The sequence below is a fragment of the Neoarius graeffei genome, chromosome 17, assembly GCF_027579695.1.
Source record: "Neoarius graeffei isolate fNeoGra1 chromosome 17, fNeoGra1.pri, whole genome shotgun sequence".
NCBI classification, from domain to species: Eukaryota; Metazoa; Chordata; class Actinopteri; order Siluriformes; family Ariidae; genus Neoarius; species Neoarius graeffei.
The window spans coordinates 61346450-61399550 of NC_083585.1; the positions used below are offsets into that span (position 1 = coordinate 61346450).

The 53101-nt window shown below is 43.3% G+C and overlaps 5 protein-coding genes across 6 annotated transcripts in view; all 5 read left to right on the forward strand.

Annotated features, from left to right (window-relative positions):
* Positions 1–1390: 1390 nt before the first annotated feature.
* LOC132864383 (zona pellucida sperm-binding protein 4-like) lies at positions 1391–2991 on the forward strand. The gene is made up of 7 exons (XM_060897806.1): positions 1391–1658; positions 1726–1913; positions 2004–2101; positions 2172–2329; positions 2416–2608; positions 2676–2823; positions 2908–2991. The coding sequence occupies exons 1-7, from the start codon at positions 1391–1393 to the stop codon at positions 2989–2991; spliced, it is 1137 nt and encodes a 378-aa protein (XP_060753789.1).
* A 6117-nt stretch (positions 2992–9108) lies between these two features.
* LOC132864376 (tripartite motif-containing protein 16-like) lies at positions 9109–32189 on the forward strand. Of its 2 annotated transcripts, XM_060897797.1 has the most exons (6): positions 9110–9687; positions 10517–10612; positions 22211–22444; positions 22633–22792; positions 28304–28363; positions 31421–32189. In XM_060897797.1, exons 1-6 carry the CDS (start codon positions 9340–9342, stop codon positions 31972–31974), a joined length of 1452 nt encoding a protein of 483 aa, XP_060753780.1. In that variant the 5' UTR covers positions 9110–9339; the 3' UTR covers positions 31975–32189. The 2 variants fall into 2 exon arrangements, with proteins under 2 accessions (XP_060753781.1, XP_060753780.1); XM_060897798.1 differs by lacking the exon at positions 22211–22444 and having other exon boundaries at positions 9109–9687.
* On the forward strand, positions 16017–22190 carry LOC132864368 (uncharacterized). Its single transcript, XM_060897786.1, has 2 exons — positions 16017–21188; positions 21636–22190. The coding sequence occupies exon 1, from the start codon at positions 17093–17095 to the stop codon at positions 21053–21055; it is 3963 nt and encodes a 1320-aa protein (XP_060753769.1). The 5' UTR covers positions 16017–17092; the 3' UTR covers positions 21056–21188; positions 21636–22190.
* Positions 32190–42744: 10555 nt separating the features above from the next.
* Positions 42745–44351, forward strand: LOC132864384 (zona pellucida sperm-binding protein 4-like). Its single transcript, XM_060897807.1, has 7 exons — positions 42745–43012; positions 43080–43267; positions 43364–43461; positions 43532–43689; positions 43776–43968; positions 44036–44183; positions 44268–44351. The coding sequence occupies exons 1-7, from the start codon at positions 42745–42747 to the stop codon at positions 44349–44351; spliced, it is 1137 nt and encodes a 378-aa protein (XP_060753790.1).
* A 6998-nt stretch (positions 44352–51349) lies between these two features.
* The window catches only part of LOC132864375 (tripartite motif-containing protein 16-like), a 17200-nt gene continuing 15448 nt past the window's right edge, over positions 51350–53101 (forward strand). Inside the window, exons 1-2 of the mRNA XM_060897796.1 lie at positions 51350–51736; positions 52954–53049. Coding sequence (XP_060753779.1) covers positions 51389–51736; positions 52954–53049 — 444 coding nt within the window. The 5' untranslated portion in view covers positions 51350–51388. The remainder of the gene's footprint in view (positions 51737–52953; positions 53050–53101) is intronic.

Here is a 53101-nt window from a genome sequence, read left to right on the forward strand (position 1 = left end):
TCCTGTTAAAGCAAGACGGCCTTTCGATTTCATAAAATCGGTGAAATTTAGTTCACTCTGAAATGTGGTCATTGTGATATATGTTTATTTCTGTAATATCTCACAAAATATCAGGCCATTCTGTGGCTGGGAAGTTATTTAATTTGAGGGGATTAAAGCAAATAATGTGCATGAAATCGCTCGCTTTACACAGTCAAGCAGACAGAGGAAGTCCGTGTGCAGTTTTCATTGACCGTGCACTGACCCAGTTACATCATTTTGCCGCGAGAGGAGGAGCTAATCACAGCAATATTCACATTGCTACTTCAGTACTCAAGTTGTGACATAAAATATGACAGAGCCAATGGATCCTACACATCAAATGCTGGTTAGTATGTTCCTCTCTATGGTAAATATTGTAATTAGTGAAGAACATGCTGCAGTTAGCCCAAATATGTACCTTTTTGAGGCGAACTTGAGCCTCTCTCAACTTGATGAAGTCCATTTTCATTGAGTGTATTCTAGCCAATATTCGTTCATCATCATGAAGTGTTATTCTGTCACTTGTACAGTTGGCACTAGAACTTTCTTGTCGAGAAGTTCAGCACTTCTTGTACCTGACTTTTGCACTCATTGTACATCGCTCTGGATAAGAGCATCTGCTAAATGCCATGTAATGTAATGTAGTTTGTTGTGCAGGGCAACATTTATTTTATATTTTTGCCTCATTACATCTTTGTGATTGTAGTGACACTGATACACTACAAGGAAAAAAACTGTCAAAATAAAAGTAACCTGAGCTACGAGCAGACCTTCACAGTCCAGACTAAAAAAAATACTATACATTTAAAAAATAAACATGACATTGTTTCAAAAATGTACAGATACTTGGTATGTGGATATTGAGAAGAAGAATAAAGTGATCTCTGCACTAGCAATTTTAATATTGAGGCAATTTTAACATTAGAAGAAATTAAAATATGAAGTGTTTGTTGTTAATGTTTAAACTTTATGTTCAGCTCATGCACCTTTTCAATATACTGATTTTGACCTATTTGTTTCAAGAAAAATGTATTGCTAATTTATATGCATTCATTAAAAACGGGGGGGGGGGGGGGGGGGGGGGGGTCTGTTGATTAGCTGCCATGGTTCAGGTTGCAGCTCTTGGCATTATCCGACTCTCACAATTACCATGACAATTCCCTGAACAAATATCTATTTCAAACAGTTCTCAAAATGACCACCAAAACATGAAGGCAGTGATTAATGCAGTTAATAATTGCACACAGCTGGAACACTATTAATGACTAGTTGAGTAGGAGGAGACTCCAGTCACAAGCAGGATGAAAAACACAATAAAAGGCCACTGTTGTGCACTAGGTAGATGTTGATGTGGAATAGTTTAGGGATAATGGCAATCACAAGGTTAAGTTTGGTGGGTTTGGGGTTTCTTCTTGTGAGCAGTATATCTGCATCCTTGCTACCTGTGAAATTGCCTCCTCAAGGTCCTTGGCTTCCCTTGAAGCCTACTTTGCAGCCACAGACACCTGGCCAGGTTGATAAATGTCAAGTGCAGGGCTATGAAAGGGTTCCTTGTGGGGAACCTGGTATAAAGGCTACTCAATGCAATGCTATCAACTGCTGTTTTGATGGCCAGGGGTGCTATTATGGAAAAACAGGTAAGTGTCCATGTTCTATTTGACTTTTATCTAGTAAAGGATAAACTGACTCCTCTCTTGGTGTTAGTGACTGTCCAGTGTACCCTTGATGGCCAGTTTGTGTTGGTGGTGGCCAGAGACACCACACTTCCCAGGATAAGCCTGGATTCTATCAGCCTGTTGGGAGGGAACACTGGACCCTGTAGTCCTATTGACTCCAATACAGCCTTTGCTATATACCAGTTTCCTGTAACTGCTTGTGGGACTACCATGAAGGTTTGTATTTGTGCCCACCCCCCCCCCCCCCAAGATGGTCTTAATTTTCTTATTAGCATGTTCAGAAAGCATGCTCTCCAATCTGTCTAGGTACAACCTGGTTATGTGGTCTATGAAAACCAGATGCTTTCCTCTTATGAAGTTGAAGTTGGAGATCGTGGCTCTGTTACAAGAGACACTCACTTTGAGTAAGCTAAATAATCCTCATTGGAAAAGATTCTCTAAAGCTTTTACTGATCTAACTTTGTCCTTTTGTAGGCTTGCTTTCCAGTGCAAATATTCAGGTGTTGGCTTTGGGGCTTTGTCCATTGGAACATCGTCCAATCTTGATCCTCTGCCTGTTGTTGCTTCTGGACCATTCCAAGTAGAACTAAGACTAGGAAAAGGCTCCTGTGTCACCAAGGGTTGTGCAGAAGGTGAGCAACCTGTGGATATTGTCATGCAGTCTGAATTTGTCAATGGCTTCAACAAGAACTGGGTTCCCTTCCCTCTCTCCCAACAGAACAAGTAGCCTATACCTCCTACTACAGTGCTATGGACTACCCTGTGACAAAGGTTCTGAGGGAGCCTGTGTATGTTGAGGTGCACATTGCTGGGAGGACTGACCCAAATATTGTCCTGGTTTTGGGTAGCTGCTGGGCAACTGCTTCCCCTAACCCCTATAGCCTTCCCCAATGGGACCTTCTGGTGAATGGGTAAGTTCTTAACATGTCTCTCTTGCTCAGTCTCTGACCTGAACAGCCATAACCTTGTTATCCATAGATGTCCATACAAGGATGACCGTTACTTGACCAAGCTGATACCAGTGACTGGGGCATCTGGACTTGCATACCCTACCCATTTCAGACGTTTTGTCCTGAAGATGTTTACATTTGTGGATCAGACCTCTGTGACTCCAGTGCGAGAGATGGTAAATGCTTGCTTGATCTTCCTGCTTTTTATAAGGAAAGGTGTTCTATTGCTCATTCTGGTTGTGGCTTCCCCTCCCCCTTAGCTCTACATCCACTGCAGTACATCTGTCTGTGTTCCAACTGCACAAGATTCTTGTGAACCCATGTGCACCAGAAGAAGTAGGTAGACCCTTTACATGGCTTGTTTCTCCCCTTGACTGGCTTATGGACTCCTTTTCTTTTTCTTCTCAGGGAGGGCTGTTCCAACAGCAGAAGGGAGCTCTCCTGGTGCATCAGTAATAGTGTCTAGTGGTGGAGTGATCTTTACCCAAGTTTCAGATGAATCTGTTGAATAAAGTTGCAACTCTGGCTTGATTTCTCAATGTATCTGTCTTGGCTATGGCTTTGTAAGTGGGTGGGGTAGTCTCCTATTATCCTTGGGTGCAGTGGCTTGGTGCATCATTTGGAGATTTGTACACATGTTCCCCTAAATTGGTACACCACCTGATGCTGTAGATTAATCTAGACAGACTAGGTACAGGGGGTTTCAATCTTTTCCAGAAAGTGTGGTTACAGCCAAGTAGAGAAGCCATGTGGCTTTACAGCTTGGAGCAACTAACTGGGCATGGCTCCTGCTTAACTGGACTGGAACTATGGTACACCCACTTTTGTGGCTAAAGTGGGCTATATCTGAGCAAGGCAAGAACCCTTTTCCAGGTGTCTGACAGGAAAACTGCCAAGACCAGTCAGTGTGTTCTCTCAAGGCACTTCTGGGCCCACTGTGGGGTAGAAAGGTAATGGCTGTTGGGTAAAATCTGGTAATGGCTTTCTTTGCATGCTGAAAACTCAGCTTTATTTCTGCATGTCCCAAAGTGATGCCATATTGAGGTGAAATATTCAGACACACAATATCCTTAGTAACTTCTTCCTACTTTTAATTCATTTTTTTTTTTCTCAACAAGTCAATGCCTCAGAATCCACTGACACATTAGGTGATAAGTGCAGAGCTCATGAGCTATGAATAAACCGTTGGGTTTATTGATGCAGTGGTCATAAAATACTGAGTAAAGTAGAGATGCTACCACAAGTTCCATAAATGTAAAACATTAACAATTGCACACAATTTAATCCAACTTGTGTTCAGTCCCTGTGACTGGGCTATTACAATGAAATGAATGTGTTAAAACAAACTGTAGATTTCACTCATATCACTATTTCCAACACTGTGGGGTTTTTTTCATTCCCACTTTGTCATATTACAGAGATACATATGGTTTCTAGCTGTGACAGTTGCCAGAGCCTTCCAGATCTATCAAATGTTGTAGCAATTAGTTCATCTGTAGGTTTATTTACCATACCTACAAATATATCAATGAAACTAACTGACTTTATGGGAATATTTCATATGGTGCATGTATGGGCTTGTGGTGGACATGGTCAAGTGCCGGACATGATCAGGAGGATGTATTGCCAAGAATTAGTGGGTAAATAATTCTTGTCCGCATATTTCCTACCATATGTGAAAGCAAGCAGATACTGACTCATAGAGAGACAAAAGTGTACTTCTGTAAAATGAAATCATGTTATAGCAATAAGTGGTAAGATTGTGTGGTACTAAGGGTGTAATGGGAGTAACCACATGATAGTCTTTGGTTACACTGACTTTTTGCCTCTATTATTACATTATTGTAGTCTTAAACCAGGGTATATCCCTTTTAAGAGCTTCCAGAGTGAGGCAGTATCATTTGACATGGCAAAGGGACTTGAGGCTTATGTTTGACAATGTGCTCTGGCACAAAAGACCCACGTGATTCTTGCATTCAGAAAATTTTTTAGAAGAAACCTTTGTCACATGCACACTTCAAGCAATAGTAAATCTACCTTTAAGGTAGTCATTTTTATTTTCTGGGAGGATTTTTTAAAAAATTTTTGCCCAAAATGTCAATCAGATTGTTGTCGGAGTTCCTGTATTTAGTCTCGCTAAACTGATGACACTCTGAAGCATTTTATGCCTCAAGTAATTTTCTTATTGTTCTAAAATGTTACTAGAGGATAAAGTAGACCTAAGAGTTTCAGTGCCTTCAAAAGACTCACATGGGCATCAAGCTCTTTTTCTTTTATCCCCCACCCAAACAAAGTCTGGCAGGGGATATAGAAACTGATTCCATCCGTCTGGTCACGTTTTCGTTTCTGGGCCATATCGTTAAAACTACTGAAAATATCATGAAACTTTGTATACATATCAAACAACATGTGAACTGGTGCCTTTTGCTATTTTGGATTTTTGAAAGTTTTTTTTTTTTTCCCCAAAGTTTTACATGAATAGATTTTGACTTTGGGCGGCACAGTGGTGTAGTGGTTAGCGCTGTCGCCTCACAGCAAGAAGGTCCGGGTTCAAGCCCCGTGGCCGGCGAGGGCCTTTCTGTGCGGAGTTTGCATGTTCTCCCCGTGTCTGCGTGGGTTTCCTCCGGGTGCTCCGGTTTCCCCCACAGTCCAAAGACATGCAGGTTAGGTTAACTGGTGACTCTAAATTGAGCGTAGGTGTGAATGTGAGTGTGAATGGTTGTCTGTGTCTATGTGTCAGCCCTGTGATGACCTGGCGACTTGTCCAGGGTGTACCCTGCCTTTCGCCCGTAGTCAGCTGGGATAGGCTCCAGCTTGCCTGCGACCCTTTAGAACAGGATAAAGCGGCTAGAGATAATGAGATGAGATGAGATGAGATTTTGACTTAGTTTCTAAGAGCAATGTTAGTTTCCGGAGCATATATCAGGGGCGATTCTAGCATCTGATCTTTGGGGGTGCTTAGCCCCCAGAGCTGACAGAGGCACCTGGCTTGAACGACAGTGTTTCCACGTTTATTCCGCATTTAGACTAGACTTAACTAGACAAAAAGACTAGACTAGACAAGACTAGACTTATGCAATGTTTTAACAGAAGTTGACCCAATAAACTATGATATCTACACATTTACAACCACTGACACAAATATTTACGTTATATTTTTAACTAAACAAGACCTACTACTGCATTTGTAATGTTGGAGCTATTCATTTTGAACAGTGGTAATTGTTAATTAATGTGTTATTGTGTATTGTGTAATAATAGTGTGTATTATTATGATTTTACATTAGTTTACATTAGTTTATATTTTTTGTTGATAAGCATGATAAGAATGATAAGCAAACGTAAATGCTATGTTACATTAAATAAAATTGACTAACACACAGTGGTCTAGCACCGTAGCACTTGTACAGCTCTGCACAAAAGTAACTCGATATGGATGAAAAATGTCGTTTTTATCATTCTGTTCATAGACCAGGGAACATCAATATTGCATTATGCATATTATTGTGTTGCGTTTAGCAATTGTAACTCCAGTCCGTACCTTCACATCTCGCTATGCCAGTAATACTCAGGTGCTACTTCGAGTTCCTCATCGGCGTGGAATCCAGTTAAAAAAAACACCATGTCGTAGCAAGCACTCGCGCGGACAGGCAACCCAATCAGAGGGGACGCAAGGAGGAGAGCTATTTTACTGCTCATAGAACTATCACCTAACAGGTGAATTCAAGAATACACACACGCCCGCTCACACATTCATTGCGCAGTGCGCAAAGAGCACTTATTTCTGAAAATTATGTCCAAAAACAGTGTTTTTGAGGGTGCTGAGCTAGGGGGTGCTGAGCTCATTTTTGGGGGTGCTTGAGCACCCCCAAAAATAGGCTAAACACGCCCCTGGCATATATCCAAAACTATTCATGATATGGATTTGAAACTTGGTATACATGTTAACAAGGTGATATACAGTGGTGCTTGAAAGTTTGTGAACCCTTTAGAATTTCCTACATTTCTGCATAAATATGACCTAAAACATCATCATATTTACATACAAGTCCTAAAAGTAGATAAAGAGAACCCAGTTAAACAAATGAGACAAAAACATTATACTTGGTCACTTATTTATTGAGGAAAATGATCCAATATTACATATCTGTGAGTGGCAAAAGTATGTGAACCTCTAGGATTAGCAGTTAATTTGAAGGTGAAATTAGAGTCAGGTGTTTTCATTCAATGGGATGACAATCAGGTGTGAGTGGGCACCCTGTTTTATTTAAAGAACAGGGATCTATCAAAGTCTGATCTTCACAACACATGCTTGTGGAAGTGTATCATGATACGAACAAAGGAGATTTCTGAGGACCTCAGAAAAAGCATTGTTGATGCTCATCAGGCTGGAAAAGGTTACAAAACCATCTCTAAAGAGTTTGGACTCCACCAATCCACAGTCAGACAGACTGTGTACAAATGGAGGAAGTTCAAGACCATTGTTACCCTTCCCAGGAGTGGTCGACCAACAAAGATCACTCCATGAGCAAGGTGTGTAATAGTTGGCGAGGTCACAAAGGACCCCAAGGTAACTTCTAAGCAACTGAAGACCTCTCTCACATTAACATTAGCCAATGTTCATGAGTCCACCATCAGGAGAACACTGAACAACAATGGTGTGCATGGCAGGGTTGCAAGGAGAAAGCCACTGCTCTCCAAAAAGAACATTGCTGCTCATCTGCAGTTTGCTAAAGATCATGCAGACAAGCCAGAAGGCTATTGGAAAATGTTTTGTGGACAAATGAGATCAAAATAGAACTTTTTGGTTTCAATGAGAAGCGTTATGTTTGGAGAAAGGAAAGCACTGCATTCCAACATAAGAACCTTATCCCTTCTGTGAAACATGGTGGTGGTAGTATCATGGTTTGGGCCTCTTTTGCTGCATCTGGGCCAGGATGGCTTGCCATCATTGTTGGAACAAGGAATTCTGAATTATACCAGCAAATTCTAAAGGAAAATATCAGGACATCTGTACATGAACTAAATCTCAAGAGAAGGTGAGTCATGCAGCAAGACAGCAACCCTAAGCATACAAGTCATTCTACCAAAGAATGGTTAAAGAAGAATAAAGTTAATGTTTTGGAATGGCCAAGTCAAAGTCCTGACCTTAATCCAATCGAAATGTTGTGGAAGGACCTGAAGTGAGCAGTTCATGTGAGGAAACCCACCAACATCCCAGAGTTGAAGCTGTTCTGTATGGAGGAACGGGCTAAAATTCCTCCAAGCCGGTGTGCAGGACTGATCAACAGTTACTGCAAATGTTTAGTTGCAGTTATTGCTGCACAAGGGGGTCACACCAGATACTGAACGCAAAGGTTCATATACTTTTGCCACTCACAGATATGCAATATTGGATCATTTTCCTCAATAAATAAATGACCAAGTATAATATTTTTATCTCATTTGTTTAACTGGGTTCTCTTTATCTACTTTTAGGACTTGTGTGAAAATCCGATGATGTTTTAGGTCATATTTATGCAGAAATATAGAAAATTCTAAAGGGTTCACAAACTCTCAAGCACCACTGTAGATGTGACTTTTCATACTAAGAAATTTGAGAAATTTAAATTTTTCATGTTTCTATGGAAATAATTTCAGACTTAGTCTCTCAGGTTAGTCTTAGGGGTAGGTTTTGTTTCTGTAGCAGAACTTGAAAACTGAGAATATGGTCTTGAAAGTTGGTATGTGTTGATTAAATAATGTATGTGCCTTTTGATACTAAGAAATGTGAGGGATTTTAATTTTTAGCTCACCTGGACCAAAGGTCCGGTGGGTTTATTCCATGGGCTGCTGAGGTCGGTGTAAAGAGGTAGGGTTGGGTTCCTGCAGCAGAACTTGAAAAACTCGATTTTAAAAGCTTTTATGACTTGTGCCATTTTTGTTCCTGAGTCAGCGTCATAAAAATTCCAGCAATGATGTAAAAAAAAAAACTTTCAAATATGCAATATGTGGTCCTGAATTAATTTAAGTCATAGGAATGCTAATTTTCAATGACTTTTCTTTAAAGCCATGCCTGCTTTGTCTGTCACAAGCTCTTTTCTGTGAAAATGAAACTCTGCAGACTCAAAGAGGGCCCCCCCCCCAAAAAAAAAAAAAAAAAAACGAAACAGGAACCACAGTGCAGGCATTGGTGAAATGTCAGTATCGAGTATGTGACATTATACTGAGTTCAGCAGTTTGTGTGCAAGATAGTTATCTCAAATGCAATGAAAAGTGTCATTTAGGACAAAAAAAATGCCAATATCAGCTTCAAAATTAGATTGAATTTTGCTTTGTGTTAACAGCAAAATCAGAGGACCCAAAGTTTGCACACAGCATCCAGGTTTCAAAGAGAGAAACATGTGGGTTTGAGGTTTCTACCTCAAAATTCATTAGCTCAGGAGTTATAGCAACTTTAAAAGTGCAGCCTTCCAGCTCCATATAAATGTCAGTCATGTGGAGTCTAAACAGTACTGTATGTGCAGTTTCAACTCTAGTTGTTGATATGCAGAATAGAGTGGACCTGAAACATAAGGCAGAGTACAAATTACCCAAGACAACATTCCACGGCACATCATTTCTTTAAAGCCACGCCTGCTCTCTTTGTCACAACCTCGTTTCTGTGAAAAGGGAAATCTGCAAACTCTCTCTCTCTCTGTGTTTTTAGGAAAATGGCTGAACTCCAAGCTGCTTCTCCTGCTCACTGTTACGCTGGACCTGGAGATGTGGAGTGTGATTTCTGTATTGGAAGAAAACGCAAAGCCACTAATTCCTGTCTGGTGTGTCTGGCCTCCTATTGTGAAGTTCATCTTAAACCTCACTATCAGTCTCCTGCCTTTAAGAAGCACAAGTTAGTTGAAGCCTGTGCAGAGCTCCAAGAGAAGATCTGTTCTGAACACCACAAACTGATTGATATCTACTGCCATACTGACCAAAGCTTCATCTGTTATTTATGTATGATAGATGAACACAAAGACCACAATACGGTTTCAACTAAAGCAGAAAGAACTCAGAAACAGGTGAGAACTGCATGTCATTCTAATTTTTTTTTTCAAGTAAATTGATAGAAGTTCTAGTGAATTTTTATCCAAAGGTAAAGGGTTATTGGTGAAGTGTGAAACAGGACCAGGCAATGTACTTTAAACAGCCAACGCCCAACAACCGTGGAACAGAATTTTACAACTAAATGGTGTAGATGACTGTCTGAAAACACTATAACAACTGTATTGTTTGTTTATCTATTTTCACTTTCACATTATTTTACAAATTTCAATTGAGAAAATGTGGAACTTTGAAAACTTTGACAGAAAGAAACATTTGTAGTAACTTCATTAGGAAGAACTTGGCTTTGGGTGTGGGCTTTCTCACAAACATCAGTTTTTCATCACTTGTGGTTTCATGGTCTACAGTTAAAAGTAAGAATTTTATCTTTCCGAATGCTTGTAGATTCATGGTGTACTTCAACACAGTGAATATTTCTGGAATACCTTCATATAAACTACTTCTAGATACTTCATATCACCAGAGTGACACTGGTATTTCTCCCAAACGCCACTTTCAAACAAAACCAGAACTCAATATATAAAAGGTGCAGAAATTAATTCATGTAATTGAATTTTTTTTTTTTTTTTTTTAATTCTGGTTTTGCCCTTGGGAGTCTGGTTGTTGTTTCTCTTCCCCACCCCACACACACATGCACACTTTTTTTTTTTTTTTAAATACTCTGTATATGACTAATGATTCGCAAGTCCTGCCTGGACTTGCAAACATCAGTAAACATTATAATATTGATTCACTGAGCTGCTCTTAGAGAACTGATTAAATGTATTTTTTTTAATTTGCTCTCAGATTGAGCTAAAGGAGGAGCAGAAGAAATTCCAGGTGAAGATGCAGAATAAGAGCCAAAAGGTGCAGCAGGTGAAACAGACTATGGACTCTATTAAGGTAAGAACTCATTCTCTTTCTCTCACACACACACACACACATATATATTCTCTCTCTCTCTCTCTCTCTCTCTCTCTCTTAGATACTAAAACTCCATTTACAGAATACAATACAATTAAGTTGGTCAGAAAAACTGTTGCAACTTTTCTGGAAATGGGGTTTGTAAAATTATTATCTAACAGTTATTCCACAAAATCGAGTCGTACATGAGCTGATAGCCGATGAGGTGCGTAGCACTGAGTTGTCTATAAGTCATGTACAATGAGATTGAGTGGAATAACTTTTATTCTATCCACATTCACTGGATTTTGAAAAACAGAATATTTTTATTTTTTGCAAATTCGTTAAAGAAAAACTTTATACAAAACATTGGCCAAAATAATTTCCACTTAGAATGTAAACAAACCGGCAAAATGACAGAAGCAATTTGTGGAGAAATGCTACAATAATAATTCTTGAAAAAGAAAAAAAAGATACTTTCATTCCAAATTTTGTTACTTTGTTTTTGTATTTTTCAGGGTTTTGTTCTTCTTTAGGTTTTTTTTTTTAACAGTTGTCAAACCAGCTTAAAGGTTCATTACTACCACCGACTGGGCTGGAGTGTGGAACAGGAGATACTGAAGGGGGGGAACTATATTCTTTTAGCTATTTCTGTTTCTTTTAAATACTTGATGATGGTTTCTGGGCTTGTGTTTTCGAGTAGAGTCTTTATTTCAAGATGGCGCCGCAAGAGTGGCAGCTAGTTGCAGTAGCTCCGAGCGTGTTTGTGTTTTGGTATGTTTTTGTACTTTTTTCATGTTTCTGCACTAGTCTCAGTCGGAAGTGTGCACCTCGGGATATACTACTCACGAGACTGCATTTGTATTTTTCTCTTTTCCTTTCTGGGCCTAGTTAAATCGGCATCAGCGGACCCTTTTAGCCATGGCTCCATTGTTTACACTCAGGAGCAGCTGTTAGCACTGCAGTCACACCAAGGTACTCCCCGTGGAAAGACCGGTGATTCCTGTGGAATTAAGGAGAAGGGGATGCAGAGCTGGAATGAAGTGCCAGGAGAAGAAAAGACGGTATAAACCATGCATACCGTCTGTCATCATGGGAAACGTAAGATCTCTCCCTAATAAGATGGATGAGCTAATGGCGCTAACCAGACTGCAGAGGGAGTATGGGGAGTGTAGCCTTATGTGCTTCACAGAGACTTGGCTGAATGAACTCTCACCTGACTCGCACATCACTCTGGACGGATTTCAACTCGTGAGAGCAGACAGGAAAGCCAAGGAGAGTGGTAAGAGGAAAGAAGGGGGTATAGCGATGTTTGTGAATGACAGATGGTGTAACCCGGGGCACATCAGGGTAAAGGAGCAGTATTGCAGTAAGAACATTGAACCGATGATGCTGCAGCCTGTGAGCTCTTACACACTACAGTGTCAAAGCTTCAGACGTCGCACCCCCAGTCCCTGCTACTAATCTCCGGTGACTTCAATCATGCTTCCCTGTCCTTCACTCTCCCAACCTTCACTCAGTATGTGAAATGCCACATCAGAGACAATAGAACTTTGGATTTAATGTATGTGAACACGAAGGATGCATATAGTTCATACCCCTCCCCCCGCTGGGCTGTTCTGACCACAATCTGGTTCACTTGTCCCCTGCATACATGCCTATGGTGAATAAACAACCACCCACCAAGAGGTATGTAAGGAGCTGGTCTGAGGAGACCAGCATGGCACTGAGGGACTGCTTTGACACCACGGACTGGGATGTGTTGTGTGAACCTCACGGGGATGACATTGATAGCCTGACAACCTGCATCACGGATTACATTAATTTCTGTGTTGAAAACACTGTGCCAGTCAGGAAGGTACGGTGTTTTCCCAACAATAAACCCTGGGTGACCTCTGAACTAAAAGCCCTATTAAACGAGAAGAGGGTTTTTAAATCTGGCAACAAGGAGGAGATGAGGAGAGTGCCGAGGGAGCTGAAGAGGGGGATAAGGAGAGGCAAGGACAGCTACAGGAGGAAGCTGGAGGAGTGCCTCAAGGGGAGCAACACCGGAGAAGTATGGAGAGGCCTGAAAACCATCTCTGGCCACACAAAGGACAGTGGGAGGGGCCCTGTATCTGGGGGCCAGGACTGGGCAAATGAGTTGAATCTCTTTTTCAACAGATTTGACTGTGCCACCCCACCCTCCCCCACTCACCATAGTCCTGACCTGTCTGTGTTATCACTCCACCCCCCATAATACCTCTGACACCAACAGCTCCCTCCTCACACCACATCACCCCCCTCCGCTCCCTGCCAGACCAATCCACACACTCCACCCCCGACGTCACTCTACAGGAGTCACACCTCGGCTACACCCCTCATCTCTCCATAACAGCTGATCAGGTGTTGAAGGAGCTGAGGAGGATCAAGATGAGGAAAGCTGCTGGCCCTGATGGTATCAACTCCAGACTGCTTAAGGACTGTGCAGATCAGCTCTGTGGGATTCTTCTGTACATTTTCAACATGAGCCTCAGTCTGGAGAAAGTTCCACTTCTGTGGAAAACATGTGTGGTTTCAGTTCCCAAGACTGCGCACCCCAGGGAGCCCAACCACTTTCGGCCAGTAGCTTTAACATCTCACCTCATGAAGATCATGGAGAGGATTGTTCTCTCCCACCTCCGACACCTGGTGAACAGCGAGATGGACCCCCTGCAGTTCGCATATTGACTGGGCATTGGTGTGGATGACGCCATCATTTACCTGCTACACCGGTCACTTTTGCATCTGGAGGGCACTGGGAGCATTGTGAGAATCATGTTCTTTGACTTCTCCAGTGCTTTCAACACAATCCAGTCATCACTGGTTAGAGGGAAGCTGGAGGGAGCTGGTGTTGACTGCCACCTGGCTGCATGGATCATTGACTACCTCATTAACAGACCGCAGTATGTGAGGCTCCACGACTGTGTGTCTGATGTGGTAGTCTGCAGCACAGGGGCTCCACAGGGTACAGTGCTCTCTCCTTTCCTCTTTACATTTTACACATCTGACTTCAGCTACAACACGGACAGCTGCCACCTCCAGAAGTTCTCTGATACAGCCATCATTGGACGTGTGTCAGAGGGGGACAATCTGGAGTACAGAGAGGTCATCACCAACTTTGTCGCCTGGTTTGAACTGAACCACCTGCGCATCAATGCCTGCAAGACAAAGGAGGTGGTGATCGATTTCAGAAGGATGGTTTCCCAAATTGCACCAGTGAACATCCAGGGTTTGGACATTGAGATCGTGGAGGAGTACAAATACCTGGGTGTTCACCTCAACAACAAACTGGACTGGACTAACAACACCGATGTCCTGTACAAGAAGGGCCAAAGTCGTCTCCACCTCTTGAGAAGACTGAGGTCTTTTGGTGTGTGCAGGACACTGCTTAGGACTTTTTATAACTGTGGTAGCATCAGTGATTTTCTACGCTGTGGTCTGCTGGGGCTGTGGAAGTTCAGAGAGAGACAGGAACAAACTTAATAAACTGGTCAGAAGGGCTGGCTCAGTCTTGGACTGTCCTCTGGACTCCATTGAGGTGGTGGGTGAGAGGAGGATGTTAGCCAAGCTGACCTCAATCATGGATAACCCCTCTCACCCCCTACATGAGGCTGTGGGGGCTTTAAGCAGCTCTTTTAGTAGTAGACTGCTACACCCACAGTGTAAGAAGGAGAGATACCGCAGGTCATTCATACCGGCTGCTGGCAGACTGTATAACACCCACAACTTGTAATGTAGCACCAATAACCTGTTTGTCGTTATATTTGCACTACTTCACCACTACTACCTTTGCCATCTCTTATCGATGCAATTATGTGCAATAATATAGGCCTTAAACTATTTTAATGCATACTTGTATATATTAGTGTGTGTGTATACAGAGTCTACCTGTAATGTACGATTTTTCCGAGCTTCTCAACAAGGCAATTTTTTTCTATACTTTTTCACGGTAGATGATGCAAATAGCCCTCTGTATTTAATCCTTTGTTTGTCTAATTTTTATTTTCAGTTTTATTTATCTGTTTGACTTTTTCTTGCTACTGTAACATGTGAATTTCCCCGATGTGGGATGAATAAAGTGAAATCTAATCTAATCTAATTTCGTCCTCGGTTGATTCAGCAACACACTCCGCCATTTTGTTTTTCTCTACTCATGGTATGAGCTGATAGCCTTGTAGTAGAGTAGCAAATCAGAGCATGTGATTGCTCAAATCCAGTGAATGCGGATAGAAATTATATATAAAAAAATCTCCTTCTCACCCCCAGCGGGGGGGTGGTATCCATGTCATCCTCAAGCTCGGGTCCTCTACCAGAGGCCTGGGAGTTTGAGGGTTCTGTGCAGTATCTTCGATGTTCCTAGGACTGCGCTCTTATGGACTGAGGCTTCAGATGTTGTTCCTGGGATTTGCTGGAGCCACTCTCCCAGTTTGGGGGTTACTGCCCCAAGTGCCCCCACTACCACAGGGACCACGCAACCCTTGACCTTCCACATCCATTCCAGCTGCTCTTTCAACCCTTGATACTTCTCAAGTTTCTCATGTTCCTTCTTCCTGATGTTGGCGTCAGCTGGGATCACCACATCTATCACCACCACCCTCTTCTGCTCTTTGTCCACCACCACTATGTCCGGTTGGTTAGCCAGGATCTGTTTGTCAGTCTGGAAGCTGAAGTCCCACAGAACCTTGGCCCTGTTGTTCTCAGCCACCTTCTGTGGTATGGCCCATTGGGACTTGGGTACTTCTATTCCATACTGGTTGCAGATGTTCCTGTATACTATCCCAGCCACTTGGTTGTGCCTCTCCATGTACGCTGATCCAGCTAGCATCTTACACCCTGCTGGACTGTTTCAGGGGCTTCTTTGCACAGTCTGCATCTTGGGTCTGATCTACTCTGGTAGATCCTGGCCTCTATGGCTCTTGTGCTTATGGCCTGTTCTTGTGCTGCCATGATTAGTGCCTCTCTGCTGTCTGTCAGTCCTGCATTATCCAGCCACTGGTAGGATTTATTGATATCAGCCACTTCTATCTGACGGTGGTACATGCCATGTAGGGGTTTGTCCCTCCAGGTTGTCTGTTCCTCCTCTGCACTCATCAGGGTTCTGCTGCCTGAGACATTCACTTAGCAGTTCATCCTTTGGGGCCATCTTTCTGATGTATTCTCGAATTTTCGATGTTTCATCCTGGACCGTGGTCTCGATGCTCACTAGCCCTCGGCCTCCATCTTTCCGCTGTGTGTGTGCATATATATACACACGTGTGTGTGTGTGTGTGTGTGTGTGTGTGTGTGTGTGTGTGTGTATGTATATATATATATATATATATATATATATATATATATATATATATATATATATATATAATATAATATAAAAGGACACAAACTGCTGAAAAAGTAACTGCTGACACCTTTCTGTTTTAGCCAGCATTAGCCTTTTCAGCAGTTTGTGCTACAGTAGCTTTTCTGTGGGATTGGACCATATGGCCTAGCCTTCATGCCACATGCGAATCAATGAGCCTTTGACACCCATGACCCTGTCACCGGTTGTCCTTCCTTGGACCACTTTTAGTAGGTACTAACCACTGCATACCAGAACACCCCACAAGATGCGCCATTTTGGAGATGCTCAGACCCAGTCATCTCACCATCACAATTTGGCCCTTGTCAAACTCACTCAGATCCTTACTGTAACGGCCAAAGTAGAATTCATATAGATGTGAATTACAATTTATGTTACATGGTATATATAATTTCATTTGAGTGTGTAATTTCATATAAGTAGTTTATTAAGATGATGAATAATATGTGGCAAGGTTAAAAGAATCAGAATTCATATGTTAAGAATTAGAACTGCCTCACGCTTCTTAAGAATTCATATGTGAGGAATTAGAACAAGAATTAGAACTGTCTCACACTTCTCAAGAATTAGAATTAGAAGTCATTCAGCTATATAAGAACTGTCTCGCGCTTCTCAGGGTAGATCTCGAGAAGCCGTGGAAGCGAACAGTTTTTCTTACCTGACACTCTGACTCTCTGACTCTCTGATATTGACTCACCGACTCTCTGTATCTTAGAACCTTTGTAATAGTTAAACGAGGATTAAAGTTCAACTTTCAAGACGTTTCAAGTGGATTTATTGCAAGGCACAGAGACACTGAGAGTGGAAACAGTTACTTTGGGACAGAGACTTCGTCAGCATAAGCTATAGCACTTTTCTCAAGGTCTCACTACGAACGAGCCTCTACATTAGTAAGAAAAACTCGCTTGACATCGGATTACAAAACGCTGGAGAGGTTCGCTGAAACTGGAAAGAAGATTCATCGAGGGATTTACAGAGGGACTTCTGAACTTTCGCGATCGCGCGCTACACTCGTGGCTGGTGATTGACAAGTGGACATGGCTGCAACGTGACTGTCGCAAGTGGAATCGGAACGAAAAACCGGACCGACGTTCAAAGCAACCATGACGGATGAAGAAGAAAAGACGGTAAGCCTTCCAAGGGAAAAACGTCAGCGTAAACCAACACAACGGTCATTGGAAAATAGTCTGCAGACAAGAATTGACTCCAGAAGAGCAAAGCTAAAGAAACTGACTGAGAAAAAAAATGAATTGCGTGAGTTAATGTATGATGATGCAAACGTGGAAAATATAACAAAGGAATTGTTAACCGAGTATGAAGAGCTGATAGAAGAATTCAGTAAGATAAATGCTGATGTCAAAGACCTGTACAGTCAACTTGGATACATAGAGAATATGAATACAGATCAAAGTGATTGGTTTCAGCCAAGATATGATAAGCAATGCAATTTTGTGCAAGAGGTTAGATCATGGATACAGGATGCAACGCATCACATAGAAGAGTCTGAAAGAGTGAACAATGAGGTAAATCCTGAAGATAGCATTTCAGTTACATCCAGAAAGAGTAAAAAGACCAAGTCTGTCTCTTCTGCTTCTGTAGCATCATCGGTTCGCTCGGAGCGCTTAAAAGTTGAAATGGAGAAAGCTGCTTTGTTAACCAAGACAGCCACATTGAAACAGAAAAGGGCTTTGGAAGAGCAGGAGCTACGGCTCAAAGCTGAAAAGGAAAAACAGAAAAGGGCTTTGGAAGAGCAGGAGCTATGGCTCAAAGCTAAAAAAGAAGAGTTGGAGTTACAAGCAGAGCTCGCTGCATCAGATGCAAGATTAGCAGTGTTAAGAAAATATGAAGGCTCAGATGTGTCAAGCGGCTCTAAAGGCAGTAGAGTGGATTCACTGACGGCTACACGGAGACAACATGTCAGCTGCAATAGGAACAGTGGGGCTAGTAATGTATCTCAGCATAGCCATAGTAGTGGAATAGCTGCCGATGCAACGCCTGTTGTGCGACAAGAGCCTGTTACTTCAAAGGGCAATTCTGCAAACACAGATAACCTGGCTTCTGTCATGCAACGCCAAAATGAGATAACTGAGAGTCTAATAAAGCAACAAAAGCTATCTACATTGCCATCGCCGAATATTCCAGTTTTTAAAGGAGATCCAATGGAATACCATCTATTCATGAGAGCTTTCGAGCATTGCATAGAAAACAAGACTGAAAACAGCAAAGACCGGCTTTATTATTTGGAACAGCACACATGTGGTCAGCCTAATGACTTAGTGCGCAGCTGTCTTCATATGGACCCTGAACGGGGCTACCCTCAAGCCAAGAAATTATTAAAGGAGCGCTTTGGTGACAAATATAAGATCTCGATGGCATACCTGGATAAGGCTTTAAATTGGCCTACTATCAAGTCGGACGACGCTAAGGCACTTGAAGCATATGCTCTGTTTCTGATCAACTGTAACAATGCAATGTCGGATCTAGAGTACTTGGATGAGATGGAGAATGCTGCGAACATGCGCACAGTCATCTCCAAGCTCCCATACAGGCTGAGGGAGAAATTCAGGAGTGTCGCCATTGACATTCAGAAGAAAGATCGGCGAACAAAGTTCCAAGACGTGGTGTCATTTGTAACCAAACAGGCTGAAATGGCAGCACACCCTGTGTTTGGTGAAATCTCAGGTCAAACAAAGCGCCAACCTGAAAAACCAGCTGGCAAGAAAACCATCATAACGCTAGCCACTGAAGCTAAAGAGCAGAGGGTAGTGAAAGATGTCGCTGGTGCCGAGAACAAGAAAGCTAAAGAGAAGAAACCAAACATGAACATGGCTTTCGTGAAACCTTGCATCTTCTGTCAGGGAGAGCATACCATGGAACAGTGCAAGAAACTTCAAAAAAAGCTGCACAAAGAAAAATTGGAATTCCTTAAGAGTAAAGGACTCTGCTACAGCTGTCTTATAGGAGGACACATGAGCAGTGCCTGTGAAGAAAAGAAGAGCTGTGAGATGTGTTCAGCTAAACACCCTACACTGTTACACATGAAGCAGAAACCTAAAGACATAACAAAAGAAGACACTTCAAGGGAGGAACCAAAAAAGGAGTCTTTACAGGAAGAACAAACTGTGGTCAGTGGATTCGTGGATGCAGGGGAAACTTGCTCTCAGATGGGGGCTGGGGGTGTAGGAACCGTCCTCGCCATTGTTCCGGTGAGAGTGAAGGCAAAGAAAGGCAACAAGGTGCTGACCTGTTATGCGTTTCTGGATCCAGGGAGCAACGCCTCCTTTTGCACTAACAAGCTAGCCAACAGCCTTAACCTGCAAGGAAAAAATGTGAACATCCTACTTACTACTATGGGAGACCAAAAGACCGTCTCGTGCAAGGTGTTGCCAGACCTAGAAGTCAGCAGTCTGGAGGGGGATGACTTTGTCGGGCTCACTGGTGTGTTTACACAAAGGGCCATACCTGCTAGTCAGGAGAATATCCCAACCCAAGAGGACGTGGATAGGTGGCCACACTTACGAGGTGTACGAATTCCATTGATCAAGGCGGATATCGATCTTCTTATTGGGACTGATGTCGCAAAGGCTTTAGAGCCAAAAGAGGTCATCTGCAGCGTGAAAGATGGACCGTATGCAGTACGTACAGTCTTGGGATGGACAGTGAACGGGCCGCTGCGTGAGAACATCAGAAGCTGGTCAAAGGACGGATACCCACAGATCCAAATTAATCGGATATCGGTGGCTCGACTTGAAGAATTGTGGACCCAGCAATTCAAATATGATTTTCCCGAGAATGCTCAAGGAGAGCAGCTTGAGATGTCAAAGGAAGATCAACTGTTTATGGACAGAGTCACCACATCCACAAAACTGGTTGACGGTCACTACTCTATCGGATTGCCATTGAAGAACAAAGATGTGAAAATGCCTAACAATAGAGCAATGACAGAGCAACGAGCGCTCAACATGAAAAAGAAGCTTCAGAGAAACCAGACGTTCCGAGAGGAATACGTCAGCTTCATGAACCAGGTCATAACCAAGGGATACGCCGTCAAGGTCCCAGACGAAGAGCTTAACAGGAGTGATGGAAAGGTGTGGTTTATTCCACATCATGCTGTCTACCACCCCAAGAAGCATAAACTTCGAGTGGTATTCGACTGCGGTGCTTCATATCAGGGAACCACACTTAACGAGCAACTACTGCAAGGGCCTGACATGACAAGCAGTCTGGTTGGAGTCTTAACACGATTTCGTCAGGAGCCAATCACAGTTATGGCAGATGTGGAGGCCATGTTCCACCAGGTCAAGGTCCCATCTGAAGACGCAGACCTTCTCAGGTTTTTATGGTGGCCTGACGGGGATATCTCAAAGGAGCTGCAGGAGTACAGAATGGAGGTACACTTGTTCGGAGCCACCTCTTCACCCAGCTGTGCGAACTATGCGCTGAGAAGATGTGCCGAGGACAACAGGAGTACTTTTGATGCAGCAGCTGTGGAGACAGTGTTGAACAATTTTTACGTCGACGATTGTCTAAAATCAGTTAACTCAGAACAGGAAGCGATCAAGCTACTCCACGACTTGATGGCCATTTGTCAAACAGGAGGCTTTAGACTGACAAAATGGACGACCAACAGTCGAAACGTGTTGTTAACCATTCCGCTTGAGGACCGAGCAACAGGAGTCAAAGATCTTGATCTCGACCAGGACTCATTCACCATCAAGAAAGCCTTGGGAGTACAATGGTGCATCCGGTCAGATCATTTCAAGTTTCAGGTGAACATCGAGCAAAAGCCTTTTACCAGGAGAGGAATCCTGTCTACAATGAGCTCTGTCTATGATCCACTAGGAATGTTGTCACCAGTCATACTACCTGCTAGAAACATCTTGCAAGAATTGTGTAGACTAAGAACAGCCTGGGATGACACTGTGCCAGAACACCTCGCACAACAATGGACCAAGTGGACTGAAGAACTCCAACAGCTCACTGACTTTGGAGTAACTCGATGCTTTAAGCCACCTGAATTTGGCAAAACTTCATCGACGAATCAGCCCCCAGAGGATCATGGCTAATGGGAAGAATCGTGAAGACTGTGGAGGACGAACATGGAGTCGTCCGCAAGGTTCGAGTCAAGACGAAGATGAATGAACTTAAGCGGCCGATCACCAAACTCTGCCTGCTTCAAGAAGCAGAATGAAAAGGACTGTTAAGTACATTCAATGTTGTAATTGTTTCTAGGATAGAAAGCAATTAGGGGCCGGGTATGTAACGGCCAAAGTAGAATTCATATAGATGTGAATTACAATTTATGTTACATGGTATATATAATTTCATTTGAGTGTGTAATTTCATATAAGTAGTTTATTAAGATGATGAATAATATGTGGCAAGGTTAAAAGAATCAGAATTCATATGTTAAGAATTAGAACTGCCTCACGCTTCTTAAGAATTCATATGTGAGGAATTAGAACAAGAATTAGAACTGTCTCAGACTTCTCAAGAATTAGAATTAGAAGTCATTCAGCTATATAAGAACGGTCTCGCGCTTCTCAGGGTAGATCTCGAGAAGCCGTGGAAGCGAACAGTTTTTCTTACCTGACACTCTGACTCTCTGACTCTCTGATATTGACTCACCAACTCTCTGTATCTTAGAACCTTTGTAATAGTTAAACGAGGATTAAAGTTCAACTTTCAAGACGTTTCAAGTGGATTTATTGCAAGGCACAGAGACACTGAGAGTGGAAACAGTTACTTTGGGACAGAGACTTCGTCAGCGTAAGCTATAGCACTTTTCTCAAGGTCTCACTACGAACGAGCCTCTACACTTACACTTGCCCATTTTTCCTGCTTCCAACACATCAACTTCTTCAGGAACTGACTGTTCTCTTGCTGCTGAATACATCTCACCTCTTGACAGGTGCCATTGAAACAACAAATATACAGGGTTAGTCAAAATTATGTTAAGACTTAAATGGTAGAAACCAATCGGATCTGTCATGGAAGTTCATCAATGGCGTACTGCTGCACCATCTGTAAGTAGATGTCTGACATCACTGTTGGGTGTCAAAAAAGTAGGGTCCAATTAGACCAGCATCACACATTCAGGAGAAAAATAATCCATTGGTCTTAACATAATTTTGACATGTATAACACGATCATAGTAAGAGAAAGGGTGAAAGAGTTGCTCTTTAGATAATGCTCCACACTGCGTGTGCTTGCTCTAACAGAAGCGTTCACAGGCAGCAGTAGATGACAGTGAGAGGATCTTTACTGAGATGATCAGCTCCATGGAGAAAAAGTGCTCAAAGGTGACAGAGCTGATCAGAGCTCGGGAGAAAGCTGAACTGAGTCGAGCTGAACGAGTCCTGAAGCAACTAGAGCAGGAGATTGCTGATCTTCAGAGGAGAGTCACTGAGCTGGAGCAGCTTTCTCACACGCACGATCACATCCACTTCCTCCAGGTAACACTCACTGTCTGATCTACAGAGGGCGCTGTTCCTCACAAAGTTTCCTCCTAAAAGCTCATTACAGCAACAATAAATGTTCCTGTCTGAGATCCCAAGTGTGTCTTTGGTCTGATTCAGTCTGAGATTCATTCGTTCCTCTCCTACACTTTTCTCCTTCTCTATTCTGTGTTTCCTCTCTGTAGAGTTTCCCGTCTCTCTGTGTTTCTCCTGGATGTGACGACTCACCCAGCTTCACTGTCAATCAGCATCTCTCATTTAATGGAGTGAGGAAATCTCTCTCAGATCTGAAAAAACGAGTCGAGGAAATCTGTGAGGAGGAATTCAACATAACCCATCCACAAGGTAAGAGAGCGTTTCCTGCCGGAAAAATCTGTTTGGCATCACAGTGAAGAAGAATTCATGTAACAGGAATAAGAAGTAGGCAGGAACAAGAATACCTTTACAAGAGTAGATTAACATTGACCTTGTAAGTTACATCGAATCCAGAAATGAATCTTACTGACCAAATGAATGTTATACATATGCTAAGAATTGAGATTAAGTTAAATGGAAAATAAACAGCAGTAAACAGTGATAAACTATTCTCACCTCATCAGCAGCTATTATCCTGCCTTCATCCCTACATCAAGGCCATCAGAATGTAAAAACACACATTACAACCCTAAATGTTTTGTTGGTCAACTTCATTTCACACGTTAATAGACATCCGTTCTGGCATTTCAGGCCTGCAACACATTCCAAAAAAATTTGGAACGGGGGAAATTTAGGACTAGTAATTCTTCTTTTGGCTGCCCCCAATTCGGGGTCACCACAGCAGATCTTTCGTATCCATTGCTCCCTGTCTTCCGCATCCTTCTCTACCACACCTGCCACTTTCATGTCCTCTCTCACCACATCCACGTATCCCCTCTTTGGCCTTCCTTGTTTTCATGTGCCTGGTAGCTCCATCCTCAACATTCTCCTTCCCACATGCTCTGCATCTCTTCTCAGGATGTGCCCATACCATCTCAGTCTCATCTCTCTTAGCTTCATTCCCAAGCTCTCCATATGTGCTGTCCCTCTGATGTGCTCATTCCTTATCCTGTCCAACCTTATCACTCCCATCACAAACCTTAACATCCTCAACTCCGCCACCTCCAACTTTGCCTCCTGTCTCTTCGTTAAGGGTACGGTCTCCAATCCATACATCACAGCTGGTCTCACTACTGTCTTATACATCTTACCTTTCACTTTTGCTGGGACTTTCCTATCACAAATGACTCCCAAAATCCTTCTCCAACTGCTCCTTGCTACTGCTCACCTTCATTCCTCTTTGTTCCAATGCATACCTCCATCTCTGCAAACCCAGCTCAGCCTCATTTCTACTTTCACCACATCACTATCATCTGCAAACATCATGTTCCATGGTGACTCTTGCCTCACTTCGTCCGTCAGGCTATCCATCACTATGGCAAACAAGAAAGGACTCAAAGCAGATCTTTGAAGTCCCACCTTCACCTTGAACCATTCAGTCTTTCCAACTGCACACCTCACTGCTGTTTCACTGTTCTCATACATGTCTTGCACCACTCTGATATACTTCTCATTCACTCCACACTTTCCCATACAGTACCATAACTCATCTCTCGGCACTCTATTGTATGCCTTCTCCAGGTCTACAAACACACAATGTAGCTTTCTCTGGCCTTCCCTGTACTTCTCCATTAACATTCTTAAAGCAAAAATTGCATCCGACATGCTTTTCCTTGGCATAAACCCGTACTGCTGTTCACAGATTGCTACCTCTCTTCTCAATCTCGCCTCCAATACCCTTTCCCATAGCTTCATGGTGTGGCTCACCAATTTTATCCCTCTGTAATTACTGCAGCTCTGTACATCTCCCTTATTCTTGTATATTGGGACTAGCACACTCTCCATTCATTTGGCATTTTCTCATTCTCTAGGATCTTAAACAATCTCATTTGGAACGCCACAACCGTCTCACCCAAACATCTCCAAGCCTCAATCGGGATACCATCTGGTCCGACTGCTTTCCTAGTCTTCATTCTTTTCATGGCTGCCCTCACCTCATCCTTACTAACCAACTCTGCTTCCTGATTTGCTGTCTCCAAAAAATCTGACCTTTTCTCTCTTGGATTATCCTCATTTAATAAATTCTCAAAGTACTCTTTCCATCTTGTTAATACACTCTCTTTGTTTGTCAGCACATTTCCATTTACCCCTTTCATCACTCTTACCTGCTGTACATCCCTCGCTTCCCTGTTTCTCTGCCTAGCTAGTCTGTACAGGTCTTTCTCTCCTTCTTTAGTCTCCAGTCTTTTGTACAACTCCTGGTATGCATCTGCTTTTGCCTTTGCTACTGCTCCTTTTGCCTTCGCTACTGCTCTTTTTGCCTTCTGTCTAATCTCTGTATAAACGCCTGCTTTCCTTATCTCTCTGGTTGTCCCAATTCTTCTTTGCTAGCCTCTTCTCTTTCATGATATCCTGCACTTCTTTGTTCCACCACCATGTCTCTTTGTCTTCCTTCCTTCTTCCCGATGACCACCCTAGCACCTTCCTTTCTGCCTCTCTTACTAGTATAGCAGTAGTATCCCAATCTTCTGGCAGACTTCCCTTGCCACTCAATGCTCATCTCATTTCTTCCCTAAACTCCTTCTGATGATCAATCTCTTTTAGTTTCCACCACTTAATCTTTGGCTCCACTATTTCATGCTTCCTCTTTTTCACTTTCAAGCTCATCCTGGACATGACAACTCGATGTTGTCTAGCTACATTCTCCCTGCCATCACTTTGCAGTCTCCAATCTCCTTCAGGTTACCCCTTCTGCAGAGTACTGTATGTAGTCCACCTGTGTAGATCTTCCTCCACTCTTAAACATCACCCTGTGCTGCTCTTTCTTCTCGAAGTATTGACTATTGCCAAATTCATCCTCTTTGAAAAATCAACCACCATTTGCCCTTCCACACTTCTCTCTTGCACCATATCTGCCCATCATCTGCCCATACTTCTCCTCGATTTCCCTTGCCAACATGTCCACTGAAATCTGCTCCTATCAACATGTGCTCTTCCCTCCGTATACTTTCTACCACTTCATCCATCTTTTCCCAGAAAGACTCTTCATTCTCACATCCAACCTGTGGGGAATACACACACAACATTGATTACCACTCCTTGAATCTCCAACTTCTTGCTGATCACTCTATCTGATACCCTCTTCACATCAATCACACTGTTGACCAACTCTCCTCTCAAAACAATACCAACACCATTTCTCTTTCCATCGACTCCATAATAAAACAACTTGCATCCACCTCCAGTGTTCTTGGCCTTCCTTCCTTTCCATCTCATCTCCTGCACACACAATGTCCAACGTCCTTCTTTCCATCATACCTGCTAACTCTCGCTCTGCCAGTCAATGTTCCCACATTCAGTGTTCTGACCCTCAATTCTAAGCTCCTTCCCTTCCATCTTTTACGCTGTCTCCTAACATGCCTCCCCCCTCTCTTTCTCCTTCTCGGTTTTGATGCAATAGTAGCATACTTTCCACTGGCACCCTGTTGACCAACTGTACCAGAGGTGGTCATTGTTAACTTGGGCCCCAACCGATCCAGCATGGTATTCTTTTCAATCCGCATGTTAGATTTGGCACAGTTTTACGCTGGATGCCCTTCCTGATGCAACCCTCTCCAATTTATCCGGGCTTGGGACCGGCACCAAGAGTACGCTTATGCACCCCCGGTGGCTGGATTAAATTTAGGACTAGTAATGAGGTAAAATAAATAATTATATGATTTGAAAGAGGTGATGTTAACAGGTGACTGTAATCATGATTTGATACAAAATCAGTCTCCAGGAAAGGCCTAGTCTTTGAAGAGCAAAGATGGACCGAGGATCTCCAGGTTGTCAACAAATCCATGAGAATTTGAAAAACAATGGTCCTCAAAGAAAGATAGGAAGGGTTTTGGATATTTCACCCTCTACGGTGCATAATAGCATTAAACAATTCAAAGAATCTGGAGGAATCTTGCAGTATCAAGGGCAAAGGGCTCAAGCCTAATCTGAACCCCCATGATCTCGGTTTCCCTCAGACGGCACTGCTTCAAGAACTGTCATTCATCTACAGCTGATAGAACCACATGGGCTCAGGATTACTTTGGCAAATCTTTTGTCAAGCATTACAATACAGAATTACATCCACTAATGCCAGTTAAACCTTTACTGTGTAAAAAGGAAGCCTTATGTTAACTGTGTTCAGAAGTGCTGTTGACTTCTCTGGGCTTGGAGGCATCTGGGATGGACCATCACACAGTGGAAACATGTATTGTGGTCAGATGAATCAGTATTCCAGGTCATTTTTGGAAGAAATGGACGTCCTGTGCTCTGAAGATGAAAAGGACCAACCAGACTGTTACCAGGAACAAGTCCAAAAGCAAGGGTGCATCATGGTATGAGGTTGTCAATGCCCTTTGCAAAGGTAACTTCCACTTCTGTGATGGCACATTAATCCAGAAGAGTACATTGACATTTTAGAGCAACATATGCTGCCTTCAAGATGACATCTTTTCCAGGGAGATTTCAACAAGAAAATACAAAACCATGGAAGGACAGTCATATAATTTGACCATCTACTGGTGTCCCACATGGCTCAGTACTTGGTTCGCTTCCATTCTCCCTCTATATTCAATCTCTTGGTGAAGTCCTATCCTCACATGGGTTCTCATACCACTAGTATGTGGTTGACATTCAACCCGTCCTCTTCTTCCCTCCCTCAGGCATGATGGTTCTGCTCAGATCTCAGCATGTCTGGCAGACATCTCCTCATGAATGTCAGCTCATCAGCTGAAATTTAATCCCAGCAAAACTGAACTGCTTTTCATCCCAGGTGATTAATCCCCACATCAGGATCTTGTGATCTCCCTGGACAAGGATCTCTCTGATTGCACCTTCAGTCACTGCACACAACCTTGGGGTAGCCATGGACAATCAACTGTCCTTTTCCTCTCACCTTGTGAATGTGTCATGCTCATGTTGATTTCTCCTTTACAATATCAGAAGGATTCATCCATTTTGATCCACAGAGGCCATTCAGGTGCTTGTTCAGTCCCTTGTCATTTTGAGACTGGACTACTGCAACTTTCTCCTGGCAAGTTTTCCTCAGCGCCATTCAACCTCCACAACTGATCTAGAATGTAGCTGCATGACTTGTTCCCAATGGTCCCAAGTTCTCCCAAACTACCCCATTGCTGCGCTCTCTACAATGGCTTCCTATAGTTGCCTGCATCAGATTTAAAACACTAATTCTTGCCTATAAAGCCAAAAATGGACCAGCACTTGCTTCCCTCAAAGCACTTATAACAGCCATGGGGAAGCCATGGCCTAGTGGTTAGAGAAGCAGCTTTGGGACCAAAAGGTTGATGGTTCAATTCCCTGGAATGGCTGAAGTGCCCTTGAGCACTTAACCTTAACCCCCAACTGCTCCCCAGGCTGCTCTGGGTATATTGTACGTCCCTCTGGATATAAGCATCTGCTAAATGCCATTAATATAATGTAATAACACCCTGCACTACACCACGCTCCCTCCAAATCTCTAGCACTGCTTGACTGGTCCAGCCATCTCTCAGAGTACAAGGAAAATATGCATCAAGACTCTTCTCGGATTTGGTGGTGGAATGAACTTCCCTAGTTGTCCAAATAGTTGAGTCACTGACTGTCTTCAAATGACATCTAACTCTTCCTGATCTACCTTAAAAAAAAAAAAAAATAATAATAATAATAATAATAATTTTTCATCTTCATGCTTCAAACTGTTTCCATGTCATTTGTTCAGTCTCCATTTTGTCTGTGTCTCCACAGCTGCGGCAGTTCAGATGGTTTTACCCTCAGAACCAAAGAGCAGAGAAGATTTTCTGCAGTGTAGGTGTAAAACACACACTTTTAATAAGTAGAAAGTGTAGGACATATAAATATATCTGTATTGTTGATCTAAATTTGATCCATTCAGTATTTAATTTGACAATGCTTGTTCTCTTACAGTACGTGTTTTTTAAGTCAAAATAAATTTTTGCTCAGCAAGAATTTCAAAGAAAATCAAAAAGTAAAAAAACCAAACAAACCCCATGCTTCCATAAGTATTCACACCCCCCAAGTTTCCCAAAGCTCTTTTTTTTTTTTATTTGTTTATTCAGTAAATAATCATACAAACACTATACATGTAAATATGACAATTAAAAACCAGGATAACACATGAAAGCAAAAATTGCTTATTTCCATTGTGGTCCTATTGGTCACGTGGCAATCATGATTACAGGTGAAAGTTTGTTAATAATAATAATAATAATAATAATAATAATATTAATAATAATAATAATAATAATAATAATGGGAAAAAGAAACTGTAAATAATAATAAAAACAAAAAAAATAGCAAAAATATTATAAAATAAAAAACTTAGACTAGACCTAAATAATGATAGAAAAAACCTATAAGATAACAAAAATGACAGGGAAAATGGACAAAGGACCTATCTAAAAATAGATAAGTGCTCAATTCCTGGCGATACAATTCACTAAAAATGACGCTTAACAGCAAATTTAGGACATTAGTTTTAAATTTGCTGTTAAGCATTTTTTTTAGTGAATTGTATCGCCAGGAATTGAGCACTTATCTATTTTTAGATAGGTCCTTTTTTCCATTGCTGTCTTACAATTGACTTCGAATTGGCCTTGACATGTGAAATATTAAAATGGCTCCCCTTTTTTTTTTTTTTTAATAAACAAAAACCACCTCATTTGGACTATCACTGAGATGGTCAGTCTGAAGAAAAGGAGTGAAAATGAACACTAAGGAGCATTCAAAGGAAGTCATAGAAGTTAAGATAAAGTAAGAGTTTCATAACTTCAGGAATAGGGTGTAAAATTATATCTAAGAGGTTTGATATCCCAAGGTTGGTACAGTGGTGTAGTGGTTAGCACTGTCGCCTTATAGCAAGAAGGTTCTGGGTTCAAGCCCAGTGGCCAACGGGGGCCTTTCTGTGTGGAGTTTGCATGTTCTCCCTGTATCTGCGTGGGTTTCGTCCAGGTGCTCCGGTTTCCCCCACAGTCCAGAGACATGCAGGTTAGGATAATTGGTGGCTCTAAATTGAAATGTGCATAATTGCAATTAATAATGAAGATATGGAGTAATCAATTCCTAATGAGCAGTTTCCACACACATCACTTCTCCTCCCTCAATTCTTCACTGATTTAGATTCTTTCTGGCATGAAGGTCGGGGGACCCAGGATGCATAGAATTTCTACCCAGATTTGCTTCATTAGTTATTAATGAAGTTATGGACTAATTAAGCCTTAATTCAACAGCAGTTCAACAAAAATTGCTTCTCGGTCAAATCATTGCCGTTTTTGGATTCTTTCTGGTAAATGGGTCGGTATTTCTAGGGTGGATATGGCTTCTATATAGTGTGTATATATAGCTTGCAACATTTTATTGTGCAAGGTGGCCCATTTTAGATTGTTTGTTTGTTCTGGACTAGATGGGGTCGGAGTGAGCTATGCCGTCATTGACCATCTCGTTAAAGGTGTTATTGGAGCAAAAGGTGGTTCTATGAGGTGCTAGTCTGAAGGGGTTGAATGCTTATGCAAGCTACATTTTTTCAGTTTTTTTTAAAGATCTACTAACAAATTTATCTCATCTCATTATCTCTAGCATACATGTCAACCTTTGGTCAATCAAACCTGTATAACCAACCTCCAAAATCCGTATTTCCCTTATAAAATCCTTAAGATGCAAATTAAAATAATTTATCTAAAATTTGAATGATAATTAACAATGATATATATCCAAGTTACTTTTTATTCAATATTAATAACAACAAACCTTGAGAATGAATACAAAGCTCCAATGTTTGACAAAAACAGTGTCCCTCTAATGTTCTGAATTGTACTCCATGACAGCTTTTTTAGCAGTCTGCACCAATACCTCACTAGGCTGCATGTCACAGCAAGTGTCTGTGTTGATCTTGCCGGAGTGCCCATTCAGAATCTTTTCAGTCACTAGTGAAAGTCGCTCAGGTGGAAAGACGCGTTTCAAACAAAATGTTACTTCCCGGTTGGCGGGATTCTCGCAATGCGGTGTGCGCATGATCAAAGTGGAATGAAGTCTCGCTACCACAAGATAACACGCGATTTCATAAGACTCTTTACTGGCGGTTTGTGCTTTCTGTGGTGTACAGTACATTTGTAAATGTTATGTGCTCTTTTATCATCGTGGGAATTGATTATAGCTCTAAATAAATATTGAAGGTTTTTTTTTAAAGAATCCATATAACTATTTGTACGCCCGTATACTACGATTATTGAATCAAATCCGTATAAAATACGGACATTCCATATAGGTTGACATGTATGCTCTAGCCGCTTTATCCTGTTCTACAGGGTCGCAGGCAAGCTGGAGCCTATCCCAGCTGACTACAGGCGAAAGGCGGGGTACACCCTGGACAAGTCGCCAGGTCATCACAGGGCTGACAGACACAGACAACCATTCACACTCACATTCACACCTACGGTCAATTTAGAGTCACCAGTTAACCAAACCTGCATGTCTTTGGACTGTGGGGGAAACTGGAGCACCTGGAGGAAACCCACGCGGACACGGGGAGAACATGCAAACTCCACACAGAAAGGCCCTCGCCGGCCACGGGGCTCAAACCCAGACCTTCTTGCTGTGAGGCGACAGCGCTAACCACTACACCACTGTGCCGCCCACAAATAATTTATATTTACTTGAAAATATTCAAAATTTAACTTTAAAAGCACACTGATTTGCAATAAAAAATACTGGCTGGAACAATCTGTGTAAGTTTTATTTGTAATCCAGATGAATCTGATGACTTTTAATGGCCTTAAATGAACTGCAAGGCGCTGTATCATAAATCCTGTGATTAACATCTAATCTGTGTACATTTTATTGTTTTAGATTTCTGTGATCTGACTCTGGATCCAAACACAGCACATCATCATCTCATTCTGTCTGAGAAGAACAGAGCAGTGACACGCAATAGGACAGACCAGCGATACTCTGATCATCCAGAGAGATTCGACTTTTATGCTCAGGTGTTGTGTAAGGAGAGCGTGTCTGGACGCTGTTACTGGGAGGTGGAGTGGAATGGTATGGGTGTGGACATATTGGTCTCATATAAAGGGATCAGCAGGAAAGGAGAGGGTAATGAGAGTGGGTTTGGATTGAACAAGCAGTCCTGGAGTCTGCAATGTTATCCTTCCTCTGTCTGTTTCTGGAGGAAAAACATTAAGACTGAGCTCCAAGCTCCAGCATCTTCCAGAATAGGAGTGTATGTAGATCACATTGCAGGAAAGCTGTCCTTCTACAACGTCTCTGACACGATGAAACTCATACACAGCATCAAAACCAAATTCACTCAGCTGCTATACCCCGGGTTCAGGATATGTTACTATCACTCAACTATGAGGTTATGTGATCCAGATTCCAAACCCAAGTTAGAAAAAAGTTGAGGAGGCATGAAAAATGTAAATTTAAAAAAAGAAAAAAAAGCATTGACTTCAAAATTAACAGTCACTTTCATCACGTTGTTGACAAATAATAGCAAAATTACAAAGTAGTAAATGGTTTACTGTCTCAACATTTTTTTTTTAAATGTGTCAAATTTTGGAACGGAATCAAAATTGAACTGTTTATTTTGAAAATAAAAATCATGAGGTAAAACAAATGATGTGCTTTTTTTATGAGTGAAATACTATTTATTCAAATATTATTTGTAAGTCATTACTTTCAGCTTTAATTTCACTTTCAACATATCGTCCCAACTTTTTCTGATTTGGAGCTGTAAAATGTTAGTAAAAGTGTTTAGTGTTCACTTTTTTTTTTGGGGGGGGGGGGGGGGGTTACATACATATAATGATATATGTAGAGCGAGAGACACAACAGGTTACAATACGACACTCAGGTTTCACCAGAACACTTGTAAAACACCTCTCCGAACCCCCCCCAGGGCAACAGTGAACAATAGGTTTGTAGAATTATACGAGGTGGGTGGAGCACAGAAGCACGGCAGGCCAGTACAGAGTTCTCAATCACTCTTTTATTGACAGCTTTTCAGCTTCTACACGTTTATTCATATATCACTATATACACACACATGCCACACACACGTGTTCTGGTCAGGAGGGAGCCCGCTCTGCTCTCGCTCACCTCCTTAAATAGAGCGCGGTCACTGGGGAAGACACACAAACACATTAATCAACCTCAGGTGCAGTGATTCTGCCACTTACCTTCCCTGGCTCCGCCCTCCGGTCACAGACCGACGCTTGACCACGCCCCCACTGCCACATACCCCCACCGCCCGACTCAGGCCAGGCAGCCGTCCAGCCTGCAGCCGACTCCCCCCCCGATGGGAGAGGAAGTCCGCCATGACCATCTGCGCCCCCGGCCTGTGGACCACCTTGACGTTAAAGGGTTGGAGTGCCAGATACAAACGGGTGATCCGCGCGTTGGCATCCTTCATGCGGTGGAGCCACTGGAGGGGCACGTGGTCCGAACAGAGGGTGAAAGGGCGTCCCAGCAGGTAGTAATGGAGGGCAAGGACCGCCCACTTGATGGCCAGGCACTCCTTCTCTATGCTGCTGTAGCGCCCCTCACGCACTGACAGCTTACGACTTATGTACAGCACTGGGCGATCCTCCCACTCCACCTACTGGGAAAAAACAGCCCCCAGCCCTCTGTCCGACGCGTCCATCTGCAATATAAAAGGGAGAGAAAAGTCAGGGGAGTGTAATAGTGGCCCCCCACACAGTGCAGCCTTTACCTCAGACAAAGCCCGCTGGCATTGCTCCGTCCACTGGACCGGATCTGGTGCCCCCTTTTAAGTGAGATCAGTCAGCGGGCTGGTGACGTCTGAATAATTAGGTATAAACCTACGATAATAGCCAGCCAGCCCCAGGAACTGTCTCACCCCCTTTTTGGTCTTGGGCCTCGGGCAGGCCGCAATCGCTGCAGTCTTGTTAATTTGGGGATGCACCTACCCATTGCCCAAGTGGAAGCCCAGATACCGTACTTCCACCCGCCCAATCGCACACTTCTTCAGGTTGGCTGTGAGACCCGCCCGCCTCAGCGACCTAAGGACGGCCCTCAGGTGTTGTAGGTGCCGCGGCCAGTCATTACTATAAATAATGATGTCGTCTAGGTATGCGGCAGCATAGGTGGCGTGGGGGCAGAGGGCCCTATCCATCAGCCGCTGAAACATAGCGGGCGCCCCAAACAGCCCAAAAGGAAGTGTGACAAACTGGTGTAAGCCGAACGGTGTGGAAAAGGTCGTTTTTTCTTGGGATAATGGAGTCAAGGGGATCTGCCAATAACCCTTTGTCAAATCAGTGTTGAGTAAAAAGCGAGCCGTGCCTAGTCAATCGAGGAGCTTATCAATACGAGGCATTGGGTACGCATCGAATTTAGACACCGAGTTGACTTTTCTATAGTCTACACAGAACCGGACCGACCCGTCGGCCTTGGGTACCAAGACCACCGGACTGCTCCAGTCACTGTGGGACTCCTCGACAATGCCCATTTCGAGCATGGTCTCGAGTTCTTCCCGAACCACCTTTTTCTTGTGTTCGGGCATTCTGTAAGGGCGGGTACACACTACCACCCCCGGGGGCATCTCAATGTGGTGTTCTATGAGGTGGGTGCGGCCGGGCAGGGGTGAGAACACGTCAGAAAATTCTGTTTGCAACCGGGCGACCTCCGCGAGCTGAGTCGGTGAGAGGTGGGCTCCACAGGGGACCGGAGCAGTGGCTGATGCCAATTTTCCCTTTCGAACCTCTGGCCCCAGCTCAGCCTTCTCAGGAACCACCGACACCAGCGCCACGGGGGCCTCCCCACTCCAACATTTTAACAGATTGAGGTGGTATACCTGTAACGCCCCACCCCTGTCCATTCGCCTCACCTCATAGTCGACGTCCCTGACTCGCCGTGTGACTTCAAAGGGTCCTTGCCACCTGGTGATTAATTTAGAGCTCGATGTGGGCAACAGTATGAGTACTTTATCTCCCGGTGCGAACTCCCTGAGGCACGTACCCTTGTTGTACAGGCGGGTTTGTCGTTTTTGGGCCTGCCGCAAATTCTCCTGGGTTAGGTGGGCGGGTGTCTGGAGTTTTGCATGCAGGTCAATAATGTATTGGATTTCATTTTTACTTTGTGATGGTCCCTCCTCCCAATTTTCCCACAGCACATCTAGAATGCCGCGCGGCTTACGCCCATATAACAATTCAAACGGGGAGAACCCCGTGGAGGCTTGTGGGACCTCTCGCACTGAAAACAACAAGGGTTCGAGCCACTTATCCCAATTACATGCATCCTCACTTACAAATTTTTTAATTATATTTTTGATGGTGCGATTGAACCGTTCAACTAAACCGTCCGTTTGTGGGTGATAAACGCTGGTGTGGATCGGCTTAATTCCCAACAACTTATACAGTTCCTTTAGTGTACATGACATAAATGCGGTGCCTTGGTCAGTCAGAATCTCTTTTGGGATTCCAACTCGGGAGATAACGCGGAAGAGCGCCTCCGCAATACTGCGTGCTGAGATATTGCGAAGAGGCACTGCTTCCGGGTATCGCGTTGCATAGTCCACTAGAACTAATATAAAGCAGTACCCTCGTGTTGACCGATCTAATGGCCCGACGAGATCCCTCCCAATTCTTTCGAATGGGATCTCGATTAATGGTAGAGGGCGCAAAGGCGCTTTTGGAATGGCTGCTGGATTTACTAACTGGCATTTGCGGCACGCCATACACCACCTACAGACATCGCCGCGAATCCCTGGCCAATAGAACCGGGCCATTATTCGGGCTAGTGTTTTATCCTGCCCTAAGTGTCCAGCCATGGGATTAAAATGAGCCGCCTGGAATACCAATTCCCGGCGGCTCTTCGGAATCAAAAGCTGCGTGATTTGCTCTTTAGTTTGAGTGTCCTGCGTCACTTGCTATAATCTATCTTTCATAATTGCGAAGTAGGGGAAGGACGGACTGGCATTTGGCTGGAGCATTTGACCATCGATTACTCTCACTTGGTCAAATGCATGCCGCAGAGTCTCGTCTCGCAACTGCTCTAATGGGAAATCCACAAGGGATTCCCCGAGAGAGAGGAGGGGCTGACGGCTCCTCACTCTGACGCGGAGCTGACGTAGACGGCTCTGTGACAGCTGCTCCGGCCAAAGTGACACCGGGACCTCCCCCTGTTAAACTATGGCAGGACCCACTCTTCACTAGATGAGTCATTAAATCCCAAAATCCCGGCCAATCAGTCCCCAAAATTATAGAGTGGGTGAGGCGAGGATTAACCGCCACCTTTACTATAAATTTCTCCTCTCAAAACATAATGTGAACTGACACTAAAGGGTAGCTGTGAACATCCCCGTGCACACACAACACCTTCACCAATTGTGCTCCCCCCAATGCCTCGTCTTGCACCAGACTTTGGTGGATTGAGGTCTGATTCCAGCTGGAATCCACCAAAGCCTGATACATATCCCCTTGGATACTCACCGGTATGCGATACGCTCCGGCCCGATTGAGGGTGGCTCCTGGCACCTCGGGGATCCGGACCACTGCGCTGAGCACTGATGCTGGAGGTGCCCCGGCTCCCCGCAGTGCCAGGACACCGGCCCGGGCTCTCTCTCTGCACCGGTGTTCCGGATATCACTCACCTGAGGGGGGGAAGACACAGACACGTAAGTAGGAGAAGATAGGACACCGCGGGTGCGGCGGGCCGGCTGGGGTGGAGCCGGCCCCCGCCTCTGTGGTGGGGGAATGGGGCGAGGGAGAGGATCAGAAGGAGAGAGAGAGAGAGAGGGGAGGGGAGAAGGGGAGACACACTGTCCTGCCGTTGGAACGGCCGCCATATGGTCCTCCGCCAGCTCAATGGCCTGATCCAGCAACGTCGGCCGATGGCACTGGACCCACTCCGCGGTTCCCTCTGGAAGTCGAGCGACGAACTGCTCCAGTGCCACCAGATCGATGATCTCCTCAGCGTCGCGGTTGTCAGCCCTCAGCCACCGGAGGCAGGCGTCCCAAAGTTGCTGGCCAAACACAAACGGCCGACCGACCTCCTCCAGGCGCAGCGTGCGGAAGCGCTGCCGCTGCTGCTCCAGAGTGTGACCCACGTGCTGGAGGACGGCCCTGCGGAGGTCCGCGTAGACCAGCCGGCTGCCGGCGGGGAGCTGTAGCGTGGCCAGCTGCGCCTCGCCCGGGAGGAGGGGGAGGAGGCGCGTCGCACGCTGTTCCACCGGCCAACCCCACGCCTCTGCTGCCTGCTCAAAGAGAACGAGGAAGGCCTCGGGGCGAAGGATGAGACACAGAAGGGGAGGGAGAGAGAGAGAGGAGAAGAGGAGATCTGCAATCCTGCTGTTGGAACAGCCGCCAAATGATCCTCCGCCAACTCAATGGCCCGAACCAGTGACGCCGGGCAATGGCACTGGACCCACTCTGCTGTTCCTTCAGGAAGCCGGAAGATGAACTGCTCCAGTGCCACCAGATCGATAATTCCCTCGGCGTCGCGGTTGTCAGCTCTCAGCCACCGCCGGCAGGCGTCCCGGAGTTGCTGGCCAAACGCGAACGGCCGGCCGACCTCCTCTAGGTGTAGAGCGCGAAAGCGCTGACGTTGTTGTTTGCGGGTGTGCCCCACATGCTGGAGGATAGCCCGGCGCAGGTCTGCGTAGACCAGCCGGCTGTCGGCAGGGAGCTGTAGCGTGGCCAGCTGCGCCTCGCCCGTTAGGGGGAGGAGGCGCTCTGCGCGTTTTTCCACCGGCCAGCCCAAGGCCTCTGCTGCTTGTTCGAATAGTGCGAGGAAGGCCTCGGGGTTGTTATGCGGGCCCATCTTTGTTAGGGTGAGGTGGGGTGGGCCCGCAGTGGTGGAGGTGGTGGACCCTGCCGACACAAGGAGGTGCCGGAGCGCCTGTCGATTTTCCTGTTGCGCCAGCATCAGGGCTTCAAACTGTTGTTCTTGCTCCTTTGGGAGGGCGACAAGCACCTGGTGCTGGCTCTGTTGGGCCGTGGCGAGGGCGTGGACCAGGTCTGCGAAGGGGGAGGACTCCATGGGACTGTTCTTCTCTGTGCTCTGTCCCGGGTTTCGGCACCACTGTAGAACTTTGCGCAGGTGGGTGGAGCACAGAAGCACGGCAGGCCAGAACTGAGTTTTCAAAAACTCTTTATTACAACACTTTTCAGCGTTTCACTCTCCCAAACACTCAGACACATGCATCAGCCATCTGGTTGGGGAGAGAGCTCCCTTCCTCTGCTCTCTCTCTCCTTATATAGGGCGTGGTCACTGGGAAGACACACAAACACAGGTTAATGGACATCAGGTGTAGTGATTCTGCCACTTACCTTCCCTGACTCCGCCCTCCAGTCACAGACCGACGCTTGACCACGCCCCCGCTGCCACAGTGGGGTACACCTTGGACAAGTCACCAGCTCATCACAGGGCTGACACATAGACACAGACAACCATTCACACTCACATTCACACCTATGGTCAATTTAGAGTCACCAGTTAACCTAACCTGCATGTCTTTGGACTGTGGGGGGAAACCGGAGCACCCAGAGGAAACCCACATGGACACAGGGAGAATATGCAAACTCCGCACAGAAAGGCCTTCGCCGGCCATGGGGCTCGAACCCGGACCTTCTTGCTGTGAGGCGACAGCACTAACCACTACACCTCCATGCCACCCAATAATAACAATACTAATAATAATAATAATGAAGGTGATGGAAGAGGAAGGCAAATCGAAGTTGTTTTGGGACTATGACTTTCCAACTGACAGAGTCATTGGACATCGACGTCCTGATATAGTAGTATTAGATCAAGAAAATAATCAGTCAGATCATTGATGTGGCCCTCCCAGCAGATCACAACATCATTACAAAACTAACAGATAAGATTGATGCCTACTCTGAGTTGAATGGCTATGGCTATGGCCATAGACCAGATGAGTGGGGAATTTTGGGAATAGTTCCAGTACCAATAAAAGGTGACCTCACTGTATGTGACAAATACTGAGGTATCAGCTTAACTGCTGTTGCACCCAAAATATACAACCAGATGATCCTGAATAAAATTAGACCGGTTGTAGATGAACTACTTAGTCCTGGTCAAAATGGTTTCAGAAAATCCTGATCTACAACATCTCACATTATGGCTCGAAGAAGAATTGTAGAGGAAATCTCCAAACACAAGAAAGAGACAGTTTTGATTTTCATTGGCTTTAAGAAAGCCTTTGACTCAATAGACAGAAAGAAAATGCTGCAAATCCTTCTGGCTTATGGCATCCCTCCTGTAATCATTGAAGTGATAAAAACTATGTATATCAACACATCTCCTTTAGTTATAACACCAGAAGGCAATACGGATCCCTTTAACATCGATACTGGAGTCCTGCAAGGAGATCTGCTAGCCCCATTCTTATTTATCATCTGTCTAGACTATGCACTGAGGAAAGCTTTCACTCCGTCTGATGGTCTAACACTAAAATGGCGACTAAGCAGAAGATATCTGGCAGAGGTCCTTCAGGAATTCGCTTATGCTGATGACAATGCTCTTCTTGAAGACACAATCAAGAAAGCAGAAGAATTGCTTCACCATGTACAGGAACAATCCCAGAACATTGGTCTCTACCTAAATGCCAAAAAGACGAAATTCATTCACCTAAATCCGTCACTGCAGGAGTCAATTAATTCACTAGATGGGCAGGAAATCGACAAGGTAGATGAATTCCTATATCTTGGGGGCCACATCAATACAGCCCATGACACTGACACTAAGATCAGCAAAGCTTGGGGTGTGCTGCACTCATTGTCAAAAGTCATTCACCAGGTAGAAAATCAACCAAAATTAGACTGTTCAAGACAACCGTGGAGTCAATTCTTCTTTATGGTGCAGAATCCTGGACATTAACCAAGTCTCTAAGGAGAAAGCTTGATGGAACATACACTCGCATGTTGAGAAAGGTCCAAAATGTCTCTTGGCAATCGCATACCACCAACACCTCACTATATGGTAACTATCCTTGCCTTTCTGCCATCATTCAACAACACAGACTAACATTAGCTGGTCATGTGGCAAGACACGAAGAAGCTGCTGGTCGTGTTCTTTTATGGACTCCACATGCAAAAAGAAACATTGGGAGACCCAAAACAACTCTAATCAATGTTCTGGAAGAAGACACTGGGCTCAGAGGAGATGAGTTATTGACTGCAATGTTGGATCGAGAGAATTGGAGGAAGAATTTAGTTCATGTCACCGATCATGATGGATATGGTTAAGAGTAAGACTGAGTTGAAGGTGGTGATTGTAAGATTGTGGTGAATGCCCGAGAGTAAGGTCACAGTGATACCAGTGGTTGGCGTCTTGGGGTCAATACCAATGAAGTTCAAGAATTATCTAGAACAGCTTGGAATCCGATAAGATCTACGCACTTTGCAGAAGTCAGCCTTTTTGAGCCTCCAGCTCACATACTGAGAAAAGTCATGTCTGTCTGAGGCTCTTGTTGAGGTTTGACAGACAGTAAACATACCAGTGTAAACCACAAAGATAGAAGATAGCATACACTATGTGACATGGAAATAATAATAACTTAAGTTGTACAGCATATCACATTGAATAAATAAAATTTAGCCCAAAACACTTTCATATAGGAGGGAAAAAAGAGAGAGTGAAATGGAAGGTGTAAAAGACAAGGTGATGATTAAATTAGACACATTGCAGGTGTGAAGTAAATCAAATGTCAACTAACATAGGGCAATAAAACAAAACATACAGTGTGCAAGGAGAGCAATTAAAAAAATATGTAATAATAAAAAGAACAAGATAGAGACTGTGACTAAAGTCACAGTAATTTGCTCCAGCTGACGTTTGTCAATTGGAGGTCTGACACAGGGCTGACACACAGACACGGACAACCATTCACACTCTCATTCACACCTACGGTCAATTTAGAGTCACCAGTTAACCTAACCTGCATGTCTTTGGACTGTGGGGGAAACCGGAGCACCTGGAGGAAACCCACGCGGACACAGGGAGAACATGCAAACTACACATAGAAAGGCCCTCGCCGGCCACGGGGCTCGAACCTGGACCTTCTTGCTGTGAGGCGACAGCACTAACCACTACACCACCGTCCCGCCCCCCATAAATTTATTAATAATTGTAATTCAGCAAATTGGGGTAGAAGTTATATGCACCCTAGGTACCCCTACCTTCATGCCAGATAGAATCAAAATCGGTGAAGAACTGAGAGAGAAGAAGCAATTTTTGTGAAATATGGATGCTGTCGGATGGACGACGGACAACACATGATGGCCTAAACTCATCACCTGTCAGCCAGATGAGCTAATAATAAGCTATCAAACCAAATGAATGAAACCCACTAGAAGGGAATAGAGTTTTTATTCCATTGAAAAAGTGTCCTGTATGTATAATAATTAATGGTATGGAACATCCATGAAGTTCCTCGCTTCCATGACAGTAGATCACAAACCACAAGGTGTAAACTCCTCTGTCCTTAAAATGTTGGAAAATGTACATGAAAACTTACAGTTTTACCTCTGACACTGGAGACTCCTTCCGTAAATGCAAACTAAATGTTTATTTACAGAAAACCATATCATATCAATGACTACATGTTTTTAATTTGCTTATGTGGAGCATCCGCTGTACTGTGGAGGAGCTGTTGCTATAGAAATGATGATGTATTAGAATGAGTTTATTAATATAAAGCTGTGATGTGAAGCTATTGTCACTATTGTCAGAGCTGCTGTTATAGGAAATTAATCAGCACCTTCTGACCAGGGCGGCACAATGGTGTAGTGGTCAACATTAGACAATCAAAAGGATCCTGTTAAAGCAAGACGGCCTTTCGATTTCATAAAATCGGTGAAATTTAGTTCACTCTGAAATGTGGTCATTGTGATATATGTTTATTTCTGTAATATCTCACAAAATATCAGGCCATTCTGTGGCTGGGAAGTTATTTAATTTGAGGGGATTAAAGCAAATACTGTGCATGAAATCGCTCGCTTTACGCAGTCAAGCAGACAGAGGAAGTCCGTGTGCAGTTTTCATTGACCGTGCACTGACCCAGTTACATCATTTTGCCGCGAGAGGAGGAGCTAATCACAACAACATTCACATTGCTACTTCAGTACTCAAGTTGTGACATAAAATATGACAGAGCCAATGGATCCTACACATCAAATGCTGGTTAGTATGTTCCTCTCTATGGTAAATATTGTAATTAGTGAAGAACATGCTGCAGTTAGCCCAAATATGTACCTTTTTGAGGCGAACTTGAGCCTCTCTCAACTTGATGAAGTCCATTTTCATTGAGTGTATTCTAGCCAATATTCGTTCATCATCATGAAGTGTTATTCTGTCACTTGTACAGTTGGCACTAGAACTTTCTTGTCGAGAAGTTCAGCACTTCTTGTACCTGACTTTTGCACTCATTGTACATCGCTCTGGATAAGAGCATCTGCTAAATGCCATGTAATGTAATGTAGTTTATTGTGCAGGGCAACATTTATTTTATATTTTTGCCTCATTACATCTTTGTGATTGGAGTGACACTGATACACTACAAGGAAAAAAACTGTCAAAATAAAAGTAACCTGAGCTACGAGCAGACCTTCACAGTCCAGACTAAAAAAAATACTATACATTTAAAAAATAAACATGACATTGTTTCAAAAATGTACAGATACTTGGTATGTGGATATTGAGAAGAAGAATAAAGTGATCTCTGCACTAGCAATTTTAATATTGAGGCAATTTTAACATTAGAAGAAATTAAAATATGAAGTGTTTGTTGTTAATGTTTAAACTTTATGTTCAGCTCATGCACCTTTTCAATATACTGATTTTGACCTATTTGTTTCAAGAAAAATGTATTGCTAATTTATATGCATTCATTAAAAACGGGGGTCGTCTGTTGATTAGCTGCCATGGTTCAGGTTGCAGCTCTTGGCATTATCCGACTCTCATAGACAATTACCATGACAATTCGCTGAACAAATATCTATTTCAAACAGTTCTCAAAATGACCACCAAAACATGAAGGCAGTGATTAATGCAGTTAATAATTGCACACAGCTGGAACACTATTAATGACTAGTTGAGTAGGAGGAGACTCCAGTCACAAGCAGGATGAAAAACACAATAAAAGGCCACTGTTGTGCACTAGGTAGATGTTGATGTGGAATAGTTTAGGGATAATGGCAACCACAAGGTTAAGTTTGGTGGGTTTGGGGTTTCTTCTTGTGAGCAGTATATCTGCATCCTTGCTACCTGTGAAATTGCCTCCTCAAGGTCCTTGGCTTCCCTTGAAGCCTACTTTGCAGCCACAGACACCTGGCCAGGTTGATAAATGTCAAGTGCAGGGCTATGAAAGGGTTCCTTGTGGGGAACCTGGTATAAAGGCTACTCAATGCAATGCTATCAACTGCTGTTTTGATGGCCAGGGGTGCTATTATGGAAAAACAGGTAAGTGTCCATGTTCTATTTGACTTTTATCTAGTAAAGGATAAACTGACTCCTCTCTTGGTGTTAGTGACTGTCCAGTGTACCCTTGATGGCCAGTTTGTGTTGGTGGTGGCCAGAGACACCACACTTCCCAGGATAAGCCTGGATTCTATCAGCCTGTTGGGAGGGAACACTGGACCCTGTAGTCCTATTGACTCCAATACAGCCTTTGCTATATACCAGTTTCCTGTAACTGCTTGTGGGACTACCATGAAGGTTTGTATTTGTGCCCACCCCCCCCCCCCCCCCCCCCAAGATGGTCTTAATTTTCTTATTAGCATGTTCAGAAAGCATGCTCTCCAATCTGTCTAGGTACAACCTGGTTATGTGGTCTATGAAAACCAGATGCTTTCCTCTTATGAAGTTGAAGTTGGAGATCGTGGCTCTGTTACAAGAGACACTCACTTTGAGTAAGCTAAATAATCCTCATTGGAAAAGATTCTCTAAAGCTTTTACTGATCTAACTTTGTCCTTTTGTAGGCTTGCTTTCCAGTGCAAATATTCAGGTGTTGGCTTTGGGGCTTTGTCCATTGGAACATCGTCCAATCTTGATCCTCTGCCTGTTGTTGCTTCTGGACCATTCCAAGTAGAACTAAGACTAGGAAAAGGCTCCTGTGTCACCAAGGGTTGTGCAGAAGGTGAGCAACCTGTGGATATTGTCATGCAGTCTGAATTTGTCAATGGCTTCAACAAGAACTGGGTTCCCTTCCCTCTCTCCCAACAGAACAAGTAGCCTATACCTCCTACTACAGTGCTATGGACTACCCTGTGACAAAGGTTCTGAGGGAGCCTGTGTATGTTGAGGTGCACATTGCTGGGAGGACTGACCCAAATATTGTCCTGGTTTTGGGTAGCTGCTGGGCAACTGCTTCCCCTAACCCCTATAGCCTTCCCCAATGGGACCTTCTGGTGAATGGGTAAGTTCTTAACATGTCTCTCTTGCTCAGTCTCTGACCTGAACAGCCATAACCTTGTTATCCATAGATGTCCATACAAGGATGACCGTTACTTGACCAAGCTGATACCAGTGACTGGGGCATCTGGACTTGCATACCCTACCCATTTCAGACGTTTTGTCCTGAAGATGTTTACATTTGTGGATCAGACCTCTGTGACTCCAGTGCGAGAGATGGTAAATGCTTGCTTGATCTTCCTGCTTTTTATAAGGAAAGGTGTTCTATTGCTCATTCTGGTTGTGGCTTCCCCTCCCCCTTAGCTCTACATCCACTGCAGTACATCTGTCTGTGTTCCAACTGCACAAGATTCTTGTGAACCCATGTGCACCAGAAGAAGTAGGTAGACCCTTTACATGGCTTGTTTCTCCCCTTGACTGGCTTATGGACTCCTTTTCTTTTTCTTCTCAGGGAGGGCTGTTCCAACAGCAGAAGGGAGCTCTCCTGGTGCATCAGTAATAGTGTCTAGTGGTGGAGTGATCTTTACCCAAGTTTCAGATGAATCTGTTGAATAAAGTTGCAACTCTGGCTTGATTTCTCAATGTATCTGTCTTGGCTATGGCTTTGTAAGTGGGTGGGGTAGTCTCCTATTATCCTTGGGTGCAGTGACTTGCTGCATCATTTGGAGGTTTGTACACATGTTCCCCTAAATTGGTACACCACCTGATGCTGTAGATTAATCTAGACAGACTAGGTACAGGGGGTTTCAATCTTTTCCCCAAAGTGTGGTTACAGCCAAGTAGAAGCCATGTGGCTTTACAGCTTGGAGCAACTAATTGGGCATGGCTCCTGCTTAACTGGACTGGAACTATGGTACACCAACTTTTGTGGCTAAAGTGGGCTACATCTGGAAAAGGGTTCTTGCCTTGCTCAGGTGTCTGACAGGAAAACTGCCAAGACCAGTCAGTGTGTTCTCTCAAGGCACTTCTGGGCCCACTGTGGGGTAAAAAGGTAATGGCTTTCTTTCCATGCTGAAAACTCAGCTTTATTTCTGCATGTCCCAAAGTGATGCCATATTGAGGTGAAATATTCAGACACACAATATCCTTAGTAACTTCTTCCTACTTTAATTCATTTTTTTTTTTCTCAACAAGTCAGTGCCTCAGAATCCACTGACCCATTAGGTGATAAGTGCAGAGCTCATGAGCTATGAATAAACCGTTGGGTTTATTGATGCAGTGGTCATAAAATACTGAGTAAAGCAGATATGCTACCACAAGTTCCATAAATGTAAAACATTAACAATTGCACACAATTTAATCCAACTTGTGTTCAGTCCCTGTGACTGGGCTATTACAATGAAATGAATGTGTTAAAACAAACTGTAGATTTCACTCATATCACCATTTCCAACACTGTGGGGTTTTTTCATTCCCACATTGTCATATTACAGAGATACATATGGTTTCTAGCTGTGACAGTTGCCAGAGCCTTCCAGATCTATCAAATGTTGTAGCAATTAGTTCATCTGTAGGTTTATTTACCATACCTACAAATATATCAATGAAACTAATAACTGATTTTATGGGAATATTTCATATGGTGCATGTGTGGGATTGTGGCAGTGGTGGACATGGTCAAGTGCCAGCCATGATCAGGAGGATGTATTGCCAAGAATTAGTGGGTAAATAATTCTTGTCCGCATATTTCCTACCATATGTGAAAGCAAACAGATACTGACTCAGAGACAAAAGGGTACTTCTGTAAAATGAAATCATGTTATAGCAATAAGTGGTAAGATTGTGTGGTGTAATGGGAGTAACCACATGATAGTCTTTGGTTACACTGACTTTTTGCCTCTATTACATTATTGTAGTCTTAAACCAGGGTATATCCCTTTTAAGAGCTTCCAGAGTGAGGCAGTATCATTTGACATGGCAAAGGGACATGAGGCTTATGTTTGACAATGTGCTCTGGCACAAAACAAGACCCACGTGATTCTTGCATTCAGAAAATTTTTTAGAAGAAACCTTTGTCACATGCACACTTCAAGCAATAGTAAATCTACCTTTAAGGTACTATGTCGTTTTTATTTTCTGGAAGGATTTTTTAAAAATTTTTTGCCCAAAATGTCAATCAGATTGTTGTCGGAGTTCCTGTATTTAGTCTCGCTAAACTGATGACACTTTGAAGCATTTTATGCCTCAAGTTATTTTCTTATTGTTCTAAAATGTTACTAGAGGATAAAGTAGACCTAAGAGTTTCAGTGCCTTCAAAAGACTCACATGGGAATCAAGCTCTTTTTCTTTTATCCCCCACCCAAACAAAGTCTGGCAGGGGATATAGAAACTGATTCCATCCGTCTGGTCACGTTTTCGTTTCTGGGCCATATCGTTAAAACTACTGAAAATATCATGAAACTTTGTATACATATCAAACAACATGTGAACTGGTGCCTTTTGCTATTTTGGATTTTTGAAAGTTAGGGTTTTTTTTTTTTTCCAAAGTTTTACATAAATAGATTTTGACTTTGGGCGGCACAGTGGTGTAGTGGTTAGCGCTGTCGCCTCACAGCAAGAAGGTCCAGGTTCAAGCCCCGTGGCCGGCGAGGGCCTCTCTGTGCGGAGTTTGCATGTTCTCCCCGTGTCTGCGTGGGTTTCCTCCGGGTGCTCCGGTTTCCTCCACAGTCCAAAGACATGCAGGTTAGGTTAACTGGTGACTCTAAATTGAGCGTAGGTGTGAATGGTTGTCTGTGTCTATGTGTCAGCCCTGTGATGACCTGGCGACTTGTCCAGGGTGTACCCCGCCTTTCGCCCGTAGTCAGCTGGGATAGGCTCCAGCTTGCCTGCGACCCTGTAGAACAGGATAAAGCGGCTAGAGATAATGAGATGAGATGAGATTTTGACTTAGTTTCTAAGAGCAATGTTAGTTTCCAGAGCATATATCCAAAACTATTCATGATATGGATTTGAAACTTGGTATACATGTTAACAAGGTGATATACAGTGGTGCTTGAAAGTTTGTGAACCCTTTAGAATTTCCTATATTTCTGCATAAATATGACCTAAAACATATTTACACATAAGTCTTAAAAGTAGATAAAGAGAACCCAGTTAAACAAATGAGACAAAAATATTATACTTGGTCACTTATTTATTGAGGAAAATGATCCAATATTACAGATCTGTGAGTGGCAAAAGTATGTGAACCTCTAGGATTAGCAGTTAATTTGAAGGTGAAATTAGAGTCAGGTGTTTTCATTCAATGGGATGACAATCAGGTGTGAGTGGGCACCCTGTTTAATTTCAAGAACAGGGATCTATCAAAGTCTGATCTTCACAACACATGCTTGTGGAAGTGTATCATGATACGAACAAAGGAGATTTCTGAGGACTTCAGAAAAAGCGTTGTTGATGCTCATCAGGCTGGAAAAGGTTGCAAAACCATCTCTAAAGAGTTTGGACTCCACCAATCCACAGTCAGACAGACTGTGTACAAATGGAGGAAATTCAAGACCATTGTTACCCTTCCCAGGAGTGGTCGACCAACAAAGATCACTCCATGAGCAAGGTGTGTAATAGTTGGCGAGGTCACAAAGGACCCCAAGGTAACTTCTAAGTAACTGAAGACCTCTCTCACATTAACATTAGCCAATGTTCATGAGTCCACCATCAGGAGAACACTGAACAACAATGGTGTGCATGGCAGGGTTGCAAGGAGAAAGCCACTGCTCTCCAAAAAGAACATTGCTGCTCATCTGCAGTTTGCTAAAGATCATGTGGACAAGCCAGAAGGCTATTGGAAAATGTTTTGTGGACAAATGAGATCAAAATAGAACTTTTCGCTTTCAATGAGAAGCGTTATGTTTGGAGAAAGGAAAGCACTGCATTCCAACATAAGAACCTTATCCCTTCTGTGAAACATGGTGGTGGTAGTATCATGGTTTGGGCCTGTTTTGCTGCATCTGGGCCAGGATGGTTTGCCATCATTGTTGGAACAAGGAATTCTGAATTATACCAGCAAATTCTAAAGGAAAATATCAAGACATCTGTACATGAACTAAATCTCAAGAGAAGGTGAGTCATGCAGCAAGACAGCAACCCTAAGCACACAAGTCGTTCTACCAAAGAATGGTTAAAGAAGAATAAAGTTAATGTTTTGGAATGGCCAAGTCAAAGTCCTGACCTTAATCCAATCGAAATGTTGTGGAAGGACCTGAAGTGAGCAGTTCATGTGAGGAAACCCACCAACATCCCAGAGTTGAAGCTGTTCTGTATCGACGAATGGGCTAAAATTCCTCCAAGCCGGTATGCAGGACTGATCAACAGTTACTGCAAATGTTTAGTTGCAGTTATTGCTGCAAAAGGGGGTCACACCAGATACTGAACGCAAAGGTTCGCATACTTTTGCCACTCACAGATATGTAATATTGGATCATTTTCCTCAATAAATAAATGACCAAGTATAATATTTTTATCTCATTTGTTTAACTGGGTTCTCTTTATCTACTTTTAGGACTTGTGTGAAAATCCGATGATGTTTTAGGTCATATTTATGCAGAAATATAGAAAATTCTAAAGGGTTCACAAACTCTCAAGCACCACTGTAGATGTGACTTTTCATACTAAGAAATTTGAGAAATTTAAATTTTTCATGTTTCTATGGAAACAATTTCAGGCTTAGTCTCTCAGGTTAGTCTTAGGGGTAGGTTTTGTTTCCATAGCAGAACTTGAAAACTGAGAATATGGTCTTGAAAGTTGGTATATGTGTTGATTAAATAATGTATGTGCCTTTTGATACTAAGAAATGTGAGGGATTTTAATTTTTAGCTCACCTGGACCAAAGGTCCGGTGGGTTTATTCCATGGGCTGCTGAGGTCGGTGTAAAGAGGTAGGGTTGGGTTCCTGCAGCAGAACTTGAAAAACTCGATTTTAAAAGCTTTTATGACTTGTGCCATTTTTGTTCCTGTGTCAGCGTCATAAAAATTCCAGCAATGATGTAAAAAAAAAAACAACTTTCAAATAGTCGCGGCACAGTGGTGTAGTGGTTAGCACTGTCGCCTCACAGCAAGAAGGTCCTGGGTTCGAGCCCAGCAGCCGATGAGGGCCTTTCTGTGTGGAGTTTGCCTGTTCTCCCTGTGTCCGCGTGGGTTTCCTCCGGGTGCTCCGGTTTCCCCCACAGTCCAAAGACATGCAGGTTAGGTTAACTGGTGACTCTAAATTGACCGTAGGTGTGAATGTGAGTGTGAATGGTTGTCTGTGTCTATGTGTCAGCCCTGTGATGACCTGGCGACTTGTCCAGGGTGTACCCCGCCTTTCGCCCGTAGTCAGCTGGGATAGGCTCCAGCTTGCCTGCGACCCTGTAGAACAGGATAAAGCGGCTAGAGATAATGAGATGAGATGAGAACTTTCAAATATGCAATATGTGGTCCTGAATTAATTTAAGTCATAGGAATGCTAATTTTCAATGACTTTTCTTTAAAGCCATGCCTGCTTTGTCTGTCACAAGCTCTTTTCTGTGAAAATGAAACTCTGCAGACTCAAAGAGGGCCCCCCCCCCAAAAAAAAACGAAACAGGAACCACAGTCCAGGTGTTGGTGAAATGTCAGTATCGAGTATGTGACGTTATACTGAGTTCAGCAGTTTGTGGGCAAGATAGTTATCTCCAGGGGTTAAATTGGGCCGGGGCTGGCCGGGGCTGGCCGGGGCTGAGCCCCGGCACATAAGCTCGGAGCGGATGGCATATGATCACGCACACATCAAAAGCAACAAACCCTTTTCACGATTTTCAGTTCTGAATAATTAAATATCGTTTTATTAATCAATAAACCCATGACTTTTATGAGATAGATCGTAGTTTTCCTGATAAGACGACCTGTCAAAGCTATTTAGAACAGAACTTGCGATCAGAGATTCTGGTTTCTGGAACACTGCGTGGGTTGACAATTCCGCTTTTTATAAGCGACTTTGGGGTTTCTTTTTTTGTGAGCTCGCTTTAAAAAAAAATCAGAAGTCGTGGTTTGCGGGTTTTTGGGCTTGTGTTTCAGTGTTGTGACTTGTTTATAATTTTCTCCATACACCGTCTCCCCTTTTACCTGCATACGATCCTATTATTAGTGTAATTATTATTGTTATTATGTATTCAATTATTTATTTGGCATGTGGTGCTTTTTGTATTGTCTAGAACATACATAAGATGAGCATATTATAGCAGCAAAACAGAAGCACAATCATTTGAATGCAGCAAAACTTTTTTTGCTGCATTCAAATGATTGTGCTTCTATTTTGCTGCTATAATATGCTCATCTTATGTATGTTCTAGACAATACAAAAAGCACCACATGCCAAATAAATAATTGAATACATAATAATAACTAATAATAAATGCTTCCAATGTTATAGTGTTGTTTGTATTTGGTTGCATTCACTGCATGAATATATTTGATTGACAATTTGACTGACAGTGTTTTGGCATATTTAACATTTATCCTCCAAAATAAATCAACTGTTTTGGTTTAAGATTGTGCAAGCCTTCAAATTTTCTCACTGAACATTTCTCCTTCACATTTTTCACCTGTAGGCATGTGACAAGATTTAACATGATATTGCTCAACCTACCTCTGTAAAGTCAGCTAACAACTTATTAAAATGCACCAGAATTCAGCAAATAACATGTATGATAATAAAAAACTTCTGGGGGAGGACCCCCAGACCCCCCACTAATCATTTCCTTCAAACCAATGTACAACAACCTGTACAATCTGTTACATTGGCCAACCAATCTACATTCAAACTGCCATAATGTGTAGGGGGGCACTACAAGACACACATAGGCCTACAACACACAGATAAGGTGTATATCTCTGTGCAATATGATATGGTTATCAAATCAGAGGGTTATTTTCCAAAAAGTATATTGGGGCAGGGCGGCGGGGGCGGGTACGAGGCAGAGCCCCCCCACATAACCAATCCCAATTTAACCCCTGGTTATCTCAAATGCAATGAAAAGTGTCTCATTTAGGACAAAAAAAATGCCGATATCAGCTTCGAAATTAGATTGAATTTTGCTTTGTGTTCACGGCAAAATCAGAGGACCCAAAGTTTGCACACAGCATCCAGGTTTCAAAGAGAGAAGCATGTGGGTTTGAGGTTTCGACCTCAATTCATTAGCTCAGGAGTTATAGCAACTTTAAAAGTGCAGCCTTCCAGCTCCATATAAATGTCAGTCATGTGGAGTCTAAACAGTACTGTATGTGCAGTTTCAACTCTAGTTGTTGATATGCAGAATAGAGTGGACCTGAAACATAAGGCAGAGTACAAATTACCTAAGACAACATTCCACGGCACATCATTTCTTTAAAGCCATGCCTGCTCTCTTTGTCACAACCTCGTTTCTGTGAAAAGAGAAATCTGCAAACTCTCTCTCTCTCTGTGTTTGTAGGAAAATGGCTGAACTCCAAGCTGCTTCTCCTGCTCACTGTTATGCTGGACCTGGAGATGTGGAGTGTGATTCCTGTATTGGAAAAAAACGCAAAGCCACTAATACCTGTCTGGTGTGTCTGGCCTCCTACTGTAAAGCTCATCTTAAACCTCACTATCAGTCTCCTGCCTTTAAGAAGCACAAGTTAGTTGAAGCCTGTGCAGAGCTCCAGGAGAAGATCTGCTCTGAACACAACAAACTGATTGATATCTACTGCCGTAATGACCAAAGCTTCATCTGTTATTTATGTATGATAGATGAACACAAAGACCACAATACGGTTTCAACTAAAGCAGAAAGAACTCAGAAACAGGTGAGAACTGCATGTCATTCTAATTTGTTTGTTTTTTTCAAGTAAATTGATAGAAGTTCTAGTGAATTTTTATCCAAAGGTAAAGGGTTATTGGTGAAGTGTGAAACAGGACCAGGCAATGTACTTTAAACAGCCAACGCCCAACAACTGTTGAACAGAATTTTACAACTAAACGGTGTAGATGACTGTCTGAAAACACTATAACAACTGTATTGCTTGTTTATCTATTTTCAGTTTCACATTTTATTTTACAAATTTCAATTGAGAAAATGTGGAACTTTGAAAACTTTGACAGAAAGAAAAATTTGTAGTAACTTCATTAGGAAGAACTTGGCTTTGGGTGTGGGCTTTCTCACAAACATCAGTTTTTTTCATCACTTGTGGTTTCATGGTCTACAGTTAAAAGTAAGAATTTTATCTGTCCGAATGCTTGTAGATTCATGGTGTACTTCAACACAGTGAATAGTTCTGGAATACCTTCATATAAGCTACTTCTATATACTTCATATCACCAGAGTGACACTGGTATTTCTCCCAAACGCCACTTTCAAACAAAACCAGAACTCAATATATAAAAGGTGCAGAAATTAATTCATCTCATCTCATCATCTCTAGCCGCTTTATCCTTCTACAGGGTCGCAGGCAAGCTGGAGCCTATCCCAGCTGACTACGGGCGAAAGGCGGGGTACACCCTGGACAAGTCGCCAGGTCATCACAGGGCTGACACATAGACACAGACAACCATTCACACTCACACCTACGGTCAATTTAGAGTCACCAGTTAACCTAACCTGCATGTCTTTGGACTGTGGGGGAAACCGGAGCACCCGGAGGAAACCCACGCGGACACGGGGAGAACATGCAAACTCCACACAGAAAGGCCCCTGCCGGCCCCGGGGCTCGAACCCAGGACCTTCTTGCTGTGAGGCGACAGCGCTAACCACTACACCACCGTGCCGCCCTAGAAATTAATTCATGTAATTGAATTTTTTTTTTTTTTTTAATTCTGGTTTTGCCCTTGGGAATCTGGTTGTTGTTTCTCTTCCCCACCCACACACACATACGCACTTTTTTTTTTTTTTCTTAAATACTCTGTATATGACTAATGATTCGCAAGTCCTGCCTGGACTTGCAAACATCAGTAAACATTATAATATTGATTCACTGAGCTGCTCTTGGAGAACTGATTAAATGTATTTTTTTTTATTTGCTCTCAGACTGAGCTAAAGGAGGAGCAGAAGAAATTCCAGGTGAAGATGCAGAATAAAAGCCAAAAGGTGCAGCAGGTGAAACAGACTATGGACTCTATTAAGGTAAGAACTCATTCTCTTTCTCACACACACACAGATTCTCTCTCTCTCTCTC

What these genes read in the sequence shown, in the direction of transcription:
- LOC132864383 (XM_060897806.1), top strand. Translation starts at nt 1,391, where the DNA reads ATGGCAATCACAAGGTTAAGTTTGGTGGGTTTGGGGTTTCTTCTTGTG. An exon ending in ACAAGAGACACTCACTTTGA is followed by an intron (nt 2,102 to 2,171) that starts GTAAGCTAAATA and finishes GTCCTTTTGTAG; the next exon opens with GCTTGCTTTCCAGTGCAAAT. An exon ending in TGGGACCTTCTGGTGAATGG is followed by an intron (nt 2,609 to 2,675) that starts GTAAGTTCTTAA and finishes TGTTATCCATAG; the next exon opens with ATGTCCATACAAGGATGACC.
- LOC132864376 (XM_060897797.1), top strand. Translation starts at nt 9,340, where the DNA reads ATGGCTGAACTCCAAGCTGCTTCTCCTGCTCACTGTTACGCTGGACCT. An exon ending in CAGAAAGAACTCAGAAACAG is followed by an intron (nt 9,688 to 10,516) that starts GTGAGAACTGCA and finishes ATTTGCTCTCAG; the next exon opens with ATTGAGCTAAAGGAGGAGCA. An exon ending in CAACATAACCCATCCACAAG is followed by an intron (nt 22,793 to 28,303) that starts GTAAGAGAGCGT and finishes GTGTCTCCACAG; the next exon opens with CTGCGGCAGTTCAGATGGTT.
- LOC132864384 (XM_060897807.1), top strand. Translation starts at nt 42,745, where the DNA reads ATGGCAACCACAAGGTTAAGTTTGGTGGGTTTGGGGTTTCTTCTTGTG. An exon ending in CTTGTGGGACTACCATGAAG is followed by an intron (nt 43,268 to 43,363) that starts GTTTGTATTTGT and finishes CAATCTGTCTAG; the next exon opens with GTACAACCTGGTTATGTGGT. An exon ending in CACCAAGGGTTGTGCAGAAG is followed by an intron (nt 43,690 to 43,775) that starts GTGAGCAACCTG and finishes CTCTCCCAACAG; the next exon opens with AACAAGTAGCCTATACCTCC.
- LOC132864368 (XM_060897786.1), top strand. Translation starts at nt 17,093, where the DNA reads ATGACGGATGAAGAAGAAAAGACGGTAAGCCTTCCAAGGGAAAAACGT.